Below are 52,670 nucleotides of genomic sequence, written 5' to 3' on the forward strand. Positions count from 1 at the left end.
ATAATACAAAGATTGTAAAATAATTGTGGTCTGTACAAGATTTCTATACATTTGTATTAAATAAGCAGAAAACCCAAAATGGCATACTCTGCTTGATGCAAGGAATACAACCGCACCTCATTTGTGAAAATTTTGCATACGGTTCAAAGGTTTTAAGTATAAAAGTACCTCCAACTTTTACCCATTGGGGGCATTAGTGTTTGAGGTGCCGACATCTAACTAAAAGAATCACAGGACTCTCCCCAATCAGTGTGCCAGAGCCTGTTTCAAACAGACATAATGCAGGTGAGAGGAGGAGATCTGAACTAAAAGGTCTTACCAAAGCAGCCAGCTGTCAAAGAATTATGTTTTAAATCGTTATTTAGTTATTTGTTTTCTTCTGAGCCAAAAATAACATCTCTCTACATTTCTTGCTTTCTCACACACACACTTAGCCTGGCCATTACCAGCCTGTGACTCCATTTCTTTTCGTATGAGCTTGAAATCAATTCAGGCGGAAATACGTAGGCTGGTGTCACCAGGCTAACACACACTACCAGCATTGTCTGAATGTAAAACTCTGCTTCACTCCATAGAATAAGGAACCAATACTACTGTCAACAAGGTAAGGTGCTTTGCATCACCATCCTGGCTCAGGCATCACAGTATCTCTCTAGAAGGCGACACTTACTATAAAAAAAGATAGATTATTCCATCATTCACATTTACACATATGGGTAGTTTGGCATGGCTTGGTATGTGATGTAATTGATATGATGATCATAAATTGGTACCAGACATCTGTGTGGATGTTCTGCCTGCAGTGACTGATTTTCATATCATCCAGACTGACCAAAATATTGACACTATTTAAGAACTCATGGTTACAGTTCAGGTCCCGCAGCCATACCGCTTTGTTAATCTCACCCCACCTCCATTAGTCCAACTGAGTTACATTTGGACTTATTTAGCTTGAAAAACCAGGAGTTCAAATCATACCACCACCATGGGGATATATTTATAAAAATAGGCAAATATCAGATACCAAACAGTGAAATTTATTGTTGAAAGAAACAATTGTACAGAATAAACAGAAAATACATTTAATGTAAACTACAATTTTGCAGATACAGAACTTTTATACATTTCAAATGAGCACATTTTCCTCCGTTGATTCTATTTCGTGTAATTTTACACTGTCTGACACACAGACAGGCTAGGCAGAGGTCAATAAATATTGCTTAATACATCATCAATAATTGTTTTTCTTGTTCTGGCCTGTAAAATATCTCCTGGATTACTCTGAATATATTTATATTTGTCTACACCTCAGTAAAACTGAGAAAAATATATATTATTTGTGTGTGCTGCTGCATGTGTTGAACCTGGGTAACATCTCTTAATTTGCATGACATGCTGAAGACTTCAGATTTCTGAAACAAAATCCAGCTCACATGATAAGCACACACACAAGTCTATACTTCAGCTAGAGGCTTTTACTCAAAATATGTAGGAGGAGGAGGAGGAGAGGAAGGTTCAGTCCCAAACCCCTCACACATCCGAGGAACAATCACAGCCACATGACCGTATCGCAGCAACTGGAATGGAAGATCACCAATATTTAAAACATCTCCCACGATAAAACAAATTGATCTTTAGGTATCTGGTAACAACAACAAAAAAAAACAGTAGTGATGTGTATTTCAAGATTATTTAACATGAATAAATTGGCATACATGCACTTTTAAGACATCTGAACAAAATACAATTGAAACATACACAAGCAACCTTTTTTGTTCTGGTATCAAATGAAAGAAAAGTCCCTGTGATTGTTCTGTTCCAATGAAAACAAAAGGCATAGAAAAAAGCTCAGTCTAAATACTGTAACAATGAAATTATAAAACATACTCTATAAAATGTCCTCATGATAAAACGTAATTGCATTTTTACAAGATTATACAATTATATAGAAAATATTTAAAACGAAAAAGAAGACTGTGAAGACAACTGAGGAAAAGGAAAGTCAAAAATTAAGACCAATAAATACCCAGTGTGCACACCAGAGACCGAGAGCTGCAGACCAACCAGGACACAAACCAAAGCTACATGACAAAGGCCACACCACTCTCAGTAACCCAGTGTTTGGACGTCAAAATAAAAATTTCTTTAAGCAGACAAACAGGAAACAAGTATAAATAAAAACGAGGCATTAATAAATAAAAATGTGGGGGCGGGGGGGACAAACTTACTGTTAGTATCAAAGCTTATAAAAATCCTTCAGTTCATTTCACTGGTATATTCCTCGTGGCTTTGTCTTGGGAAAAAAATAAACAATAAAATACAATAGGAAAAAAAGAAATGGTTACTTAAAGTGGTCATTTGGAATGTGCCCGATCTGCGACTGCATGCTATTGGGGGGACTGGAGATGCCCTCGGACCAGTCAGACATGTTGGAGTGTGGGGAGGAGCTGGACCACTGGTCTGGGGAGCCAGGGGACGGGGTGAGGAAGGGGTGGTCTGGCACCTGGAGCTGGTGGTTGGGCGTGTTGCCCTCCATGGTGGCCGAGTAGCTGTGCTGCGAGGGCGGAGTGAGGAACTGGGTGCTGGACAGGCTGGGCCCCAGCTGGCCAGACATGATCTGAGTCTCCTGGGGCAGGATGGTGTGGATGACGTCAGTGCCGCCCATGTCTCCAGACATGAAGCCCGGGCTCACGCTGCTGGGAGGATTTGAGTTCTGCTGCTGCTGGAGCTGCTGCTGCAAGGTCTGCTGCATCTGTTGCATGGGCTGCCCTTGCATCAGGTGAGTCTGGTTGCCCAGGTGGCTGTTGGGAATGCCCGGAAAGCTTATCATCTGTGACAGGGTCGAGGAGGCCAGCCCGTTGTGCATCAGGCCGTGCGACACCGAGCCGTTGCCCTGGTGGCCCATGCAGCCCTGGCCGCGGTTACCGCCGAGGCTGTTGAACTGGCTCTGTGGGGGCTGCTGCTGGCCCATCCCACCGTGCATGCGTGACAGCCAGTCACACGGGCCGTTCCCGGCGCTCGCCATAGGCAGATGCGTGAGGCGAGGGGGCAGCGGGTCAAACTGCTTGTTAGACATGCCCAGGTGGGTGACGTTGGCCAGGTGGGCGTCGGGTGGCATGCCCTGCAGGTGGCCCAGTGACATGGACGTGGGCGAGTGCTGGAAGGGCGAGGTCATAAGCGGTGGTGATGACACATCCGAGATGTAGCCGTGGGGCGACTCCAGGGAGTCCACGGGTGAGAGCACGCCTGAATTGTCCAGCAGGCCCCCACGGCCCTCCTGGGGCTTCTTCTTCTTGTTCTTCATGTCCTTGCCGCCGTCCTTGCAGGCCACCCCCTTGGCGGAACCGCTGCCGGGCTTGCGGGCCTTCTTGCCATGGACGGCTGGCTTCATGTTGTTCAGGTAGCCGTTGGGGGAGCAGAGTGGAGGGGAGAGACTGTTGGACAGGGGGGCGCTGTGTACGGGCGGGCTGCGCACCAGATTGTACTCATCTAGCAGGCGCACAATGTCATGGTGCATGCGCTCCTGAGCGATGTCGCGTGGCAAACGGTCCATGTGGTCGGTGATCTCGCGGTTCGCAAAGTGTTCCAGAAGGACCCTTGCTGTCTCGTAGCTTCCCTCACGGGCTGCTAGGAACAGGGGAGTCTCCTCCTGAGGTGCCAGGAAAAAATAGGATATATTATAAATTGAAGGCTAGCAGAAAACTCTGTTTTACAACAGAATCACAAACTCTTCATTATCCTTAATATTTCATCATTATAATCATGTAATGTAATGCATTGAAAAAGGCTCTTTATAGCGTTTGTATATTTCATTCCATTTTCATTTTCATTCATTATTGTCAATCAGAAAGTAGGGCTAACCTTATTGTTCTGCATGTCTTTGTTGGCGCCATTCTTGAGGAGAACCATGGCTGCATCCATGTTGTTCACAGCTGCTGCCCAGTGGAGGGCCGATTTACCTGCACACACACACACAAAATTAATATATAAATGCCCATTATGTAATTTTGTTTGAGCTCTCTTCTGTCTCTGCCACTGATGTACAATGTATGTTAATCTAAAGACACAATTTAAATCAGTAGTCGAATATAGAATTAGAATAGTCATATTCCAAGATTTTTTTGTCCTCTAAAAAGAATGGTTGTCCTCCAAGAAGCTTACATCAGACATCACTGAATTCTCAAAAAGTGCCAATATCAACAGAGTGAATGAAGTAGTGACACCACCAAGCAAGCAATGAAGACTCACCAAAGTCATCGACAGCATTGACGTCGGCGTGGCAGTTGATCAGCTCCTCCACCATGCCCTCGACTGCCAGTCGAGCTGCCAGGATCAGAGGGGTCGTGCCGTCATGCATGCGAGCGTCCAAGTCTGTGGCGCGATTCCGAATTAAAATCTATGGAGAGAAATTGTTTGGGTCAGATCAGTAAATGGATTTCAAAGAGATGGCAACAGCTGAGATCAGAGGTTAACCTGTGCTAAATAGAAGTATAAGTATAAGTAAGGTTAAGTCACTGAGGAGATACTGTAACACTTAATGTGTTTTTTTTGTATCTTTTTTTAACTCAACAATATGAATGTACAATCAATGCTGGTATTAATATTGAAAAATAATCTGCCTTTTATGGGTTGAAAATGACTAAACATGCCATTGTCTACTGTTTAAAATCATCCCAGGACAATCCTGACGTAAAGGCGACTTTTTGGAACATCTCTATTTCATGAAATGAGCCTATTCATTTTCGTGCTTTAAGAGCAGGAAAATGTGCTGCTAAAAGAAACAAAAACAAAATACATTTTTTTTATGTGAATGTTTTTCTTTTCTTTGCTTAACACAGTAAAAGTTGGCAGTGACCACTGTAACATTTAAACGGTGGAAAGCATGTTTAGGCTACACACCTGGAAGACTCCCTGTGCGTCGGCAGCCACTGCGGCGTGGAGAGGTGTGCGGCCCATGTTGTCCTGGATGTTGGCGTCTGCGCTGGCCTCCAGGAGGCGCTTGGCGGCATCAGAGCGGGCATAACGGGCAGCGAGGTGCAATGCTGTCTCGCCCGTGCGGTCCGTTTGGTTGTGCAAGTTGGCGCCCTGGTAGATGAAGTCGTTGATGACATTGGCCGACGTGTCCTCTTCCTCCTCGCTGTTACCAGTTTCCAGACCACCTCCGCTGCAGGACGCGATCATCAGAGGAGTGAAGCCATCTGCAATCAAGATCAGAAAGGGGAGAGAGAAAAATAATTTAACATCGTGACGTGAGTGAGGTACTCAGAGGATGTAAGTAAAGAAACCGTAGAATGAGACCCGCCCATGGACAATCTGGCGTAATGATCCACTACAAACACGGGAAAAACACTTGGAGGAAAATGGGTCAAATCAAAATTCTGATTGAGCATGGAGTTTACTGCTCTCACAAAACTAAGCTCCTGGGCACGCTGCAGCCTCAACTCAGTTACAAGCCTTCAAGGATTTTCTATTCTTCACAAATCTGTAGTTTGTAGCACAACTCTTCAAGCAGAAAAACTTCTGGATCATTTTGTAAAAGGCTTTTTGGACCATTATTATGAAGAAATTTTGATCGATAAAGGAATGATTTTTATTTCAATATTAGTTTCTTTGAAAAGTATCCAAAAATCTCAGTGTTTTTTAAATCAAGGGTTTTTCCCCTGAAAAAAAAGAAAAAAGATTCCCAATAGGTGCAAGCTCAGTCAGCTGCTTTGAAGTGGATCCCCTTTCCCTCAGGATGTGGGGCTTAAACACAGAGCTCAGGGTAACACACACACGCACACCCTTCATCCATATAATCAGACTAGACCGAATGATGTGTAAACACCAGAACACTTCCCTGTCAGGTTATGTCAGATTCTAGCGGTTTTGTTCTTTGACGATGTGAAAATATAATTTCTTAACATTAAAATTAAACATAACACTGAAAAACGAAAGGAAAAATTAGATGACCAATAATAATAATACAAATAATAATACTAATACTAAAAATCATCATCATCATAACAATAATAATAATAATAACAACATCAAAAACAACAACAGATGATGACTATAATGTTATAATGAGTTAACACTAAATGAAGAAAAGGTACATTTAGAAATATAATTTGATTCTGGTTTCCAGACACATCTCCAGATGACCAAGAGATCCACAATGATGGAGGATACCACGGAAAATTCCTGGTAGGTGTAAACCTACTTGGCAGTAAAAACCTTTCTGATTCTGATTCTGATTACGCAATAAGGCACCGCAACAACAGTAGCAGTTTGAAAAGTTGCAGTAGTCCGGAGGAAAAGGATCCCGTACCTGGCCCACGGACGTTCGGATCCATGCAGTCGTTCTCGATCTCGCCTTGTGGGGGTGTGGGGGCAATGGACGGGATGCGGAGGTCGGCAGCATCCAGGTGCTGTTGCGTCCACTGCCGGTGGTCCGTCTGGTCATCGAGGTCCAGCATCGCCTGCTCCTCGAACTGAAGAAAAGCCTAACGGTTAGCACATCCCTACACGTACTTACTGCAACACAGCTAACAGTGAGAAAAGTGAAGGAAAAACTTTTCAGAAATGTTCTTATAGAATTCCTCCTCACCTTAAAGCGCTTGTGTTCCGATGGTTCCTCCTCACCCCATTCGTTCTGGTTGTCATCCATTAAGGAGAAGTCTGATAGGTTCTTCAGTGGCCTGCAAGGATAAATACATAGCCATGAATACTCTGCAATACGTGTTGCTAACCTCAGCACTACAGAGAGCCATGTAGTCTCTCTGAGACGTACTGATTCTACTGCTGACCCACTCTCTCCCTTATAGAAACTGTCCTTAACCAAAGGCTCTGCTGCTGACTGAACCCCCACCCTTTTCTGCACTCCTCTAACAAGTCAATTAATTCGGTAGTGATCGTGACCCGCTGTATCAGTGAAGCAGATGATCAAAGTCCCCTTCCTCCACCCCAATTTACCCATCCCCCACTCAACCCCCACCCCCCCCCCCCCCCCCAACAGCCAAAAGCCCCCACCCCAATCATCCACCCATACACACACTCCAAATCTCAAATGGGAGAAATCCACCGCACCCCTGCTCAAAACACGACCGGCCTGTGGACACTTACTTCAGGCCAACGGAGTCCTCGCCCACCGGCTCGCGCCGCTTCTTCTTGTTGGTTTCGCTGGTCTTGAAGCCCTCAGGGAACCAAAGCTGGCCGGCCTCACGGCGCCGCTTGCGCGAAGCCACCATGCCCACGCCGACGAAGGCCAGCATGATGAGGCCAGCCAGCACCACGTAGATGGGGTACAGCTCGTTGGGCGGCGGCGCGCTGTTCTCGCCTGTGGAGAGATGAGACAGAACTTGAGTTGCTGAGCCAGAGGGGCGACGGAGGAGGAGGAGGAGGAGAGGAAAGGGTCGGCGGTTCAGGGACGCGGGACCATCCCGGCTCCTCGCCATGGTGTGCGAGTGAACGACAGTGGAAAAAGATCCCGTTTGAGCGTGAGCGGGGAAAGGCCGAGCAGGAGGATAGCGTGCATTAAAAATCGGGGCCGTTTCATTGGGTAATAATCAGAATTGCTAACCACTCCTGATCATAAAAGAGCTAGCAGAATAAGAAGGAGAGGCGGAGAGAGAGGAGGGGGAAAAAAAGAAAACAGAACACCTCCTCTTCTCTTTCAGCCCAGGGTGCCAAGAGACAACTTTACCAGTCCTTCTTTAAGGGAGGAAAAAAATGAGGGATTAATGAACCTCAAATTACTGCGCACGCTTTAAGCTGTAAAGACGAAGGATTTATTAGGATTTTCAAGATAACAAAGAGTCCCAACTTCTAGCACACTCCCGATCAATTCCCCCCCACCCCACCCTTTCTTTCCACTAACGATTTTGAAATGATAAACTCTCCCCACCTAAACCCTTGGAGATGCTTTAAGTCCTGGTATTACACTCAACGAGGTGAAGGTTGCAGCAGCCCTTCATCGCACGATGAAGTGTGTGTGGTGAGTGTGTAGAGTGTGTATGTGTGTGTGAGTGTGTAGAGAGAGAGAGAGAGAGAGCGAGATGGACAGAAACAGAGAGGGAGAGAGAGAGAGAGGGAGAGGGAGAGGGAGACAGACAGAGAAGAAGACAGTTACCATATCCATGTCTGTGCACATGCGTTAAAATGTAGAAAGGTGTTTTGTTAAAGGGAGTCAGATGAGTTCATTTGATGGAATTCACCATTTTTATACTGCTTGTGCCCTAAATGTGTTGTTCATATCCATTAAAATGGCACTTCAGGGCACACCGTTTTGATGAGGGGAAGACTGGCCCAAATTCATTGAAAATTCATGAATGTATAGAAACAGGGCTTTAAATGTACGTGTGAGATATGAAGTGGAAGTATAGAAACAGGGCTTTAAATGTACGTGTGAGAGATATGAAGGGTTGTGCGTTTACTTACTGGCCACAGCCTCGATGACATAGGGCATGTCCAGTTTGTCGCTGGAGGCCAGAGCTCCCAGGAAGGCTGCCACATCAGTAGCACTCTGGAAGCACTCAGTGGACTGCTGGTAGCACTGCCTGTTGTCAATCTCCAGGTACACCACAGATCTACATGAAAAGGGGTGTGATTAGTATTATTATTATTATTATTAATAATAATAATAATAATAATAATAACAATAACAACAACAACAATAATAATTTTTTTCAAATATTAACCATATCTCTTTTAGTGGGAACAGCAGTCATTCGTACATGAACACTATGCTGTGAACTTAACACACACACACCCTTTAATCTGCATCTGATCTAGTTCGCGGCGCTGCCGCAAGTTGACCACGCGGTACATGCTGTCCGTCAGCGTGGCCATGAGGTTGGCGTGCATGTCGGACAGGCTGTCCACAGAGCGCTTGACGGCGTGCTTCTTGAGCTCCTGCTCGTTGCCGTAGTACGGGTAGATCATAAGCTCGCCCTTGGCATCACGGCGGAAGACCACATTGGTGTGCAGCACGCGGCTCAGCTCACGCAGGAAGCCTGAGTGGTTGCTGCGAAGCTGGTCCGGGTGGATGCGCACCACCAGCACCAGACGGCCCACGGCCAGCTTCTCCGGCATGTTGTGGGCACAGTCCAGGCCGTCCCACTCACACTCGGCGTTGTTGCAGCCCTGGTCACAGTGACCGTCGGCATAGTGGTCCTTACAGTACTGGTCGTAAAGTGGGCTGAAAAACGACGACACAATCAGAATAGAACAGCATCTCAATAGGTCCTGTGAATCTTTCATATGCATTCTGAAGAGTCACTGACTCTAAAGGCCACCATATGTGATAAGGGTCATTTCGAGCAAAGAATAATTTTTTTGTGTATCCTTACAGACCAAACCTTACATATTCATAGACATATATAAAATGTAAAAATATGTTTAAAAAGACATTAACTTTATGCTGGTTTCAAATCAGACATGGGGTGTGACAACACTCACTTGCACTGGCCCTCCAGGTGCTGGCAGTCAAAGCCGTCGTAGAGGCAGCCGGCATTGTGGCACTGCTCGTCGCACTTGCCATCGTTGAAGTACCGCCAGCACTGCAGTGCCGCCGAGCAGTTCTTCCACGGTTCGTCGAAGTTGAGCGAGCAGTCCCCACCGTCCCAGCCACACTCGTAGTTGTTGCACTTGCTGTCACACATGCCGTCAGCCGAGCGTCTGTCGCAGTCGTCGATCTCGCAGCTTGCCTCCACCTCAGGTGCCGGCGTGATGTCGTAGCCACGGCCGCCAATGAAGGGGTGGTCGAGCACGTGGCAGAGCAGGCCGTTGAATTGAGGCGGGCAGATGCAGTGGTAGTAGGGTGCCTCGCTGGTGTACTGGCAGGTGCCGCTGTTGTAGCAGGGGTTGCTTTGGCACGGGCTGTCGGCTGGGTACTGGCACTCGGGCCCAGTGAAGGCTGCCGGGCACAGGCAGAGCGGGTTCTTGTGGCCGGCGATGCAGGTGCCGCCGTTGCGGCAGTGCAGTGTGCCACAAGAGTGAGCGTCACCGTCACAAGTGGAGCCGGTGAATCCCTAAGAGAGTAGAGGAAAATAATTAACGTGATATCAGGTTACTATACGGGTAATGGAGAGGTTAAACCAGAACATACATTCCACAAATGATAGAAGCATGTTACAGAGAATGATAATACCTCACAAATCCTGACAATTTTCTTTTGACTTTCACAAAGGCTTTGTTGATTGTTGTTATTTGTATTTGCGTTTCATTTGGGGGAAATGTGATGTGCAGGCTCACTTACCGGTGGACACCTGCAGATGAATCCGTGGGCAGTGTTGCTGGCCACTGCACAGGTACCTCCGTTCCGACAGGGCTTACTCTTACAGCCATCAAACACCTGCTCACACCGCTTGCCTACAGAAGAAATGAAGGAACTTAATGCCATCCCCCAATCACAAACCAAATCTGAAACCAACTGCTGTGCTGTTTTCTTGTTCATCCCTGAAATCTGCCACCAAGCAAACTGCTCGTACTCAGCTGCTGTACGTGTTAATTCTCCTACTATGCTAATCATCTAACCCAGCTCTGTGGCCAAGGATGCCACCTCAGGGTGGACTGCTGTACCTGTGTATCCAGTGCGGCACTCGCAGCGGTAGTTGTTGGTGAGCTGGACGCAGTTGTGTGTGCCGCGTAGGTCGCAGGGGTTGGACAGGCACTCATTGACATCGCCCTCACAGCGCTCGCCCACATAACCGGCGGGGCAGATGCAGCGGTAGCCACCCACGCCGTCAGTACACTCCCCGCCGTTGAAGCACTTGGGCTCCTTGGTTAGGGGGTCACTGGATGGGTTGCAGTCATCCACATTAACCTCACAGTGAATACCTGTTTGTGACAAAGGTTTGGTATTTTATTGATTAATAAATATATTCACCCACGGTGTAACCAGTAGCAGTCACTGAATGAATACACCGAAATATAAAAAGAGTCATGTACTGGATAATAATAACAACACAAATCAGGCTGGGATATGTAGACTAACAGAGAACAATTCTGTTTAGAATGGAGGCAATTAGCATTGGTTTTAAGATGCAAGGGTAATTAGCGAGATCCCTTCATGTGCGTCAGACAGTTCATCAACCCTCTGTGTGTGTATGTGTGTGTATGTGTGTGTGTGTGTGTGTGTGCTGGGGGGGGGGGGGGGGGGTTCAGGGCAGATTTCCTGCCTGCTGGATGCACTTAATCCCTCATTAATGCAGAAGAAGAGAGGGAAGAGGGGGGAGGCTGGAGAGATGAAACACTTGGGGAGGTGTGAGGAGGTGTTGTGGCATCCTGACCTTGGGTCCCCCGAGGACAGGAGCATTTGTAGGTATTGATCAGGTCGATGCAGGTGCCCCCGTTCTGGCAGGGCTGCGAGAGGCACTCATTGATCTCGTTGGAGCAGTTTGTCCCGTGATAGCCTGGCACACACTGAAACAGGGAAGAGGGTAGGGAGAGGTGTGGAGAAAAAAAATCAATGCCTAACATGAAGAGTGTTATTTTTTGATTAGCTTTTTCCTCCCTGTCTTTTTTTTAACTAGCAAGCAATTCCTACACCCAACCAAACATTCATACATTAACTTAAACAGCTTGTAGCCACGGTTGAAGCTTCCACTCCACTTAGCCACCGTGACGTTATAAAGAAATGTAATAGCGGACAGATTTCTTTCTTAGGAAGTTTCCTGACTGGTTAATACAATTGAAGTGTGCTAAACGTTTTAGCTGCTGTTAACAGACCTCAGCAGACCTTTCTAATGCAAGAACAGCAATCATAAGCAGTCGGACAGCCATAATGCAACCACACTCAGGCTTACCTCGCAGGAGTATCCACCCAGGTAGTCGGTGCAGGTGGCTCCATTCTGGCACGGGTTTGGCACGCACTCGTCCACCTGATCCTCGCAGTAGCTGCCCGTGTAGCCTGCCTGGCATCGGCAGAAGTGGGTGTTGCCAGCATCAAGACACTGACCAGAGTTACGGCACAGGTGGGTCACCTCCACACCTGCAGCACGCCAAAGACAGACAGAGAGCAAGGCTCATGAACCATTCCAAATCACATATTTTGTGACACAGCCAGACTGTACAAAATGTTACCGTAGCAGCATACCGATACAGTGCTAGAGAAATCAGCGTAGAAGTGCAGCATGGCTAGGGAAGGCTGAAAGTGGTGTCTAAAAGTGTGGAGCTAAGGTTTACCTTGTTGTTTGGCAGCCACTTCACAGGACACGCTGGGCACATCGCAGTAGAGACCTGTCCAGCCGCTCTGGCACTCACAGCTGTAGGTTGTGCCAGTCTGCCAACACTTGCCCCCGTTCTTACATGGCGAGGAGTCGCACCACCGCACCAGGTTCTTCAAGCGTTAAAAACATACAATTGTATGTTAATGACTACTTGAGCCATGGACAATTCATCAGTTGTGACAACACCACACTACAATCAGGAGTGTGTTTCCTCCAAACAAATCGTTGTGCACAACAGTGGATTTAAAGTACACCTTAAGTTTGGAATTAATGGACAACAGTTAACAAAACCATTAAATGAATGGTGCACATGAATAGTCGGTCAATAGTCAGTCAATGTCTGTGAACAACCACAGCACAACTGCTACTCTAGACAGGTGGACTGCAGATTGAAGGGAATGGTGAAAGGCCTCTTTACCTGGCAGTTCAGTCCAGTGTAGCCTTGGGAGCAGGTACATTTGTACGTGCCATAGCTGTCCTGACAGGTGCCCCCATTCAGGCAGGGCTTGGAGTCGCACTCATTGATGTCATGCTGGCAGTAGCTGCCAGTGAAGCCAGGTGGGCACAGGCAGGTGAAGGTGTTGATGCCATCCACACATGTGCCTCCATTGAAGCAGGAACTAGAATAAAAATATAAGCACAAATAGGAACAAATTAAATTTTACATTCTGTTGATTTTTAGAGCTCATACTGACATAATTAACAGTTGCTTCTGTGCTCAAATGAACAGTGCTTTGCAGTATCCAGGTTGACAGTCTATGGCCATGGTTCAGATGTCAACCAAAGGGGGCGCCAGTGGACCAGGAAAAAATTTAAAGCCATTTGTCTTGCAACACATAGAATAGTTTTCTCCTCAAGCACAGAATAGGTGGAAAGTCAGGTTCAGACAGGAAAGGGCTTTGGCCAACCCAGCTGTGAGTTCACTCATCAGGAAAGTGGCGGTGGCCTTTCCCCATCCAGGACCTGGAACTTTCTTTGACCAAGCGAGAGCTGCGGTAGGAGTAGTGCAGCCTGAACTTTGACGCCGTGGCGCTGTCTCACCTCTCGGTGCAGTCGGGCGTGTTGTTTTCGCAGTGTATTCCGCTGAAGCCCGGTGGGCACGTGCACGTGTAGCTGTCCACGAAGTCGGTGCAGTTGGCGCCGTTCTTGCAGGGGTTGCTCTCACACTCGTTGATGTCCTCCTCGCACCTGATGCCACGGAAGCCCGGCTGGCACGTGCAGACGAAGCTGTTCACTCCGTCTTTGCAGACGCCACCGTTGCTGCATGGGTCTAGCGGGAGGGAGACAGACAGAGCGTAGAGAGGTTAGGCTGTATCCCAACAAGGTGACAGAGGAGAGCGATAAGGGATGATGGTTGGGAAATGTAGCTCTGGGGCTTACTGGGCTTGCAGTCGTTGATGTCCGTCTCACAGTCGCGTCCAGTGAAGCCGGGTTTGCAGCTGCACTGGTAGCTGCCAATGGTGTTTTGGCAGGTGGCTCCGTTCTTACAGGGACTCTTCACACATTCATTTATGTCAATCTCACAGGTCTGACCTAGAAAGAGACAAAGGGGTTAACATTCATCCGAAGGGCTTCCTTTTTTTATAAAAAAAAATATTGAGCGTGCAGCGCTATGATTACGTCACACAGACCTTGCCAGCCTCTGGGACAGACACAGGAGAAGCTCTCGTAGTCCTCCGACTCCCGGCACTCGCCCCCGTTCTTGCAGGGTTTGGGTGCGCAGGGCTCCAACAAGGTCTCACAGTTCTCCCCTGGGAAGGAGAGGAGGAGGACAGTCAATAAGGATACGCAGGCATGCAACACGGGCCGGAATAATAACAAGTCACTAAGACTGTTCCACTCACTGGATGCAAGCAAGGTTTAATTAGGGGAGACTGTCCTTTTTCAGACTTTACTGATTAATGACTGACTGATAACTGATATATTTTGAGAAAGAGAGCAAGCCATTTTGCCTCTTCCCAGACATTTCCCTATCTGTTTCCATGACATCCAGGCTCAGGCAGGAAGCAGGGCTGAACTTCCTGCCATTGTGCAGTCATTTGCTTTTCTGTGAGAATGGAAGTGGGGAAACAGGAAATGTGTCAGGGCTACTGTTCCCACCCTGTACCCTGCGAGAGGGCTGTTATTATAACTGGGCCAAACCTTGTGGATTTTTCCAGAAAGACCACTCGAGAGGACAGATTTTCGGCATTTTGAGCCAGAGAGCTGCTCATCACTATCTGTTTTCTAAAATAATACAACGAAGGGGGAGTGTTGGGCTTTTGTGGGCTTTCAGGACAGAGTTTTCCTACATAGTTATCAGAAACACTTCTCTCTAAGGGAGAGTGGGCGGTAGGAAGGGGGGGTGTAAAATCAACAAATGATGAGCTCTCTGTGAAGTAGGAAGCCTTGCTGCTTAACCTCATCAACAACATCGGCTTCCAGAGCCGTGTTTTCCCCCTCAAAGTGTCCTTGCCCACAGCTGAGGGGACGTGGTGAGAACATGCCAGAAACAAGACAGACACTTCAAAAACCAAAACACACATACATGGCAACTGATGTAGTAGGGCGCAACAACATTTTTCCATGGATACCAAAAAAGAAAAGAAAACCCCGTTTTCATACCAGTGTAAGGTAGTAGGCAGTTGCATTTGTAGCCAGCGACATCATCAATACAGACGCCTTGGTTGAGGCATGGGTTGGAGGCACACTCGTTAATGTTAGTTTGGCAGTTAGGACCTACAAAGCAGAGGTTAACACACAAAAAACACAAATGGTCAGGTGAGGTTAGGGCCAGGGTCAGGATATGGTCACACTGCTGGGCAGGAGCATGAGCACGGAGCACCACTGACCGCTGAAGCCCGCCCGGCAGGTGCAGTAGTAGCCGCTGGTCATGTCGCGGCAGCTGCCTCCGTTCATGCAGGGGTTGGAGTCGCATTCGTTGTTGTTTACGTCGCAGTTGGCACCACTCCAGCCATTGTCACAGATGCAGTTGTAGCTGCACAAGACAAAATGAATGCCGTTTCAAACATCTAGCAGCATGTAGCCAAACTGAGTATTCAAATATCCTCCAGTGAATAACATTCAGTAAAACTCTGTGGAATAGTTGAACTGGATTGGTTATTTGAGACATCTTGTGGTCTATTCATTCTGAATAACAAAACAATGAACTGTCTGCCAAGTGGCTCGCAGATTCAGTCAATCTTGGCCTTATTGTAAGCCGTAGTGTTCAGATGGACTACAGCCTCAGCTAGTGAGTTACAGAGTGTTACAGCAATAAAACCACGTCAATTCACACATATATCTCCAGACCATTTAGGTCTCTTTATACGATATGACCCGCAACGTACCCATTGACCTGGTCTTCACAGTGGCCATGGATGCAAGGGTTGCTTAGGCACTCATTGATCTGGGATCGACAGGTTGGGTCCTGGAAGCCTTCACGACACTGGCAGGTGAAGCGATTGATCCCATCCACGCAAGTGCCCCCATTATGGCACGGGTTGCTCACACACTCATCAATGTTGATGTTACACATTGTTCCTGCGAAGGAATGTGAAACAAAACTGTTGGCTATTCTCTATGCTTCAGTTTATTCCTAGTCTGAAAGACCCCCCCCTCATTCGAATGAATGTACATTTTGTTTAACACACAGTGAATACTGAACAACACAGCCTCTTCTATTCACTATGGCTGCACTTCTACGATACTTAGGGTTTAGGATTCCTTTTAAACTCCCACTTGCTGCGACAAACACATTCAACTGCAGACACGGTTCACATGCAGGGATGGTTTCAATTGTCTTTTCAGTGATGGCCAACTACACCCAGCTCCCCTGCTCCCTCTTCTAACCCTCCCTTTTAAAAGATTGGCTTTCAAAATCTTTCACAAAATCTTTTCTCCCGTTTGAGTCCCAGATGTTCCGATTCCCCTTTCAGCTGAATGAGGACTGAGAGGTGGCTTGTGTGTCCGTGCCACAGGCTGGGGACTGGCTAGGGATTGTGCCTCAGTGTGTGAGTGTGTACTCAGGTAAACTGACACCCGGTCTGAAGGGGGGGTAGAGAACGCTCGCTAGCCAGCTGTCTTCCCCCACACCCTCCTTTGTCTCGGCTCCCACCTGCGTAACCCTTTCCTACCTGTGCGGAGGCGTTCTCGGGGCCCGCCCAGCCAGCACAAGAAACCTTTGCCTATACCGACACGTCGTCCTGTTGCACTCTTTCATGTCTTCATTAATCAGGTTACTCCTGGCTTATAGTTTTACTATGCTTACCAACCCACAATTTCTTTTCTCAAACAATGGAAAGGTTTTATTACCTGTGTAGCCTGGCTTGCACGTGCACTCATAGCCGTTGATCTTGTCGATGCATGTCCCGTAGTCACACGGGTTGCTTTTGCAGTCGTCCACGTCGGTTTCACAGTTGATACCTGTGGAATCATCCATTGGGTTTGAGCCTACAGTTCCTTACTTGCATTCGGTCTCACTCAACACAACAGATGTATAATATATGCTTGCGGAAAGATCGATGATAACATTAAGTCACCATTGCAGCTCAATAAGAGAAGTATTTTGGCTTTAAAGTCCATAATATACAAAACAGAACATTCAAAAAGCTGTTAGCCAGTTAGCTGCACCAAGCTTAGCCTTTGCTTTGTTAGCAAACACTCTTAATCACTTCTGAATAGAGTGCCCTCATGGCTGCGCTAGCCAAAGCATTTACCTGAGGTGCCCTTGGGGCAGAGGCAGCGGTATGAATTGACGCTGTCCTGACAGGTGCCTCCGTTTTGGCATGGCTGGCTGAGGCATTCGTTGATGTTGGTCTCACACAGGCGCCCGGTGTAACCCGGCTTGCACTGGCAGCTGAAGGTGGCCAGGCCGTCCTTACAGGTGCCGTAGTGGCAGGGGTTGGATGCACACTCGTCAATATCAAGCTCACAGTGCTGTCCAGTGTAACCTGAGAGAACACAAAGACGTCGGACATCATGAGGGGAACCTGGCAATAATGTTTAGCCAACCGCTGATAAAACAGACTTTTGAGATTCTGAGATTGAGTGAGTAGTGAAAGAAGACACATTCAGTTATTGTAAAGGTTGTACAAAGCAACTGGCTGGTATTTGTCGAATAATTCTGTTCAAGATGTATTTATTATCCACAGTGTAGAGAATGCAGATGTAAAGAAGTTCTGGCATTGTCTGGCATCAGTGGTTCCTTTGTATACATCATAGGTATTCTGTCAATTTACATTTTACATCATCTGCACAGACATATTATATACTATTATATAGTGTATTGTTGTTACTTGTTGCTTTGGATCCACCACAGTGCCTGGGTGTAGTATGGTGAGTATGGTGATATTGTTTGGTGGTCATACCTTCAGTGCATTCACATGCGTACTTGTTGGGCCCATCTGTGCACTTGCCGCCATTCTTGCACGGTGTGCTGGCACACTCATCTGCGTCCACTTGGCACTGACTCCCACTGAATCCTAGGAAGAGGAGGGTGAGAAACACAGGCAATGTGAGGTGGGGCTGTGAGGGGAGTGTTGGGGTGGGATCCCCCCCTTCTCTCTGCTGCTGCTTCTTCTCCCTCTAGCAAACCTGCCATTCCTTCAGTCATCTCTACACAACGCCACCATTTCAGGGCCTGTGTGAGCATTTGGGAAAGCAGGAGGAGGAGGGGGGTTCGGGGTTGGGTTGGGGGGATCTGCCAGCCTGCATTCATTGACACCTCAGCCCCCTCTGCCACCCCCAACCCTATTCCTTCCCTTTCAAACCTCCTTTCAGCAGGAGCCTATAAGGGATGGGGTGGGGGGGAGCCGTTAGATGGGGGGTTGGGGGTCCTTCAGGGGCCCTCCTCAGACCATAGCCCCGGGGCAGACAAAAGCTGTGCTGTCTGCCCAGTGCAGCACTCGAGCCGCGCCGGTTGCTGCTTGCTTTTGTTCTTCCCGAAACATTTTCCATCACAATGGGGGAATTCGCCCAGCCTGCCTTCATCCTACTCGCAGACTGCCCCGGCACAAAAGGGCCCTGTCTGACCTAGCGACCCCCTCCATTCACTGCCATCATCATTCAGAGTTACCCAGCAGGACCTCTCTCTTCCCCAGTTATTCTAATCTCCTCTAACCACGTCTGCTGCCTGCCACTGCACTCCCAGCACAGGCCAACACAATACAAAAAAATAAAAGTCATGTTTCTGCTACTACATGCAGACCAAAACTACTTATTTATCATTCTTCAGTCTGTTATAGATTTGTTTAGAAATGTACTGCTGATTTTAAAGGAGCACTAACACTACTGTACCGTGTCCCCCCATCTTTGAATAGAATTAGACAGGGCAGAGCTGGGTAAATTAGTGTCTTCCATCTTAACCCTAAAACACAGTTCTCCTTTCTTTCTGTCCATCTGTGATAGCCCTCCTGGCCCATTGGGACTTTCTGCACCGGTGCTGCTGCTGCTGCTGTTGTTGTACATTTCAAATAACCCCACCGTGGTTGCCGTGGAGACCACTGTGTACATAAATGAATGACGCCCCGGGGCTGACATGGTTTCCAAAGGGACTCATTTACATCTCAAGGAGAACTGGGGGGCCTGATGCTTCACCACACACACACCTTTTGAGCACAGCCTACAGGGCCTGCAGATCTCCAAATGCTCCTGGATTTTAAGCCCCCAACAGGGCACACTCTCTTTCTTCCCCCCCACCACTTGCCAACCAAGAGTAGCTTCTCAGCCGTAAAGCCCTGTGCTGCCTCACGCCTGGCGTGCTCATTCCTCCATATCCTGAGATGAAATGAGTTGCCGTTTGTCTTTTGTGAGGGGGGCACCTTTAAGCCGTCCCTTTTTACATGCTCCTCTCCGCCCCTGTTGCTCCCTTCTACTGGCGCCAAGAAGAGGGGGACAAAACGAGAAAGAAAACCCCACAAAAACACACGTTTGGCGGGAAAACTCGTTGGATTCCAGAGGCACCCAGTGCAAAAAAACACCACAAAGGCCTCCAGGGGCCATGGTCACCATAGCATCTCACCAGTGGAATCCCTTTATACCCTTAAACTTAATTAAAAACATTTAAATGAATCTTTATACAGCTACTGACCCTACTAAACACCACAACAACATAAGGAGTGTAAAAAGTATTGGAATTCAGTAGGCAGCTGGGATTTGTCTATTATTTCTGTTAAAGATCTGTTTATTTCTCCAAAGTTTAGAGATTGCAGATCTAAAGAAAGAAAAACATTCAGGCGAAATACTAACTGTGAAAATGAATTGTCTGGCATCAGTGGTTCCTTTGAATACATGATAGATATTCAGTCAATATAAATTTGAAGGTGTGTTTTTGTTCCAAGTTGCTGTAACAACTGTAATGGATATTTCCCCTCCAAACTCCAAAACAGTTGTGCACACGCGTATGTATAAGTGTGTGAGTTGCATTTAGATGTGCACTCTGGCTGAAATAACTTCTAAAAAAGCTCTCTTATGGATTTCCCCCAGCCGTCCTGCCTCTGCCTCCATAAGCTCGCCTGGAGGTGAGGATTTACTGCACCCCTGCAGCCCTGTCCTGGAGGGGGAGATCGACCCCCACATACACTCACCTGTGGGGCACTGGCACTCAAAGCTGTTGATCTTGTCGATGCACTTCCCATTGTTCAGGCAGGGTGCGCTGGAGCACTCGTTGGTATCGATCTGGCAGTAGATTCCCTCATAGCCTGCCAATTAACACAGAGAATCATCTTCAGCATTCTAAAGGACAGAGGCAAATCAATCCGAAAAGCTTTTGTTTACCCGGCTAGATTGTTTTGGGTTGATGAGTGAATTACTAGCACATGCATATAACATGAGCTTTAGATGGGTGTTGGTTTTACAGACCAATTAGCGTGAAGTCATCCTCAGCATTATTATGGACAACATAAATCAATCCAAAGCTTTGTGCTCTCGCCAAGTTGTTTGGGTTGATATGTAAATCATAAACATATACAGATAACACAGGCTAGTTTGGGGTTACTTCTCTGAACAAAAGATACTAACTGATGAAGCATTGTCCAAGAATGGAGGCATGTCACTGTGTATACTTAAAATGTGTTAACGGCTGTGCTAAACTACTTAGGTGTACTAAGTAGTTTGATGAGGCCTGTACCTGGCATGCAGATGCATTTAAAGCCGCCAATTTGGTCCAGGCAGGTGGCATCGTTCTGGCATGGGTTGGACATGCACTCGTTGACATCGAGTTCACAGCGGGCACCCACGTAGCCTGCGGGGCATTTGCACTGAAACGAGCCCTTGGTGTTAATGCACTTCCCTCCGTGCTCGCAAGGGTTGGCACCTGCAGAGTAACACAAACAGTCATCATTAGACATATGATCGAACCAGTGGTCATATGACCTCAGTGGACGTTTTCCCATTCAAATGCTTTATGAAGGTGCCATGGAAGGATTCTTGCCTAGCGAGCACTCATCAATGTCCTGATCACAGGATGGACCCACGTAGCCTGTGGGGCAGGTGCAGATGGCTTTGCCATTGACGGGGTTAGTGTCACAGTTGGACCCTTTCTGGCAAGGATTGCTTATGCAGGCATCCTCCAAATGGCAGAGCAGACCTGTATCAACACAAAGGCAACAACCTACGTCAACACTTACACTGTGCAATCATGACCTTTAGCCTCTATCTGATTTCCCAAGTAATAGCAGAATAACAATCAATGCCTCTGTCTGTTTGTGGTATATGCTGGATAAGCTTGCAACTGACCCGTGCGACCATGAGGGCACTGGCAGTAGAAGGATGCCACACGGTCATGGCAGGTGGCACCCTTGGCACAGGCCGCATCTGCGCAGTCGTCGATGTTCTCGCTGCAGTCGTCTCCCGACCAGCCGTTCACGCACACGCAGTGGAAGCCGCCCATGGTGTTGAGGCAGGTGCCCCCGTTCTGGCAGGCGTTTGGCATCAGGTCACATTCGTTGACGTCTTCCAGGCAAAACTGACCTGTAAAGTGCAGAGCAACGGAGCCTCTTAGCAGAGCTCACCTATGCAAACCTACTCTCCAATGATGATGCATATACTACTACATGCTTCATGAGAGATACAATTAAAGTTAGAACACTGGTATGTGGTCCTCAATGGCAAATCACAGGATCCAACATATTCTCCTTATCATACTGTAGTTTAAAAAAATCTCTTCTAGCTGTAAGTGTAAGATACATAAACTAATTCCAGATGAATTAAGAATGTCTCCGCCACATGTTTGTATGCTATTAGATATTGGCTTGAGATACACACACAGCACTGGATGCATGACTGTACGTTACCTGTCCACTCAGGTTTGCATCGGCAGTTGTAAGTGTTCACTCCGTCCACACACACACCATTATTCTCACATCGGTGTTCTGGGCAGTCATTGATGTTGTGTTCACAGTTCTGTCCATTGAAACCTAAAGGAAACAATGATAGAAATAAATGTGTATATTTTAGTGACATTAAAGACATTAAACACAACTCAACTGTCTTTTGCATCTCAATACAAAGACATTTTGGAAGGGAGCTACCTTGATCAAAATCTTTATATTAATTTCTTCATTTGGGCAAAAAAGAATACACATAGCTTGTCTGTTATCAGTTTCCTTTAATTTTCCGGTTACAGTTGGACTCAGTTGCATTAAGGACAGCGAACCTAACTGACACTGACCGAAGCTTCCGCTCAACCCTGATTGAAGCAAAGCAGCTGCTGTTGGTTGTAGCACGAGTCAGGGAGAGGGAGGAAGAGGGAGAGAAAGAAAGAGACAGAGAGACCGAGAGAGAGAGAGAGACAGAGAGACAGAGAGACAGAGGAGTCAGGAAGTTGTGGTGAGCTGGAGTAGGTCAGAGGCCATTGGGACGGATTTCTGTCCGCCATTTTTAAATCACAGTCACCATGGACAGGAGGCCATTTTGAAAAACTCAACCCAGGAAAGCACACACTAGACTGAGGATGTTGTCCTTCGACCGTTTCCTCACGATAAGCACAAATGTTTTCCTGCGCTCTGGTACACAATCACACACACAGACGTGCAGATACTCACAGATGCAAATACACACACACTACATCACGTTCACATTGGCACTGTGCTTAAAGACATGAAAAACATTCTCATTCATTCAGATTCTCTACTCTACAAGCTACCTTGTCCTGTGTGGGTCCATATTCCAGTCAGGAAATATTTGTCAAGATGCAATGCCTTCTGCATGTCATTTTTCTGTTTTAAAATATTTTCAAAGGTGTACAGACAGGTATCCTCGAGTATTGGATCAGCTTAACCTGGACTATTTTATTTTATGTGTTCTCTACTGTATTGTGGATGTATTTGGTTCAGAAGGGCAGAGGTTTACATCCATACCCAGGAACACACATACAACAAAATATTAATACCTGGCAGGCAAGTGCACTGGTAGGTGGTATCTCCTTTCTGTACGCAGGTGCCTCCGTTGTTGCAGGGCGAGGGATTGCAGGGCATGTAGAGGATCTCGCAATGCTTGCCAGTGTACTCCAGCAGGCATCGGCAGTGGTAGGTGCCCACCTCGTTGACACAAGTGCCGCCATTCTTGCAGATCGTGGGATTCTGGGTGCACTCGTTGACATCCTGCTTGCAGGTCTGCCCGTAGAAGGTAGGTGGACAGTCGCACAGGTAATGGGACTCAAAGGCTCTGCAGGTACCGCTGTTGGCACATGGGTTTGAGGCACAGGGATCTGCCTGCTGGCATGTTTTACCTTGACAAGACATGAACAAGAAAAATACATTAACCATCATGTGTGAAGTCTGACTACAATGTTGTGAATTCCTGTACCACACTATAAGAGGGCCAACGACTTAACAGCTTTAATGAATTACAAGTAAACAAAACTGTGGCGGCTGTTCCTTCTTGTGTTTTTTAGTTGACTGAATTTAGATGTGGGTAACCAGCATTCTCCGTAAGTCTCACCTGACCAGCCAGGACGGCATTTACAGCGGTAGTCTCTGGTGTTGATGAGCTCACAGGAGCCTCCATTTCGGCAAGGAGAGGTCAAACACACGTTGTCCGTCGGTGTCAGGCACAGCTTGTCCATGAAGCCTGGGCGGCAATCGCAGACACTCTCGTACCGGTTGTCGCGGGCAGCCACTCGGCACGTGCCGCCATTTTCGCAGGGGTTGTAGTAACAAGGGTTGTGGTGCTGACATCTTGATCCCAGGAATTTCTCTGGACACCTGGAGAGATTAAAGACAAAGAAGAGAAAGAGATGGAGAGAGGTGAAACACAATATCGGCCCCAGTTTATGCCGAAAACACTCAAGGAGCAATGCCAGTCAGATGTTGCTATTTATAGAAAGATTAATTTGAGAGTAGAAAAAGAACACTATGTGTCTGTCTCTCTCATTCTCTCTCTTTCTCTCTACACAAATGGTTCATTACTGAGCATTGTGGCCCACTTTTTAAACAAATGAGGTAGAAAGAGCAGGGGCAGCTGTTGAGGGGCCTGCAAAGACATGGTGCCCTTTGTGCTTCACAGGCACCAGCCTGCTGCCTCCTTCTGATAACACACACTGCTGAATCATAACTCATAGTACTTCACATCGTTCCCAAAAATGAGTCACAACAAGCAGACAGGCTTGAGAGGGAGTGAAGTTCCATAGGGTTGAATCTTCCATATCTCCAAAGATTGGGACAATTAAAAAAAACTCGGGAATTGGTGTCATTTTTAATCCATTTAAGAGGGACAGTTTTCCCAGGGTGTGAACGCCTCAGTGCACATGGCAGTCTTTCATATAGCATTACTGCTATGGACCAGCTTGCATTGTTCCTCTGATACCATATGACCACTGCATAACACATGTCGAGATGGATTACATAATGTGCTCAGTCAGCAAAAGCAAAGTTCTCAAAATGCTTTGGATTCCAAACATTGACCGCTATAGTCAGTCTTTCAAAATCATCAACCCAAAAGTTCAATGTAAATAAGAGTGAACTGAGGAAAGAGGGGGAAGGCAACACATTGAAATAGTGGGTTCAAAATCAAAGCATATTAAGAAGAGATTCCGCATAGGTCCATCAGGATAAAGAAGCCTCTCGTGGCATAACAAGATAAAGTGCATACTGCCTCGAAGTTACATCTTGAGTACTACTACTTCTCCTACTTCGATTATTTCAATCTACACCAAAATGCTCCCCCATCAGACTTCTTGAAATGCTATGTTGCACTACTGACCACAAACATCATGTAGGCCACCACATGGTGGGACAAATGGCTTTTGGGGTACAAATGGTAAAGTAATAAGAATGAAACAAAACAACAACTAAACAGCCTAATCACCTAACCTGTTGCTATGCATTTGGTCATTCACACTCTGGCAAGGATGGTTTGGTCATCAATACAACATTTTAACTGCCTAAGACCTAGCATCATGATTAGTGACACATTTCTGCCACACAATGTGCCATTACGGTGGTCAACCCCCGATCATTACCAAAAAAAAGCACTCCCTGAAGGTCTCAGTAGAGGGCAATAGCCAGGCCAGAGTGAATTGTGCTTTTTACGCAGTCTCTCCAGGGATTAAGATGCTTAATCATTCAGAGCAGGAAAAGAAAACACTACCGGGGCTTGCTGGGGGAGGGATTTTGTGTGTGTGTGTGTGGGGGGGGGGTCACGACAAAAGCTTGTGAGGGGGTAGGGGGTAGAAATGGCACCCCTTTTTCTTCCCACAATACTATACTTCCTCTTATTGTCCCCCAGCCATTCCTACACTTGGCTGGAAATTGACTGAACCAACCACCAGCACCTTAAACTCTGGGCGCCAACTGCCAGGTCTCACAGAATGACTCAAAAGAGTGTAACTACTGCATCCCTCCACATATACTGCTATCGGTCAAAGGGGCTAAAATTAGCATTCATGCTATAATCACATTAGCCTTTACCACTCTAATGATAATAGCATTTTAAAACTGGGTTTGGGGGGTGAGGATGGGGTTGGGGGTTGGTGGTGGTGGCTGGAGGGGAGACACAGGGGCCAAATGGGGTGGTGTGGCTGGGAGGCATGCCTGGACCTTACTCTAAAAAAGGGCCAGAGGGAGCAGGTGCGCATGTTAATGAGCGACTGGCAGCTGCTATCCATAGCACACTCCCTCACTCTCCTCCCCCCCCCCCCCCAGCACACCCTGCCCTCCCTCCTCAAATAGACACACAAACACATACACACACTCTCTCTCTCACACACACACACACACACACACACACACACACACACACACACACACACACACACACGCACAATCAAGAGATGGGTGTGTGTGGGGGAGTGTGTGGCAGCTGAAAGGCGTCCCCTGCCGCGGTGCAGCGTGGGGAGGCGGCATGAGTAGACCCATTGTTCCACGCGCCATTCAGGGCTGACTGCGGGTCGAGAGCCTCCAAGCTGATAGTTGTGCATTCAGCTGTTAAACCTCCTCTTCTCTCCTCTCCTCTCCTCTCCTCTCTTTCTGCCACTCTCACTCTCCCTCCTCCTCTCTTTGACCCACTCTCCCTCCTCCTCTCTTTGACCCAATCCCCCCCCCCCCATGCCTTTTGCTTTTCAGCTCACACTTCTAGCACGTTCTTCCATCGGAACATTTTTTCACCTTCAACATTTTGGATGGCATACCTCTATAGACCACTTCGATGGCACCACCCACCCGACATTCCATTTTCACCTTGATTAAGTCTTCTCCCCTAACAAAGGTTCTCTTTTACTGCGCCTTTTAAACTTCTCATTAGAAATAGTTTGTTGTTAATTATCTTATTCTTTAGTTATCATTCTTTAGTTATCTTATTCTATCTCGTTAGAAGGTGGGTATGTGTTTACTTTCTGATGCTTTGATCATTGCATTGCCTATTGAGGGTATATAGCATAGAGAACTGCAGAATAGTTTTAGTACCAGCAGTAGCTTTGAGATATCTAATAGAAAGCTAAATTAAGTTATGAAAAGGTTCCTGTTATCATATAGGTGAAAACAGCTAATTGTATGTGTTTAGAAGGAGGCATATGGATCCCAATAACTTCTCAGTTTTTTCAAGTTACTGATTTTGAGCTCATTTATCTTTTGATCCCAGATTTTTTTTTTTTTAAAGAGTCTACTCATTTTAGTTTCCAAAATCATTTCCCACTACCATGCTGGGAACAAAGTATCCAATGTTTACTGTGCCTCCGTTACCTCAAAAGATGAAAGCAACCTTAATAACATTCCTGGAGGAAGGGCTTTCACAGCAACCCCCTTTAATAACCCTTCATAAGAGCCAACAGACAAGAGGGGCCTGAAATAAAGGAAATTAGCCTGAGTTTTATGTCTCTAGGCCTGAAAGGTCTCTGGGAATCTGGTTCTTCTGTGGCAGAATGCTGCAATTTGTTTTGTTTTTTTCCCCCAGAAAAAAAGTCTCCCCATCCTGTGCTGCACGTCTCAAAGCAGACAGCCTGCAAGCACATTTAACATTGCTGTGCGAGAAATCACACCAGCGAGAATGGGCTCGCGTCTGCCCCGGCCAGGCAAATAGTAACACTTCTCACGCTGGCATTAAAGGTAAACAGAGGAGGCAGGCAGCGCAGCCAGGCCCCTCGTGGTTCTTTCGGCAAGCAAGCAATAAGGTTGAGTCAACGCCAGCCTGCTGCCCAGAGAATGCCGCCAGTTTGCTCCCTCACTTGACATACGACCTTCAAGTAATCCATTAGGGCCGAATTAGACTGAGAGAAACAGACACATTGGGGGACAACTGTAACAGCCAAAGCATTAAAAGGAATTCAAAAAAACACAAGAAGGGTGTCTTTATAAATCAGTTCATATTTATAAGCACATATAAAACCCCTGAGTGAATTCACCCAAGTACTTATGACAGAGGTTCATCCATTCATGAGATAGCATGTGACAATGAAATTCTCTCAAAAGTACCATCCCAACAGATGATGAACACCACAGCTTACCCCTAAAACCTAAGCCCTATTGTCGGTCATGATATCATCATCAGGCCCACACTGTTTTCCACTGCTTCTTCCCTTTGTCCACCCCATTATACTGCTGGGAGTCCTCCCCTCAAAGGCCACCCGTAGCCCATGGCAACAGGCTTGGCCCAGTGTAGTAATGTGTGCCTGGACACAGCAGATGTTTTTCTGACACCTGACCCATGGCCAGATGAGACACAGCGCCCACCCCCACCCCACCCAAGTCAGTCAGTCTGCCATCTGCCACCAACAAGTCACCAAATAAAGGGCCTCTTTGAGAGAAATGAGTCTCTCTCTCTCTCCCTCCCTCTCTGGGTTCCTCGCTCTGCTGTTATCTGATGGTGAGGTGACACAGGGGTCTGAGAGGACAAAGGAAAGGACCATCCTCAAGCTAAAAAGCCACTAGAGTCAAAGTATGAGGTGCTATTTGCTTAAGTGTATACTCAGACACAAAGATAAAATCTTGTTAATGGATCTTTTCACCTAAACACAGAATGCGGTACACTATTTGGTACTACTTTAGTGAAGGCTTTTAGTTTTCTCCACCATCACCACTTTTAGTTTCCTCTCTCTCGCTCTTCTCAATACTTGAGGTCCTCGAGTTCTACGAAACCTCTAGGGGACTTGGCCTGAACTTTCACAAAGAATTAAGACTGTCCTCCCTCTGCATGGAATCTTTTACAGAGGCCTGATACTGAGGCTCACATCTGTTTGTTTGCATTTGTCCCTTTCATGTGTTCCCCAAGATTGAATCCCAAATGGGGAAGCCATGTTCCACAAGTTCCCCCCGCCCTGAGGCCTCTTACATCCTGTCTGGCCTGATGAGAACAGCTCCTGGTGGCTTTATGAGTCTGGGAACCAGGTAAGTGTTTTCAGGTGTTTAGGAATTGACTTCTTTTGTCTAGTATTGTGGACAAAAGGGGATAACAAGCATTTGTCTCCTCCCCTTTAACTCACTCACTCCAACTGATCAATTTCAGGTGCTGGATTTTAAGATAGCGGTGACAGTCTGAGAAACTATCTGTTAATAAAAAGGTGAAAAAAGAAACCCTAGTTGATTTTACCTAAAGCTATGTCTTTGTATCGCCCTAAGCAGCAAGACCACCAAAAACCTCTATTTTACCATTTTATATTAAAAATGGATCGTTCAACTTCAAGAAAGATATGGTTGGACTAAAGTTTCCTCGTCTAGTAAACCTCTAAATCAAATGTAGCACATGTTCTGCAGCCAGGTCTTTAAGCAACACCTGCCACTTTAACACATGAACCCTCTTTTTACAGCTCAGTGGTCCAAGACGACACACACACACACACACACACACACACTCAGCCTTACACAAACAAAGCAGGCTAACATTCCAGGCTTGCTACTGGTCAAGCATGACATGGTGGTGTACATTACATCAAGTTTTGATAAAGGCATAAATAAAGGCAAAATGCTTTTTCAAGCACAGTGTATAGTATGTGAACAGAGTTTAAATGTGCAATAGCTTGATATTTGCTCACTACAATCCACCTACAATCAATTCATTCATTGATGTTCCTTTTCATCCAGCTCCCAGTGTGCTTGCCAAGTGAGTGAGTAGCCAGCATCCTTTTTCTCAACCATGGGCTTTCTGTCCTCATATGATCGTAGACAGCACCTTCTCTTCCTCTGACTTCAGAAAGCTAATTTCCTGTCTCTCAAAGAAGAGGGAAGCAGAGCATGCCTCACCTCCCCTCCACAACAAACAATGGTTCCATTGAGAAGCCATCCCCTGTTGCACATGGACTGGTTTGATACTATAAGGCTTTTACAGTAGTCCATCTTCACAAATGGCATTCAGCTTCAGCAGGATAAATGCACCTCATTCAGATGGTACGACTTCAGAGCCACTGACCAAAAACAGACTTCCTAACATAAGGGTGAGAATATTTTGTGTATTTTACACAACTTCAGAGCTTTCTCATGCAATCTCCTGTTACAGTGAATCATCCAGTAGTCAACGACTCAAAAGCCAGACATCTATGTCTGGACAACATTATGAGTCTGTGACAGAAAAGGTTCTCCTATCCGCCACTCAAGGCTGTGTCTCCTTGACATAGCCTGCAGCATTAATGTCACATGCCTTGCTGTATCAAGAAGCTTGACAGGCATAAAATTTGCTGAAGGGAAGCAGGTGAACTTTCCACCACTTGACATCTATCATCATCCTACATCTTGGGATAAGCCTCTTAAGTCCAACTGGCCAGTGTCAATCTAGCGCCCTTGGAATCCATCCCTGCTTGCCTGGCCCAAGGCCCGGGAGACATGTCAGACTTGGTTGTTTGGCTTGGTACCCAGGGGCCATGGAGATAATCAATCCCTGGCTCTTGCTGCACCTCATTCTCAGCTGCAGATATGCAGGATGGCATCTGTGGCATGGCATGTAAAGTAGAGACAGCAATGTCCTTCACTACTACAGTACCAGGCTATTTCAGTGAGTTACTGAGTGGCAGCTGACACAAAGGCACCTCGCGTAAACAGAACTGTTTTTCAGGAGTCAGGAGAAGTGTGTCAAACCAGATGAACATCATGCTTAATTGGCTAATGTGAAAGACCAGCGCTTTCTACATTCCTCTAACAAGAGATTACTGAATGTACCCCAGCACCTGAGTCATCTCTCTGTACGAAGGCTTACAATGATAACCAAGCACAAGGCCACTATTCAAACTAAGTCTTGAAGTGTATTCTTCAGTACGAAGCCCACCCTCAGTCAATCAAAGATAGAACTGGATTTCCACCACTGCATAATCTTGGGCAATTGCTCAACCACTGAGATAACCCAAATATCAGAAGGACGATATGAGGCTAGGGGAGCAAAGCTTGTTGTACTGAGAGCACGTATGGTCAAACCGAATGTCACTCCCTAAAACTTCAAAGAGCTCTGGCTGTTCAGGAGACGAGGTGTAATGCCTACTCTGTTTTCTGCCTGGACAGAGCACGATTGAGGTCATGTCCAGCTAGTTACAACTGCCACTTGTGACTTGGACATAGAAAGGTCTGCCTATTTGGGAGAGCAGACATGGTCTTTTATGCTTTAAAAGCATTACAACCACATGATTTCACAGCCTTGGGATGAAGACCACTAACACCAGCAATGAAGGTGCAAGGGCCATCTAGGAATCATTTCAGTTGCCACAGTTGTGTGTTGCTGTTTAATTGTGGTTAACTGCCATTAGACAAAACCTATGCAGAAGTGGAGGTTATATTGAAAATAAATTAACTCAATACTGTTGTATAAATGTTTATAACCTCATGTGCCTGCCACCATTCCTTTTACTACAGGGATGTTGGCCCCACCTCAACCACAGAGGTAGAACACGTTTAAAGTGCCAGTAATGAGAGGTCACAACAATACTGCCTGAGGAAACAACCAGTGGCCACATAACTGAGAGCTTAATGGTGGAGGAAGTCCAATGAAACGGGATCCCATACTTGGGGGGACTTCAATGCAAGTGAGTGAGAAACATTTAAGAGGCAAATGTTAACTTCAAGTGACCAGAAATAGACCTGTGAGGACTATTATATATATATAGATAGATATCAATGGAAAAGTGAGGTGCTAACATCTGCTTAAACTAAAAATACCACTGCAGTTAGACCAATGTAAGCCTTAATCCTAATCACTGTGGCTCTGGAAAAAAAAGAGACATACGCTTTTTGTTAGAGATGAACCATAAACAAAGACCAAAAAAATGATATTAAGATCCTTGCCAAAACGTTTCCAGACAAGCAGCTGGAGTTTTGGTCAGTCCTCTTTGTGACCAAGGAAACAAAAGATGAAAGAGTGTACCGAGAGTGTCATCGAGTGTCCCGACCGGACTCTCTGCTCATCGGATCTCCATGTTTAATTGAAAGAGTCTGAGGACATGCCGGCACAATGCAGGGCTTTGTGCCCTGACTGTGGCACGCTGGCTGCCAGTGGAGAATTAAGATGTGGCCTCCAGCCAGTGTGGCTCCCTGCATTAGCTGTCCTGCTTCAGAGAAGCCAAAAGAACACGGTCTAACCCATTTCAGCTTTTGTCTGTCCAGTCACATCTCTGCTTCTAGATTAACGTTGGTTTCTTTTTTTTTTTTTTTTTACAAAAAACAGTAAATAGACACTTGTGGTCTTGAATGGAAAGAGCACAGAAACTCTATCCGCAACAGGTCTTTGTTAGAAGACTATGGGGTTTTCTGTCACTATTAGAGGGACAGCAGGTGAAAAACAAGCCTAATCATGAACTATAAATATTTTTTAATCGAAGACACTGGTATGGGCCTGAACAAATGTGCCAAGGTACAATTTGTTTGTCTCTCACATTGCATATTGCCTGCAATTATGAAAACATCCAGTTTAATTACACTCTACTACCATCTGCCCTTCTAATGTAAATTGCAAGAGTGAATACCTATTGAAAACAGGACAAAACCCCAAGCCAGGGTTAGGGGTAAGGGGTGGGGGTCTGAGTATTCTGCGAAGCCTCACACAGATTAGTCACACAGAATTAATCTAGACTTGGGAACAATGGCCGTCGAGCTTCTGGCAAAGCCCAGCTGTCACTCCGTGAAAGAAAAGAGAAACAAGATTTAGGGCTTTGAACGTATCTGGGACTTCTGCTGCAGAAGTGGCTTGTATTCACTAACAGCAGGTCCAGAGGATGGGGAAAGAGAGTGACCTCTGACCCTAAACGCCCATACACACACACCCTTCCACCCCCCACATGCACAATCAACGGTCTTGCTGCTCATTCATTGGCTACGGCAAAGCTTTCTTTCGAAGAATGTGCATATGAAAGAAAGCAGAATTCAAAATACAATACAACTGGTTGCTGTGTTGGGGCAAACTTTAGCATGCAATTGTAAGCTGACCAAGCCAATTCATTCAAACTCTGATGTTTTTCTTTCAGTAGACTGAATTCACAGAATAATAATATTTTAAAAAAAAAAACACAGATAGTGTTCTTTGATACCTATCATTTAAGAGGATTTCTGTTACTTTCTTGATTTCGGTTTGGACTTGTTTACTTACTTGCATTTCCCTCTGCCATTAGGGGTGGGCTCGCAGATGCCTCCACTCAAGCACGAGTCGGGCCCAGTACATCCTTGCCCTGCAAACATACAACTGTTACATATCCACTCAACAACAAATACAACTTAAATATCAGTTTGGCAACTTCACACAAATATTCATCCACACTTTTAAATGAACTGCTGAGACCAAACGTCTTCAACAGAACAATAAAACATGTTAATGTGAAAGTAAGATGTATAAGCATTGTGATCACAAAACGATTTACACGGTTTTCCAGGTGACATTAGTTCTCAATCCGGCCAGGAGTGAGACTTTGGTGTGATTATTGACACCTTAAAGTGATGTTTGTGGGCAGTGGGACTTGACACCATCCTGGTACATGCATTCTTCTGTCTGCAGCTGTTCCTAAGAATGTACTATATTTGGTAGATCCGCGGTGTGGCAAGACTATTTCTTTGACACTTGATTCAAACAAGTCTACACAGTCTGCTGCAGTTTTAACAAATAAATCCGTGAGCGAGTGAAGATTACAGCTGTGCTGATATAACCCTTCAGATAAAGGCCACTATCACGCCGTTGTTTGAGCACATTGGTTTCAATCAGTTTACAGGTTACAGTCTTGACTAAGTTAATTAGAGAAAGCTAGCATGTGTTGTGCACTTAACGTTAGATTAAACAGAGCAAGTTAATCTTTTTCCGATCAACTGTTCTTTTAAGAGAACAGCATAGAATACACATATCATATACGATTCACGAAACCGAATCATGAAAGAAACAGTGTCACAAAGAAATCTTTAAATTTACAGCACATTCCCAGGACCGCTCTAATTGGATGCTCCGTAGCCTACTCCAATCTCAGGCAACAAGTGTTCGAGCGCACTATCATCCAAAGACCCTCGAATTCGCTTGAAATTACGTTCGATTCATTTTCTTATAGTTTTGTGGGGGTTAACTATTGAAGTTTTACCATACTTAAGTTCCTTGTGGTACAACACGTCAACAAATGTATCAAACAGACAGGCAACGAAATAGTCCACAAAAGAATATGTAGCGTGCTCCTACCTTTCGTTAGGGCTACCAATACGAGTAGAGTGGTAAGTTTCACAAGAAACCGATGCATTCCTCCTCGTCAGGTTTAAAATTTCTCTTTAATTCCACGTAGGGTTAACATAGATCCAATGTTATTTTTTCTTCACAAAAGTCCAGAAAACGTAGGAATAATACAAAAATGTGAACGTTTTCAGCCCGCGAACTCCGTGCAGTGATGTGAACTCGTTGATTCTCCAACTGTGACTGTGACCCCCCCTACTCACATCTCCATTCTCTGCTCCGCGTCTGGGGGCGTACTCCTTCCGCACTACTACCTCTCCAAACTATTCATTTACTTCAGACAACTTTCTGAAGTGGCAGTGGGAAAAACACGCCCAATGCTTAAAAACTTATCTGACTTGTGTTTTAAGTGTGGGATATGCAAGGTAATAACGTTGGAGTCTTACTTGCAAAGTCAGTCAGGTATGACGGAAAACTTAATTTCCAACTTCTTCATGTCATGTCACTCTTTCTTTGTGTGTCCCTCCTCAGTCTAAGCACTTTCTCACTGAAAGATGAGTAAACATCTCAAAGGCAGTTTGTAGAGTTTATAAGTCATTGTGTTTGGCATTAAAGCACAGTCTATGTGTAATATACATTTGTTTCATGGTAGTTTGTTAAAGTTTGTTGTGCCTTGAGCAATTAAATTTGCCTAGTCCAGGCAAATGTATTTGCATGAATAGATCTATTACATTTGACTTATCACACTCACTCACACACACACACACACACACACACACAGAAAGACACAAAGTTCAAACCCATCAGATTGTTGCACTTCTACTGAAATAAAAAATAGGCTACTAAGTTCTACAGATTTTCCACCAGAGCCCATTTCCATCTGAGTAAGCCCGGTCATCACAGCAAATTCCTGATCACAGTCCCAGAAACTGATAAGATAACCGGTGACAATAGGTCAAAAAAGTTAGCTTTACTAGAGCGGAAACATAATGGAGGCAAGATCCTATCACAGTTTCTCGAATCTGATAGATGTCATACAAACAATATCGTGATTGGTTCAACATGAATTAGATCTATGTCATTTTACATCTTACATGTCTATTGCAGCTAAGTCAGTTCATTAAAGTTTTTATAGTTTGAATGCAGATTATGTCATTAAAGGGAACGAGTATTCTGGAGCCATTGATGCACTGTTTTTTTTTATTCCCGTGATTTCTTTGACACTGTACCATTGAATCATTGCTATATTGCTGGCAGATTTAGACCCCGCACCACAGGGGGTGATATCTATTACATTGCCCATGTTTTGGCCAGACTGAGATCCCATGCCTGCTTTTGATAGACAATTCTCCCCTGAATATGCATCTGTTGCCTGTATTGTATTGCATTGTAGCAGACCTCTCCCTGAATGATTCCCAAGCTGTCAGCACAGTCCCCAGTACATCCAGTGCTCTGTTGTGACTGCAACCATTTTTAGCAGGACATGAGAACTTCCCACAGGCATCAAAGATCAGGGCAAAACATGTCTAACCCCTCTGGATTGAACATTTATTTCCTGAAACTCCATTTAGAACACTGATGTTGTGTTGTGTTTGTACACAGCATAGAGGAAACACTGCTACAATTCTCTTTGATCTCACAGATGTCAGAGCCAGTGAACAGTTTGCCATCAAATATTTGACCTGTTTAAAAAAAAAAGATACAATGCAAATAAGTGAGATGCAGAGGTACAAGTGGAAACTAATATGGCATCGGTAGGACAACACAATCTCTGAAAAACGTCTGATCAGGGCTAGGTGGAAGATCACAGAGAGGGAGATTTTGCAATGCAGCCACCTCCTAGAACCTTTCAACGCACAAAGCACAACTGATGTACATCGCATGGTAAAATATTCAATACTACACCAATTTTAAGTTCAAAACAGGCCACTTAAAAAAAGGTTTAACTGAAAATCCTTTTTTGTGCTGGTGGTAGTCTGATTATTTTTTTTAGGTGTCCACACTGTTAAAAAAATCTGGATCTGGATGTTATTTTGCTAAACACAAACAAAAGTCCTGAAATAGTCCCTTTTTCCAGGCTTCAGTGTAATTCTACCTTATTGAAAATATGTGTGGGCAGTATTTCCAGACATAACCTTTATGAAGTTCACAACCCATGACATCAGTACCGCTTGAGGCCAGAAATCAAGTTGTCATGATGGGTTATGTTCACTCTGGCGTTTTTATGTGTTTTTAACTCTGAGCACTGTACTGGATCACCAATGAGATCCTGTGATGAATCCATGCATGAAAGTTGAGTGATTGCAATCAGTGATAGATATTTAAAATGGGTTGGGTGATGATTATAGCTATATGATTTTCATTCCTACCCTTTGTTTAACTAATCTTCCCACCAGTTTCTCACTATTTTTGAAGTCTCCCATGTCCTCATGTACCCATGTCAAGGGTATTACAAAACCGAGAAAGCATGGTCTTTTTTTCGAGTATTCCCCTGATGCTCTCAATTGAGTGAAAAATGGCAGATGGAAGAAAAAGGGCAGCTTGGGCTTGGAACATGTTGAAACGTGTCCAGACCGAGATGCCACGAAGGGAGCCTTTTCCTGCTCAGATGATCTATTATCAGGACACACCAATATTATTTCACTGTTCACCATTTTCAAGAGTTCACCATTTTGTCCCTGATTACTATGTTAATGTGTGTGCTATACTTGCTCCATTTTTCTGACCAACCTCTCACAGGCAAGGGAACTCAATGGAAATTATTGGTTTCCCATCGAAGGATGGAAGGTTTTCTGCTATGACCATCAAAGTGCAATGTTATTTTTACACAATGTTGTCTTGTGTTGAAACATATTGTGAAAAGTTAGAGGTTAGAGGTCATGGTATGTTTGGAGGTATAAATAAATTAAGACAATTCCATTGTAGCAGACATATACTTAAGCGGAAAAATAATCACAAAATGGTCCCTTCTGAACAAATAAAATATTTTTTAAAGGGAATTTCCCAATTTGCAACATGTTGTAACACAACGATCCTAGTGCTAATACAAACAGTGAGGAAGTTTGCATTCTAGGTCTACCTCTCTTCGTGGTAATGTTACGCTGACGCTGGCAGATGAAAACAGACAGGAGGATAGAGAAAAACCAGTTGAGAATGCAGATGAGGAGAAAATAAGAGCTGACTGTTAAAACACCAATCACTTTGGCACCGAGCCATGGGTGGATAACGCCTGAGGGACATCAAACACCACATTTGACACTTTGGTTTGGTCTGGGGTTTACCCACAACATATAATATGGCCGCCGTACTAACCGAAAGTTTCCCAGGGTGTTGAAGGTAGAAGGAATTGTGAGGAATCAGAGGGGGATTGTGTAATGTAGTGTAGGGCCATGGATCATGCCAGAGGCAGCAAGCAACTTCCCAGTGCTATCTATCATGTTTGAAGAAGTATCGGATACTACACATGCAACTCAAGTAGGTCCGACCAACCACACAACTTACAGTCAGATGTCAAATGGGCCGCTTTTCAAACTGCGGACCTCCTCTGTAATAGTGTAGAAATGGCATCAAGCACAAACTGTAAACATCCTTTAACATGAAGACAGGATATAAATAACAGTACAGTAGGCCCCTTTGTTTTTATAACACAATAGAGCTGCAAAGCTGGGAGGTTTGTGTGCGTACTCTGAATGTTAATGTCAGTACCTTACATTTTGTCGTAATTTCTAGTAAATTAATGTGTATTGGAACAAGATTCTCGTTACAGCTTAGAAAATGTGTAATGCATTTATGATGCAATTTTTTGTCACAACCAAACACTAAACCCGTGCTGTAACCTCACCCTTTTTCTGACCCTCTCACGCCTCCTGTGAATGAAAACACCTCATCTGTGTGAGAGAAAACGTGCCACTTGCTGCCGTGTTAACCCTGTGGCAAATGTTGTCACCTGCGCAAAGTCCTGCCACTTCAAAGACGGCGCCTGCAGTAGGGAGAGGGGGGTCGTCAGAAGGTGTAAGTCCCGGCCAAATGACAAGCTGTGTTTTTTGTTGGGCCACCTGCTGAGTACAGTCTGAAAGGTTAACAATGGATGTTGAGAGAAGGAAGAAAAAAAAAACACTCATCCCTTGACTTGCATGGTGGCTTCCGCTACTAGCCAAACTGAACAGATGACATGACATCTGTGAAAAAGTAGTCCTTGTAAAAACCTAAAAATGGCCCTATTGTGGTTTTAATGTCCTCGTGGATCATTAAGTAGTTCCTGTATTCTACAAGCCTCCTGAGTTTTGAGTCGTGCTGCACGATGGGGCACCAGTGGCAACAATGGAGATCTTAACTCCCCATTGGCTTAAGAGAGGGAGCATAAAAAGTGTGCGTGTATGTGTAAGTGGCTGTGTGTTTGCGTTAATGGGTTTTTGTTTGTTCATTCTGTCAACAGCCTCTGAGATCAAAGACGCCTTGACCATTTGAGATGGGAAACTTGGAAGGACATGGTACTATCGAAGCAATTACACATGCACGTTTATACAGTGCCTCTGTGAATTTGACAACATCCTCACCTGCATGCTCCCAGCACGACATGCCTCTCCCTATTGTGGCATAACAGACAGGTGGACAGGGGTTATGCGGCCTGACGCACAGCAGGTCGGCCCGGCCCTGAGACAAGCTTGACATTGGCTACTTCAGGGGGGCTGCGGCCGTGCAGCTTTTGTTTTTGGCTGCCCAGTCACAAACAGGAAGTCACGTTGCGCCCGTCACACAGAAGCACTTCCCTCCTTTGTTGCCAGAGAGAGCTCGGTGCAGACCCCCTGTCGCCCTACTTCTCCCAGCTTTAACCCCCTTGTTCTTTCTTTTTGCCCACTCCCAAACCTGGCCCCTGATCCACACCTTTCATGTGATGTAACATGTCCTTTCTTACAATGACATTCCACTCTCCACATTACCCCATGTCCGTTATTATTTAAATGACTGAATTTGTCGTGATTCATCATGATCATAGATGGTACTCACCTACTTCTAACAATACTGGACCACCGGTATGGAATACTGCCATCCACCAGCTCAGGGGTCACGAAAGAGGACATGGGTTCATTTGAATGAGTGTGTTCACAAGGAGAACACTTATTGACTGTAGACTAAGGTAGGAAGTTATGCTTCCCATGATAGCTTCCTTTGTTGTTTGATAAGCCATAATAACTATTGTGTGGTTTTGCGTGCCATGCCTTAAGTCAAGGCTGATCCCTGGAGGCCAACACAGCAAAAATGTGTAGTTTTTAGCCTTCGGGAGTACACAATAGGAGGAAATAGATTGCACATGTACTGTATGTCTACTTTGTTGTATGTTTGGTAAATGTATACAAATTGTCTTATATGGGGCATCATCAAACTCCATTTACCTCAGACACATGGTAAAGTGTGTGACTGCAGATCTAAAGGCTCATGTTTCATACATTGAACGCAAGCATGAGTAAATCTTGTTTAAAAATCTTTTCATAAGTATGGTTGTGTCAACATCTTTTTTTATTATCTAGATATTTCCATTAAAGTACATTTCAATGATGGACTATCAAAGCTCTAGCTCTGTTTGCTGCCCTGTCCTTGGTAGGCCTCATACGTTGTCTAAGAAGAATTTCAACAAGGTTAACAGTTGGTGCTATATTTATCACTAGTACTGAATGACGAGTTTCTATTTTTTTATGGGAAACTGCAAAGATTGAGTGGCAAAATGTAATGCCTTAGAAAGAAGAAAGAGGAGATCATTGGACCATGTAGACTTGGGCAGGGGTAAAGAAGTGTGGCAGTCATGGGAGAGTCCCATGTGTGACAGTCGAGGGTAATCAGGCTTGATCAGCTGGAAGAAGACATGCCAAATTTCTCTCCGACCAAAACAGAGTTCCTCAGGTCTACCTCACCATGCTGTCTTCTTTACCAAAGCACCATATTCTCAATGTAAAAAGGTCCTGTCCAGTTCTGCTTTCTGATCAGCGATCAGAAAAATCTGATTTCACAGTAAGATCTTGTATCCACCAAAGCCAATCACCACTAAAGGTTTTGTATTGCAACACTTGGCCCACATTGCTTCAGAGCATCATGGAGTTGTGGTTCAATATCAATGTTTTAATCATGGGAACAGAAGTGGTCTGACTTAAACTTCCTCTTTCAACAGCAAATGTTCTATTCCCACTTGAACTGTGACTTTGAAACTCCATTGTACAGTAAATAGATCAAGCACCAGTCCACTCCAAAGACAGAGGGAGCTGTTATAGATGCACTGTTTCCCTCTCATCAGCGACTGTTACTGGAGTCAAAAACAGCATCAAATACAACGGATGTAGCTGTTTTTATTTCCATGACTTCACTTCCTGTCTCTGTTTCTGTTATCACCAGCTCTGTCACACAAAGTATGAGGTAGTTTATAAGTTATTCATGCTTTCATCCAGGACCCTAGGAAAGGCAGTAAAGACCCGATGCCTGCCTGCTTGCTTGAATTAATTGGTAAGCTAACAACCTTTGTCTTCTCCTGTGAATCACTGGAAGAAATATTCTCAAGAGAAAAGACACAAAGCCATAAATTCAGTCAGTGTTCACAGAGTCCTCAAATATCAGCCTTGATTTGGGGTAAACAATGACAACATTCAGGTGTCAACACATTTCAGGTCTGTTTGAATCTTGCTGAGTGTGTTGTTATGATGTCTGCAGCGATAGGATTAGCGTGAGGAGATTTGTGATAGGGAAGGAGGGCCAGCAGGCTTGTGAGAACTGTTGATGCAGACAAAAGATCAGTTGGTGCCAACTCATTGGAGGCAGTCAAATAGCCAGCTTTGTTTGAACCAGGAGAACAAGAGATCACATTTCAGCATATGCTCCTGTGGGAGAGTTTTTGTGTACTTGATGAAACAGTGTAAAATGATTTCATACAAAATGCCAATATATGCATGTATGTACATATTGTAACAAGTTCTTACACCAACCACCCTCTTACACCATCGTGAGTGTAACTATTGCTCTGAAGTGTGCCTCGTGATTTTCATCCTTGACACAGCATGTCTTCATAGGTCTATAAACAAACAAACAATCAAGCGGACAAACAAATGGAAATAGAAATTAAACAAAATTAAATTAAATGTATGCAGTTAAACCTATAAAATGGCTGCAATAAGAGGCTAGGTTCTTAGTAAAAGCTGACCTCTGGGTATATATTTGGGTGCACTGGGCCAATAGATGCTTGTGTTACAATCAATTTAAATGTCCCTTTAGTCAACAGCAGCGCTTCTGAAGCTCTATTTTCCTGAGGCAATGTAACGGAGCTAGTCTAATCAACACAAAACAAAGGCTTTCAATCTCAAAAAAGATTTTAAATGGAAATGGATTTATTGTCATGTCGTTTTGTTTTATAGACATCCAATGGCATTGAAAGTTGCCCGTTATGAAGTCATGCAGTAGAACACTGCAGCTCAACTGAACTTGTTCTTCAACTGCTGCTGTCTCTCCTGGACAACTCAGCATGGCATGGTGGTTAGTAGTCAAAGGTACATCTCCAGTAGTTGACTTCAAGGACAGCGAGGTAGACGCACAGTTGTGTCTCCCCTAGTGAGTTCACACCACAATGACAGTGTGAGACAAGGTGGGAAACCACAGCCCCCGGTGCAGCAGGAAACAGCCAACAATTCACAGCAGTGGGGAGGGTCGGGTGGCAGTGGGACGATGGGGCGGTGTGGGGTGGGGGTGTGAACGCCTCTGTGGGGCAGTAAAATGCTGTGCCCCCAGCTGCACCAACAACGACAATAACACCAAATGCACATAAAGGTACACACGAACACACAAACACACAAACAACAGTCTAAAGGTAGACCAATGAAACCCTGATGAAATAACCCATCAGCTAATTAAGAACATCATCAACATTGTCAGAGCTTAACATTTACTTGACAATATTCTGGCTTGTGTTGTGTTTTTGTGTGTGTGTGTGTGTGTGTGTGTGTGTGTGTGTGTGTGTGTGTGTGTGTGTGTGTGTGTGTGTGTGTGTGGTGTGTGTGTGTGTGTGTGTCAATGTGTTTGGCGGGGAGTTGTGGGCTCTCCTCTTGTGTTTCCCACCAGTGGCCTCTGGTATTTAGTGCTTGTGTATCACAGAATCAGTTATTCCCTGATGTAACTGCTAACCACAGTGTGAAAGTCTGTGGGAACCTGTGCCATCACCTGCTGCCTATTATCTCTTTTTTCACGACACAACAGGCAGTTCGTCTGTGCTGTCTGTCTGTCCCTGACCCCCCTCTCTCTCCCCTCTCTCTCTCTCACTCTATCTCTCTCTCTCTCTCTCTCTCTGTCTTACTCTCTCTCCCTCTCTCTCTTTTTCTCTCTGTCTGTCACTCTGTCACTCACTGACCTTTTTTGTTTACTATCCAGTTGTATTTCCAAACTCTCAAACAGTCTCACAGGTTTGACAAGTCAGCTGAATTCCTCCAGAGCCTGGGAACAAAGAGATGCAGAGTGGGGGGAAAGAAAACCCTCACTGTGTCTATTTACAGTTCTGTATTTCCCCAAACACTTGAAGAACTTCATCCAGGATGACCTTTGTGAAATTATTGTTTGCTCTCTTTATATCACTAATGTGTCTGTTTTCAGACATATTTTTCAAAACTTTGGAGCAGGACATATACAGAAAGGGACTACATTTCCCAGACATAAACAGATTTACAGTGAGACACTTTGTAAAACATGCATTTCTCTCTTCAGGCCTTTCACATACCATAATCTTGCCTCTGGGATCTGTGATCTGTTTAGTGATTTACCCTCTTATATGCCTCTGGGACTTGTCTTTCATGTGATCTCAAGTTCACATCATAGTCATATTCAGAGCCTTTACAAACAAATAGTCTTCCAGAAGGAGAGGTTTTGATAATATTTTGAGAAACAAAAATACATAAAAGTGGCAGGGGGCACACTGACTATGTCCTTCAGCCTTAAAGAATGGTTCCCAAAGCCTCAAGAGAGCAAATTAGTTTTTTCCCTTCTCACTTTAAGTTTGAGATGTTTTCAGATATCACCATTTATTCAGCTTTTGTTTATTAATTCACTGTTTCTTTTTCATACAAATAGCATGGTGTCGTCCATAAAAATAGTGCAGTCGATGACTTACACAGAAAGGTTGGGAGCCTCTCCCATACTGGACGAAAATTTGAGCTGCAATCAATCTAGTTCCTCTGGCGAGCCTAATAATTCAGAGTAGCACAGAACAGATACAGCAGAGAGAGCAGCTCAGAGAGAAAGAGAGAGAGAGAGAGAGAGAGAGAGAGAGAGAGAGAGAGAGAAAGAGCTGTTGCTTGAATGAAAGGACAGTTTTATTAAGGGGACAGTGACCCTGAGACCAATGGCCGATGTGGCCTGGAGCCATATTTAGTCATGTCCATGACCACAGGAAAGGCCAGAGGTCAAACAGGTGGTGGTGGCATGAAATGGTGGGCTGAGGAAACATGCTGCCGCTCTGCCTTCTTCAGAGTTAGTCGCTGTGGATGAGGAGATGTGGTAGGGGACCAGCAGCCTATGTGTTTTATTGTAAACAATGATTACGTAAAGTCATAGCTCTGGAATTATGTGACAGGAGATACCATGCCTGCCTGACCCCACACACACACACACACACACACACACACACATACACACACACACCACATGCTTGTGGCCGTACTCTCGAGTCCACAGTCAACAGGCCAAAACCAGGCGAGCCGTACCGTAGAGTGGCGACAGCCAAAGGCTGCCCTTCTTGTAGGAGACTTTAGGGAGTGAGTTCTCCATAACTAATCTGAAGAATGTCCTCTGGTCTACCACAGTGTATCATTTTCACAGTCCAGCTGCCGCCATGATTACAGCACACCGCCTCGGACCATGTGCAGAGAACAAATGAATGGAATATTTAATAACCATTAGGTTGTGTCTGACATAGCTACTGCCTGTTCCTTTAAACATAATTCTTTTGAAATGAATCTTGTGCAATCAGAGCAAACTAAACAACTAGGGTGTTTATGGTAAGTAGGAGAGCGCCAAAATCATAGTCTCTCTGATTCAGCCAGGGTCATCGCACAGGAAATGCATCCCTGAGCGGCTTACTGTCGTAAACAAACCATTTAAAAATCACAGTAACAATTTCATGATCTGACATTGTTGTTTGGACTTCCAAATAGTTTAATATCTACATATTCTTCTATTTGACACTGAGAGGGCATTTCTAGGGGGCAACAGAAAGAATTCATAAAATCCAGTTTGACTGAAAATAAGAAGGGGGATGCATAGCTGTCATTTTGTTTAATAAAAACAAACTTGCCAAGTGGCTAGTGGATTACTGGTGATCCTTCATCATGGTATATTTGACTTTCACTATTATTAGAGGGAAGAACAACTGTCGTCAACGTTTTGAAGGCACAGCATCCTTACAAGTGTCCCCCACAACTCTGTACGTCTCATGGCCACACACATCTGACCAGAGGGCAGTGAGAAACCTCACGTTAATCCACTGACCAGCTGAAATATCAGACCAATGTAGCTGCTACCGGTGAAAGAATCTGTACATCAGCAGACATGTGTCGTGGCTCATTATGAAGTCTGCTGGGGTTTGAGTGACTGAACATAGCAGTTGTGGCTAAGGTCAAGGATGCAGTTGTCTCTCTTCACATGCAAGACGTTGGGTGGTATCCCACAACACTGCCGCTGATTGGTTATCATATATTTTCCTTGGATAAATGATACTGACCCTCTGCGACACATACTCCGTCAGCTTGGTCTATCACCAGGGTTGTAGTGGGTGCACTGCAGAGGGGGCTCTAGTTTCTTCCCTTAAGGGAAGAGCAATGGGTGGGTCGGCATCACGCTTGGGATCAAAGGCCACATACTCCGCTGGCATATGGGACATTGATGCCCCACATGTGTCTCAGCTGTGGCCTGCTCTGTTTGTGAAACCCAAGTCTCAGAGAGAGTGTTTATCATAGTCCCCCACCATCCCCCCAATACCCCCCCAATACCCCCCCAATACCCCCCCCCCCCACACACGCTCTCCCTCCCCCGGTAATTTAATTTGGAGCCGTTATGTTGTACTGTTATCAGTGCCATCAGCTGCCATGTGGCGGCCTGTGGCGTGACCTTCAGAAGCGACCCTTCTCCCCACGCTGCTCCTGATGCCGTGGAATGAGTCAACCTCTCATCAATATTTATGGCCCCAATGAGGGCACTCTTCACTGGGGACTACAATAATTAGTGGGAGTGATTGATTCAAACATGTCTGAGCCTGGCACTGCACAACAGCAATAAGTAATGTGTGAAGAATGGCGGAAAGGATACTTCTCTGTGTGCTTCAAACAACGCACACTCCAGCCACCATGCCAGTGCTTTCAAGACATGTGCTGTCAAGAAATGGTCTATGTTACCTGTGATGCCAGTTGTGTCAGGTAATCAACTTACCAGGCCAAAATCATGAAGGGGAAATTATATGCCAAAGAATGGCAGATATTTTTCAAGCTGTTGGCTTGCCTATAACAATACTGTAGATACCACTTCTGAGTGTGGCAAATTTACCATGTGTGATCAGTGGTACAGTGGTTAATGTTGTTGAATAACAAGTAGGTGATCTGAGTTTTAATTCATGGGCAACGCAAGAACCTCTTTGGATAAATGTGTTTGTTATAGTTGCATTTTTGGATCACTGTGTCTCATTGATAACCCATGACTTACATATACAGTAAGTAATAGTGGGATAATGTCTTCATTGACACTTCAACTACCTCTATATTTGTCCTTCATACATGCACATTTCAAAGCAAATGATGAACTGCACCAATTTTGTATAGTTAGCAACAAGACTGCAAACAAACAAAACAAAGCAGAAAACTGAAGAAAGTTTTAGCAAAAATCTGAATTATTTTATTTTATAAAATGAATGTATTTACAATAAAAATATATTTCAAGCGTTCATTTCATTTAAATACAGCATCTTTCCAACTATAGTGATCTCAAATGAATAGTTGTACTGATGTGCTGATCATTGTCTGTGCACCGTCTGTTGTTATTCCTCGGAGCGACCTCAATGACAGACTAGCATACTCAATTGCTTCACACAGTTGCTTAGTAACAGGAGTTTGAGACCCCTGCTTTAAAGGTACAGTCTGGTACAATTAAGGTTGTTGATGGTTGAACTCAACAGCCAATCAAATGACACCCCTCCCTTCCGAGCTCCTGAAGCAATGTGTTGTTTGTGTTTACCTTTGTTTCCCATTTACAGGACTGTGTATGGCCACTGGAGTTTGTTTACTGTAAGCGCACACACTGTGAGAAGCAGTTCAATGAATTTGACATAAAGTCTACTGGATGAGAATCACGGACTCTGCCTCCAAGCATTGTCTAACTCTAAATACTCTATACACAATAAGAGTGAAGAAACTGAAACGATAATTCATTTATATCAGATTTATAACATGAGGAGGGTTCAGATCTACAACATTTTTGAACATCTAACCATCCCTTTTGTGATAAGAAATACAGATACAGAAAAGATGGAGAAATGGGATGTTAGGGTCTGGAGAACCTCCGGTGGCTGAGAACAAAACCAGATCCCAACAGCTACTCTCTGCTCTCCCCCACCAGAGCACATGACTTTGTTGCCCTGTCTAAAAGGAACAGCTGAGGAAGAGTCTTAGACACATGATTGATGGACCAAGAGGGAGTCACAGTTGAAACCTTGTGTATCAGTGATTGTCAGTGTCAGTGATTTTTGGGTATGCCTGTTGATTTTTGAATTTGCATTGGAAGTAGAAGGTTTTGCCATGAATTGTTGTTATTAAGTCATTTTGAGGTAAATATAGAATTTTGGTCATTGACGTATGATGTAACATATTCTGTATGTTAAACAGTTATTAAACTATCTCTCTTTCTCTGCACCCCACCCCCTCAGCCTCCACGCTTTCTTGTGTGTGTGTGTGTGTGTGTGTGTGTGTGTGTGTGTGTGTGTGTGTGTGTGCTTGTGTGTGTGTGTGTGTGTGTGTGTGTGTGTGTGTGTGTGTGTGTGTGTGTGTGTGTGTGTGTGTGTGTGTGTGTGTGTGTGTGTGTGTGTGTGTGCATGTGTGTGCATGTGTGTGTCATTGGGTGTTTATGTCTGTCTGGTGTGTGTGTGTATGTGTGTGAGTGTGTAAGTGTGTCTCTCTCTCTCTCTCCATACAGCAGAGAGAGAGAGAGCGAGAGAGAGAGAGAGAGAGAGAGAGAGAGAGAGAGAGAGGTTGTTGATGTAACAAAGGCAGCATCAGTGGCTGAATGGCCTGAGAACTGACCCTGAGGCAAAAGGGAAATCATAATTGTCTCTGTGTGGATGTTTGAGTGAAGGAAGGCAGTTTATTTAATCCAGGGTATCTGAATGTTTGGGCAAAATAGAAAGGACAATGCTGTGGAATTCAAAGTCTTGCAAAAATCATACAGCCAGACCATGACAACAATGAACCCGAAGCAAAACAGTCTGTTCCTTTGTGTCTGAACACCCCAAAACCATTGCTCTGCTCTTCAGACAAATACAGAAAACAGCTACTGAAATGTTTCTTTTTGTCGCTAAATCATTAGGCTTTTAGCAAAGACTTTTTTGTAGGGGAGCCTAGTTTATATAGAATCAGCAGGCCAGTTTATATATGTATTCCTCATTATAAGAAATATTTGTCATCAAATCTTTCGTCAGTTTTTTGACCTTTTTAAGACGCATGGCTACAGTGAGTCCCAAACACAGGTCATTAGGCAAGCATTAGTTTTGCATCACTCTTACTTTCCTCCAGCCCAATGGGAGCTAAAGGTCTAAAGCTTTAAGAGGGTCAGTTCATTACCGACTCGACTCTCATTTTTTTCAAAACAATTCACAGTCGTGAAAGCAACAAGTCTGTCTCACCAGGTGTCGCAGAGCAAGCATGAGATTAAACAGCTCACAAAAGCAATTATCAGCTCTCATGCTCTGGGGCCAAATTAAATAAAAAAATCAGCCATATGCTTCGAGCTGGGCGCCGCGGCAACACGCCGCTGACACCAACAGAGATGACATGGTCATCGGGGAGAGAGCCAGGGAGCAGCAGGGACATGAAGGGTGCGGAGAGAGGGTGGGGGGTGAAGAAGGTGAGAAATTGGCTGTTAGAGACAGAAAGAGAGAAAAGAGAAAGGAAGGAGAGAGAGAAATGGAGGAAGTGAGAGCAACATGTGGTGGGGGAGGGCAAAGCGAGGCGAGCAGAGAGGAGAGGAAAGGAGACGAGAGGAGAGGAGACGAGACGAGACGAGACGAGACGAGACGAGAAGAGAGGAGAGGAGAGGAGAGGAGAGGAGAGGAGAGGAGAGGAGAGGAGAGGATTGGAGAGGAGGGGAGAAGAGAGGAGATGTGGAGTTGTGCAAAGGGAGGGCAGAGAGGCAGGGAGGGAAGTGGGGTGTTGCTGCTGCTGCTGCTGCTGCTGGTGTTGGGGGTAGGGGTAGGGGTGGTGGCTGAGAGAGTGAGGTCTCGGCTGGAGGGAGGAGGAAGGTTCCCATGCCCCGGAGGCCCCTGGGGACTGCGGTGGCAGATGTGACGGCAGGGTCTCCCAGGCCCAGTCTGAGCTGGAGGGGACAGGGGAGGGAGAGGCTCCAATCCATCACAGGCAACGGATCAAGGATCCGCGGTTAACAAACGCACAGGGGGCCACAGTGTGGACACGAGCGTGTGCCGACACAACCATAACCACAGACATGCACGTACAGCACACACGTACATGCACATACGCTTGCTTCTACATACACATGCAGACACAAATGCATATGTACATAGGGGTGACATAAATAGGTGGTGACAGATGGCCAAGACGCGATATTGAGTTTCAGAAAATGTGCAATGATAGAAAGGAAGCTGTGATTGTGGCTGCATGTTATTGTACTCTCTTGTGTGTGTATGTGAGAATAAGGTCAGCCACCCACAGGCCCTAGTTTCATTGATGGGCAACGAGCAACGAGAAAAATCTGTCGTGCATGAACTCAAGCTATCGTGTGGCGTTTGGGAGCATTGTGCTTAGGGTCTTGCTTATGGTATTACATTAGCAAAATGATTTTGCCAATTTGGTTTACGCTCATTGTTTGTTGCTTGTTGTTTTGCTCACTGCTTATGATATTATAGCCCAATAGATAGTGTAGATAAATATAAATGTTTGGACAAAACTGGATGAATTGTATGGATTTATAAATATGCAGTGAAAATTGCAGGCAAAGAGATCAGTTGGTTTAGAGCAGGTCATTATGTTGTTTCTCAGACAGACTGGGAAAAATGTTACAAAAAGCAACATCTTACTTCCCCTTTTAGTTTCGTTCCATATAAACTGATTGAACGATTGACAGATTGCCCCCAGATCTTGTGAAATATTCAACTGTTATTACTCAGCAAATTCCATTTCAATCAGATAAGAAGTGCTGAGACATTTCCATGAGTGAAAATCTCATCTAACTGAGGCACACTATAGATGAGATCTGATGACCACTACTAGCATTGCTAATCCCTCAGGATAAAAAAAGGATTCATCTATCTATCTATCTATCTATCTATCTATCTATCTATCTATCTATCTATCTATCTATCTATCTATCTATACTATATCTAGCTATCTATCTATCTACCTACCTATCTATCTATCATTGTGTACATGCAATGTAACAAACCAATTTTTCTCATTAAAGAACACAAGCTAATTCACACAGCACAGTATTCAGTTGAGCTCCCATGAAAATATGAGCAAATAGTAAGCATGACATATCAACTTTGAATGGACTATATTGAATAAAATGAACCTGTCACCTGTACACATGGTGTGACATACAGTAAAATAGCGAGCAAGGGTTGAGAGGAAGGTTTCAGTATGATCTGATGTTCCCAAAGTGCAAACTGAGTTCAGTGTCATTTCTGTGGCGGTCCTTATCATCTCTTGGGAGAAGGACGTTTATCAGTGTGTCTATTTTTGTCATCACAGCTGTTTCTTGTCTATTTCTTGGTGCTCAGTGTAAGACTCTTAGTGGCTATGAAACAGAAACAAAGGAAAATTTATTGTCCAGACACTTTACAGTCATTTCAAGATCCTTGGCTTTTGGTCTTTTGTTTAAACTAATTTACATTGCGATATCTTAGGGATGTAAACCAGCATTTACCATTTTTTAAACCATTTCTTCACTATGGTTTTATATCTGCTTTTTGTTCTCCTGACTGAATGTGTTTATGTTAGGTACAGTTGGGGTTACACAACCGCTTGTCTCTGAAGCAGAGGCAGAAAAAAAGAGGGAGTAGAGAAGAGAGAGGGAGAGAGAGATAGAAAGAGAGATAGGGAGAGAGAGAGGGAGAGAGAGAAAGAGAGAGAGGGGGAGAGAGAGAGGGAGATAGAGAGGGAGAGAGAGGGAGTGTCTGCGTGTTTGTGAGTGAGAGCAAGATCTAGAAAGAAAGAGGGAGCGAGTGAGTGACTGAGAGAGCAAGGGAGAGAGAGAGGGAGAGTGAGAGACAGAGGCTTTTCCAAGAACCTGTCAGCACGGGGCCTCTGTGAGGAGAGGCCTTTATCTGTGTGATGCGCTGCATTATCAAGCCCCCTCGCTCTGAAGACTGGATGAAAAAGATCCGCATTGGATCCAACTTTATATAGATTAGGACTGGAAGCAGTCACACATCAGCACGTCCCATTATCCCCTTTGAAGCCCAAAGAGGGCCTGTCAGCAGGCATCAAAGTCCGTCAGTCCCCACACTGGGCGCCACTGCCAGGGGAGCTCAGCAGTTTGAAACTCTGCAGGTGCCTGGAAGGACCTGTCCCAGGCCTCAGAAGCTAATGGCTGAACTCCTGCCGCTGCAGAGTGTACCTTACTGGCCTGCCATCAGTACAAAGGCCTTGTAGATGACAGTCATGTAGATGATGGTTCTTTACTGTAAGGGATGATACAGTAAATGTGTACATTCTAACATGACTTTAACCATATAGCTGCACTGAATGGGCCATGCTGTGTGAAACTAGCTAGTCCACGGCAGATCTGGTGTGGGTCAGGGTTACTGTCAGTTGCCAGGGGGGTTCCCAGAACCACACTCTAAAAATTCTCAAGTTCAAATTGTATCAGAAAACTGGAGCCCCTGACAAAAAAGCAAGCAGCTGACCCGAAAAAAGTCTAATCTGACATAGGATCTGCTCTGGAGTAGAGTCTTAAGGTGTTTTTTGTGTGTGTTATGACTCTGTGGTCATGCAGTAGATCGACGGACGGGGTGTTAGTGTTGTAAAGCATTTTTTTTTTTTAAATGGCGGCAGACCAAACTCCGTAGTTGGTTGTATTTGTACATAAAAGTTGTTTGTTTGACTTTTTTTGTAAAAGTTACAGAGAAATAGACACTGTGCAATGTAAAAAGCCTATTATTGTAACTGAAAAAGACATCTGAGGGGATTTGCAAGGTGTCTAATGTTGGCATACTACTACCCACAAGGTAAACAGCGATGTATTGACAGATTGTCGGAGGTAGTTAAAACATTTGGGAGGTGCACCGTGTCTCCGAAAACAGACGACCATTAATTGCGCTTTACCTCAGAAGTGAACACATACATATGTGCAAGCAGTGCTACTTATATTGAGGCACAAGTAAAATGCAGTGTGGACTGTGCAGGAGAAGACTTGGAGATTATTGAATTTCAGTTTCAGGACCCATTTTCAGTAGGAGATTGTTGGGGTGCAAGGGGTGTGTAATGTCTTTGTCTCAGCCATGGCCTGCAAACAGTGGTAGATTACAACATTGTATATCAAATTTAAAAAAGACACTCCTCAACATCATCTCAACCAACATTTGACTTAATTCCGGATTTCATATTCAAAGGTTTACAAGTTATCCCAAATGTATGAACACTCTACGGATATACCGACTGTGTGGCTGACAGCTTGTTTATGTCGTCTGTGTCTGGTGCCGGAAGACATTCCTATAAGAGCTAACAACCTGCTCTCAGCCCACCGCTATTTTAGTAAAGTGTAAAAATAGAAATCTGCAGGGTTTTGCGACATGACCTGCATACTATGGTTTGCTACGTGTTCTAACGTGACCCTGTCTATTTGATACATAGAACACGTACCGTAGAACCACAGGCTTCTTTCTCTGCTGTGAAAAGTAACCTTTGACCACTGGGAGAAAATGGGAATTCAAAGGAAACGGATTTCAACAAGATGTAATTTTAGCAGAACCTGGAATGTTTTTTTGTGTGTGTGTGTGTTTTCACTCAACAAAAACAGAAACACATACATCTCCCCCTGGCCCTGATATCCGAGGAGTTTAGGGCGAAATGCGAAGCTCTAAAGTCTACATCTAGGGACCGATGCCTCAGTGACACTCAAGATAAAGAGGAAGTATGGGTACACTGCCCCCACAAAGGGCGACACCGATACTCTTAGAGACAAAAGTCAAGGCATAGTGGAAGCCTATTTAAACATCTCCCTATGCCTCCGACACACGATACCATTGTTGTGGACCGCCTCTCAAAGTCAGCCGACACACAAAGGTGGGTCTTTGGGTATAGGTAAAATAGAGAGAAGTTTGCCATTGTCTTTTCCTTTCAAACCTTTCTAATAGCAAAGTTTTCCTCGCCCACCTGGAGAACAAAAAAATGAAAGAGAACTTGCGAAATGCAGACCATTGTAAGCGCATCTTGGCGGTTCTATTACTGTATTATTCTTAAAAGAAGTTTAAAGACACTGAGTTGAGATGTTTACTTTATGGAACCTTTGTGTCTTTTGTGTTCTAGCTTTGTTTTAGATGAACACATTACAACACTGCTCCCTACTGGTGAAAGCCCTACACACACACACACACACTCACACACGCACACACTGACACAAACACACACACAAACACACACACACACACACACACACACACACACACACACACACACACAGACGTGTAAGGGCACATGTAGGGTTTGTACATACTTTCACACTTAAACTGTGGACATGACCTATATCTTGTATCAAAGAGAATGTCTTTATAATCTCTAGATGCTGGTGAAGATACACCTGTGTGTGTGAAGGAGAAGTCATTTGTTCTCATCTCATCTCCTGTGATCTTTGGTACCCCAGATGGTGTTTTTAGGCAGATAATTCTGTTTAGTTTGAGTGCTACAGTATGTTGATGAAACGACACAGACAGAGTTTTGAGTGATGGGATTTACCTCTTTTATCAGCTACTCAGAGATGAGCAAACATGTAAACATAGCTAGCGCTTCTCACAGGAAGAAAAGACTGTACTGAAGGCTTTACAGTATCAGGTAGAAAAGACTGTTCTGAAGGCCCTATCAGGTAGAAAATACTGTTCTGAAGGCCCTATCAGGTGGAAAAGATTGTTCTGAAGGCCCAGCTGTGCTGGAGAGAATCGTTGAAACAAAAACAAATTCTGAAGGAAGACCACCCCAAGAAGAAAAG

General features: G+C 44.9%; 1 protein-coding gene across 1 annotated transcript; it reads right to left on the reverse strand.

Annotated features, from left to right (window-relative positions):
* Window positions 1-1,139: 1,139 nt before the first annotated feature.
* Window positions 1,140-33,449, reverse strand: notch1b (notch receptor 1b). Its single transcript, XM_080852471.1, has 34 exons — window positions 33,243-33,449; window positions 32,178-32,256; window positions 23,130-23,392; window positions 22,579-22,917; window positions 21,482-21,604; window positions 20,925-21,158; window positions 20,620-20,775; window positions 20,317-20,502; window positions 19,775-19,888; window positions 17,558-17,671; window positions 16,907-17,140; window positions 16,503-16,613; window positions 15,539-15,731; window positions 15,041-15,186; window positions 14,814-14,927; window positions 13,841-13,960; window positions 13,590-13,742; window positions 13,251-13,479; window positions 12,628-12,829; window positions 12,166-12,319; window positions 11,787-11,971; window positions 11,271-11,403; window positions 10,561-10,818; window positions 10,238-10,350; window positions 9,439-10,010; window positions 8,750-9,178; window positions 8,419-8,567; window positions 7,105-7,318; window positions 6,590-6,680; window positions 6,311-6,473; window positions 4,900-5,198; window positions 4,249-4,396; window positions 3,862-3,959; window positions 1,140-3,649 (listed from the first exon to the last, which is right to left on the reverse strand). Exons 1-34 carry the CDS (start codon window positions 33,298-33,300, stop codon window positions 2,342-2,344), a joined length of 7,482 nt encoding a protein of 2,493 aa, XP_080708597.1. The 5' UTR covers window positions 33,301-33,449; the 3' UTR covers window positions 1,140-2,341.
* Between the last annotated feature and the right edge of the window lie 19,221 nt (window positions 33,450-52,670).

The sequence above is a fragment of the Sprattus sprattus genome, assembly GCF_963457725.1.
Source record: "Sprattus sprattus genome assembly, chromosome: 15".
Taxonomy (NCBI): Eukaryota; Metazoa; Chordata; class Actinopteri; order Clupeiformes; family Clupeidae; genus Sprattus; species Sprattus sprattus.

Bases quoted from the DNA above. Each gene is read 5' to 3' on its own strand.
- notch1b (XM_080852471.1), bottom strand. From the start codon at position 33,300: ATGCATCGGTTTCTTGTGAAACTTACCACTCTACTCGTATTGGTAGCC. The intron at 21,159-21,481 runs GTAACGTACAGT...TGCACTTTACAG, and splicing joins ATGCAAACCTGAGTGGACAG to GTCAGTTTTGCCTGGAAGAC. The intron at 15,187-15,538 runs GTACGTTGCGGG...TGTCTTGTGCAG, and splicing joins TGTGAAGACCAGGTCAATGG to CTACAACTGCATCTGTGACA.